Source organism: Thermobia domestica, chromosome 13, assembly GCF_964235325.1.
Source record: "Thermobia domestica chromosome 13, izTheDome1.hap1.1, whole genome shotgun sequence".
Taxonomy (NCBI): domain Eukaryota; kingdom Metazoa; phylum Arthropoda; class Insecta; order Zygentoma; family Lepismatidae; genus Thermobia; species Thermobia domestica.
The window spans coordinates 40,106,405-40,178,493 of record NC_137466.1 but is presented as its reverse complement, the minus strand read 5'-3'; the positions used below and the strand labels follow the sequence as shown (position 1 = coordinate 40,178,493).

At 36.6% G+C, this 72,089-nt stretch overlaps 1 protein-coding gene across 1 annotated transcript; it reads left to right on the top strand.

The window, feature by feature from the left end:
* The first annotated feature begins 48,562 nt into the window (after positions 1–48,562).
* LOC145667568 (uncharacterized) lies at positions 48,563–51,981 on the top strand. Its single transcript, XM_081735040.1, has 2 exons — positions 48,563–48,676; positions 51,535–51,981. The coding sequence occupies exons 1-2, from the start codon at positions 48,665–48,667 to the stop codon at positions 51,979–51,981; spliced, it is 459 nt and encodes a 152-aa protein (XP_081591166.1). The 5' UTR covers positions 48,563–48,664.
* Positions 51,982–72,089: the final 20,108 nt, after the last annotated feature.

Sequence of the window (72,089 nt, the reverse complement as noted above, 5' to 3'; positions counted from 1 at the left end):
ATGTAATAAAGAACTAATGGCCATGTTTTTTTAATATAAAAATATTCAATTAGAACTGGACAATTTACATAAAATTTGGAATCGACAAATGAAAACGGCACGTTTCTAGCACTTGTGGGTTCGAGATCTCATTGTTGAAAGGATTGGAGACAAACATATAAACTTTTCTGTGAGGAGAAACATTTACGCGTAAATCTAGTATTTTAATATATAGATAATAATTGGAATAGTTTTATTTTCGAGTGCTATTTTTTAATATTCGCAATATTGAAATTTTTGAACTTAAATTTTTCGCGTGTTTGAAAAAAAAAGAGATATCATTACTAGTAAAATTAACCTAATACAAACATATTTATTTTTTCAATTTTTCCGGAAAATCGAAAAAAACCTTTTTTTTTAAAAAAAAAGGTTCAAAATTTCCAGAAATTTGACAACACTAGTTCAGACACACTTGTACTTTGCCCAGCATTAAACTCTGATCTTAGTTCTGACGCAGTTCGCCGCCTGTTCTGTTTTACCAGTCTGCCCAGCCTACGACGTTTGACATCTGTAATGAGGTGGGGCACACAACCCCTCGACATTTGGACGTCTTTTCCCCTTGGTTTCGCCACTTGCTGAAGACAATCACCACAGCACTCCTTGAACACCTGACAAGTCCTGCAGTTTCCGAAATTCTCGTGCCGAGTGTTTCTGATCGAGCACTTTCTTCAAAATAATATTAAAAATTATAGAAAAATTTTCGAGACATTCGAGTCGAGTCGAGATTTTTACCAGCTGTCTCGACTCGACTCGAGTCTCGACTCGAAAATTCGAGTCGAGAAATGCGTTTGTCTCGACTCGTCTCGAATTTTACAAAGTGTGTCTCGACTCGAATTCGAGTCGAGTCGAGTCGAGATTCGAGACATGTCTCGACTCGAGCGCATCCCTAGTAGGTAGAACTAGCACAGATTGAGATAGGAAAGGAGAGATAGGGAACATCTTTCGATCATTCCATGATCTCTGATGTCAACAGACTTCAGTTCTGGAAAATGTACAGTTCTTGAAATATTTCAAATATTGCGCCTAAATCCCATTTCTCGCATCGGAAGTAACAGACGTACATGTGTTTTACGATTGTTAAAGTAAACACACCTTTCTTTAACTGAAAATAAGTCAGTTAAAGGGTGAGATTCAGAGGGCGTCATTTAGAGGGATGAGGGAGGAACAGTTACCCCTCCTGTATTAGAGACTTATGTAGAATTTATCAATATGATAGTAGTATATAAGTGAAAGGTTGCTATTAAAGGTGATGAAGATCCTGCTCAGTGCCGTGCCATGGGGGAGGGGCAAGCGGGGCGACTGCCCCGGGCGCCGAAGTAATTGGTGCAAAATTCGGGAGGGAAAAAGAAAAGAAAAGAAGGAAAGAAAACCAGAGGAATGAAACACATGTACACATATATAAAATGAAAGGAAAAAAGTAATAAAAAGTGCTCGACATCAAGGAAAAGCAGGGTTTACTTTTTAAAATTTTCTCACCTTTCGCGGCTGGTCTGTCGACCTCACTCATATATACGGGGGTGCCGTAGTATACTCTCGCGCCAAGCGCTGATTTTCCACGACACGGCACTAATCCTACTGAAGATTTCGTAAACTAAACTATTGATGTATATGCAGTGAAGAAACCAAGGCTAAATATGCTTGATTTAGAATCAGAAGTGTGAGAAAGAATGATAACTTTTTGTTAAGATATTCCTATGTATGTTTGTTTTAGGACAAAAAAATATTTGAGTTAATTTAAATCTTTTTAAAAAACTTCTACATTAGTAACAAACAGTAATTACTGAATATAGGAAATAATAACAAAAATAGCTACTGTAAATAGCAGTTAAAGTTTAGGCTAAAATATTTTTGCCAGTCTTTATTTAATGTTTTAGATGAAATCAAACGATTGTTTTTTTCTAAATTATAATCTCACATTGAATATTTATCAGCAATTAGTCTCAATATTAGGTAAGATGTGCATGTGAATGGAATTGTTAAATATGCTGCTTTCTTGCAAAAATACAGAAAAACAGCCCTTCCCCCCGAGGAGTTGACATTCCCCCCCGGGTGAAAATGTCTGAATTCAACATTGGTCTACGCAGGCCGAGCCCACCGTAAGTTTTTGTTGGCCTCTCTAAAAATTTTCACGGTAGGCTTGCAAATGAACTATAATATGGTTGGATCGGGCCCCGCTAATTTCAGCCGCCCCCTTCCCTACATTTTTGGGCTGGCTACCGACCTGTCTAGAACTAACCGAACTCACTGGGATTCGTAAGCAAGCTTGATATTTGGGCTTTTCATTAGCTCAAAGAAACTCATTGGACAGTGTGCATCAACGTCTGCAATGTGCTCATAAGAAAACGTGAAGAAAACGACCTTTTCTTCAGCTCTTGATAACTGTGAAGAAAAATGGATCGTTTCCATCAATATGTTGAGCTAACGTTCTTGGTCTAGACGTCATTATTCGTGTCTAGAACGTCACAAACAGCAGAGATGCAACAGACGAAGGCTATGCTCCCAGTGCAGTGGAATTTTAAAAGTCGCACTTTTCGAGCCCCCAAAGAACCAAACAACAATTCGAATGTGTAATGTTGGAAATTGGACAGTTTGAACGAATCTATCATTCATAAACATCCAAAGCTCCTTAATCGTGAAGAAGTTGTGCTGCATCATGACAATGCAAAATCACACCCAAGTTCGATTACCAATTAACAATTATTGGAGTTTAAATAGGATGATTCCACAACCACCGTATTCACCAGACTTTTCGCAGTTATACTTCCACTTGTTTTGACCTCTTCAAAACTTCTTACAATCTATAATGTTCAATGTCATTTCTCATTTTAAAGTATATTTCCAGAAATTTTATATAATGTGTTCACTATCTTCACTTTCCATTTTTAAATTGTCAGTCATTCACAAGAAAGAAATTATGAAAACTGAAACTAGAAGCGTGGTTTAGGAATGCCAAAAATGTAACACTAATAACAATCAGAGGTTTGTCAGAAAGGATTAATATGTCTTTCTACTGGACAACAAACTTTCTTCCTGTGTGTTTCTGGGGGTTACCAAATAGTTGAAATCGTGTTTTATTTTGTTATTATACCGTATATACACGAAGAAATTAAATGTCGACTAAAAGCAGGGAATTCGTGTTACTGTTCGGTTCAAAATCTCTTGTCGTCGCGAATTCTGTCGAGGAATTTGGAGCTTAAAATATATAAAACGATAATCATGCGTGTTGTTCTGTATGGTTGCGAAACATGGTCACTTAGTCTGAGGGAAGAACATAGACTGAAAGTATTTGAGAACAGGATCCTGAGAAGAATATTCGGACCCAAGAGGAACGAGAATGGGGAATGGCGGAAGCTTCATAAGAGGAACTACATAGTTTATACGGTTTACCCAACATTGATAGGATCGTCAAGTCTAGGAGGGTTAGGTGGGTAGGTCATGTAGCTAGAATGGAAGAAAGTAAAAACGCTTTCAAAGTATTGACTGGTAGACCCATAGGAAAACGACCATTAGGAAGACCTAGGCGCAGATGGGAGGATAATATTAAGATGGATCTCGTAGAGATAGGAATACAAAGTAGAAACTGGATCCAATTAGCTAAGGATAGAAGTCAGTGGAGAGCTTTCGTGAACGAGGCACTGAACCTCCGGGTTCCATAGGCCATAGAGTTAGTTAGTTAGTTATATACAGCTTGTGAATCAGATTTGATAGCAATGTCACTGTCAACGTTTATGATTTTATTCTAATAATTTTATTGTAATAACATATTATATATTATACTTTCTCACATACTTTGAAAAATGTTCTTTGTGGAAAGCGTCACCGGAAATTGCATTTGAAAAGATTTCTCTCTAAAGCAACTGAGAATTTCCGATTCATCATTTATCACACAAACGGAAGACTTATATCGTATATAAACTACTAATGCAATTTCAGACGCATCAGTTCTTCCAATATCATTCTGAATACTCCCTGACTTACTCGTTGTTACAACCGCCATGATGAAATTGGTAAGAAACGTTATTATTAACTCAAATCGAGAATTTTATTATATCATCTAGTTTATATAATTGTTATATCGTACACTGTTTGAAAGAGGGTTAAAATGTTTTTGTGGCAACCATAATACGTAAGATGAAATGATTTTTTAAATTTTAGGTCCCAGTAGGGATGCACGCCGACTACGTGGGTGTTCTGGGACACCGGCACCCACACAAATAATCTTGTGAATGCGCCGCACCCACAAGATTTTTTAGTTTGAGCCCGGGATTGAACCCGTTTCTCTTGTGTTACCGACTGAACTAGGCCAGTCCCAACTTATCCTTAAAGTACCGGTATATTTTACTTTATACAGCACAGCCCCTTATGACAGTGTTCATGAAAGAATTTAACTAAAATAAATCAATCTATTTTCGAAACTTCCCTGGAACCCTATAGGCTAACACGTCTCGCCATTAATATGCACCCATATAAATTTTGGAAATTCGGCGCCGTTGCCCAGTACTATGCCTTTTAGAGTAAGAGAAGATAAAAGCGAATAATTGTAAAATAACTGGTAGAATCAGAATGCAGAAGAAAACGGGAGAACATAGAGAAAACCCATGGACATGAAGTTGTCCACCACGAACTTACCTGACCTGGTATCGAATCAGGGTGTCTTCGCACCAGAACTGAGAGCTCCACCACATTTTTAGAAGTTAACTGATTTACCGAACGTTTATCAGCAACTTAATTTCCCTAATTATCACTATTTTTACTTGATTTTTACTTTTTCCATTAATTTGAAAGAACAGGGACACAAACACAGAAACATTGTGGACAGTCAAAATTCGAAAGGCTCTCCCAACGGCAATTGAACCAAGGACCAGTACCCCAAAGAACACTGAGCCACCGTTCCACCAATAATATATAAAATATTCCTTCATTAATTCAACATTGAACTCAAATGGTTCGCGGAAATTAAGCTCAGGAAGGGATAGCCATAATTCATGATATAGTACTTCTTTGGGAAACTGGGTTATGGATATGTATAAACTATAGTTACCATGTATCGCGATATCTCAATATTATATTTTCTAAAACTGTTTAAGTACTGTACTGCAAACGATAAAATTGAGTTCACATAGTTCTATTGTTATTCATTTTCTTGAACTAAACATATCACTGAGACTATTTAAAATTTTCGGACATGTTTTTAAAGTCTAACACTCGACCTTACACACAGAGCCCGAAGTATGTTCATATGGCATAAAAATATATGTCAAATCTGTCTGTAATAGGGCACACACACATGTCGTAATGATACTAAACACACTGCCAACAACGTGAATAATGCTGTCACTAAACTCACTGCAAGAAGACGCTAGAAATATTAATTTTAGTGGAAATAATGCTATTTTAATCACTAGGTAACATTTAAAAGGTGCTAAGTTTCTATTCTAATAAGGATAAATGAACCAATTGTTTTTGATAAAAATATTCTTAAAAATTTCTAGATCAAGCGATAAAGTACTACATTGGTAACACTGATAACAAGAGACAAACGACCGCCTCACGTTTCCGCGCATGTGTATAAATTTTTGACGTACAATTATATCATTTCAAACATTGCCCCAATGATGATAACATGGCGGACATATCCGTAATGTCAAAAAATCGACATATTTCCTTATGTCCACGATTAGAAGGTAATTCATTTGTACACATTAAAGTATGTGCAAAGTTGAAGACATGCATTTTTGTGTCGTTTTGAGTCGTTTCGGGCTCTGTGTGTGATCTCATATTCTCTTTTTGGAAATCGATACTGGCTATGGTGTTGTGCTAAGCGAAAGATCAATTTAATCATGAGAGAACTCAAGATGATAAGGGCATTACATTAAACTGTAAACAAAGGCAAATCTCAAAAACAGTTTCTTTTCTTTTCTTTTTTTTTTAAAGGGTTCACAGAATGACAACTACATCGGGTCTAAGAGGCCGCGGTGGCTCAGTGGTACAGAGTCCACTTCTAGTGTGTGGGTTCCCTGGTTCTGTCCCCGATCGCGTCAAGTGTGCTTTGTGGTGTGCATGGGTGCTCCCGTTTCCTCCGATTTCCTTCATTTTATTCGTTTTTCATCATCACTATTTCCTTTAACCAACGCAGCATAAGCGTGTAACATAAAATTCAAAGATTTTATTTCAAATCGGGACTGAGTATCTTAATGAGTACTAAGTGCCTTCTTCATTTCCTCTTTACTCGCCTATCTTAAATGTTTTCCAACATTATTACAAGAATATTGGGTAATTTGACATAACAAGATACATAGACTTGATTGGTTTCTTTTCTTTTAACGACAAATTCATTGCGTTTTTACCCGGTGCGGGAAGATTGACAACGAACCTTCACACATTAATATGTAATTCCTAAGACAATTTTCACGATCTTTTATCAATGTCTTTTTTCCATTTCTCATAATGAGTTTTTAGTTAATTAAATATATTCTTCCCGTCGTTTTATCACTTAGTCCTTTCTATATTAGTTCTTCTCTCTCTAAGGTCATCTTCGATCACGTTCCTTCAATTCTTCTTAGTTCACATCTTCTTCTTTGTTGTTCCTCAAACTTCATCAACTTCAGTTATCTTCCTACTTTGTTCTCGTTTCTCTTCATAACAGGGCCGAATTATTTCAGCCTCGTTCTTTGTAACTTTTTACTTTGTTTCCGCTTTTATAAGACTATCCCGCCATATTTTGTGCTCGTCTTCTTTGTTAATCTTAGTATTTTCGACTCCCTCGTCCTTATTCAGTTCAATTCTGTGGTATTCAGAAGTAATGTTTCTGTGCCACGTATCATTGTTGGTAGAATATTGTGTTTCTTCGCTTCTACACAACTCGGCAAGAAACTTTTCACGTCGATGCGAATGATTCTAAAAAAATGGAGTGTATTGCAATGTCTGTTGAACATCTTGGTTCGTTTACAGCGGTAGAATTCATCGTTTAAATTCTGATTAACATGAATGTTTCTTCTTATTAATATATTCACTTCTCCGATTCATCGTAAATATTAGTAGTGAAGATATAGCCATACACACTCACATATAAGGAGAAAAGCATTTAACGTATATACTATGTAGAATATTTAACACTCTTTTGTTAATAACTTTCATTCTTATGATGCATTGAATTACCTTGTGGTAACAAATCATGTGCTTTAAAATATAAGGATATAAAATTTAGTTTTGTCTTGTATTATTGTTTGTATCTAATTTTCATTTGTCTAATTTCTGAAAGGTGTTTTGTGCTTCCTTAATAAGCCTGGCCGGTGCAGTTATACAAGGACAGTACCCAGCTGGTCTATCTCCTCAACAGTGTCCGAACTACCCTTTCTGTGGTAATACTCCTACTGCAGCCCTAGGAGGACATGGAAACTTCGGAAATACTGTTGGATACGGCCAGGGAACTTATTACGGAAACGTTGGTTCTTACGATGGCCTAGGACAAGGCAACTACGTCAGCAATACTCTCAGCAGCTACAATCCAGCACCTGTAGGAGGAGCTAATTACGGCGGTGGAGTCAATTATGGATCCAGTGGTGCTTACAGTTCTGGAGCCGTGTTTGGAAGCAGCTTCGGTGGTGCTGGTGATCTCGGAGGGAACTACAATAGTTTACATGGGGCTATCGCAAGGCATCCTGCAGGCGTCAATCCTGCCTCTTGTCCTAATTATCCTAACTGTTAAAGGATAAAAATCACATCTTTATTTAAAATAATTTTTTGTTCTTTATTTTTCAATTGTATAGTAAACTTTTTACAAAAAGTACAATTTTCGACAATAAGATAAAATGTAAATAGTTATGAGATGTCTGACAATAAAAGTTAAAATAAACGCATTGTATTCCTCAAAAGAATAATGAGTGATTGATTAAAGTTCAGTAGGAACATCAACATCCAGGCTATTTGCCCCCAATATGATAAGGCTAGTAGCTGGCACAAGGTACATATTAAAATTTACAATAAAACTTCTAAAAAAATGCAAATCAAATTTAAGATCTAGAAATTACGAGAACAAACAAAAAATCATTTAAAATTAAAACAAAGAACGCGAATAGGGTCAACAAATTATTAACAGAATATAAAATATATAACAACAAAACAACTAAAAACGTAGAAACAAGAGTAACCCATAACAGAAAAAGCTTCCTCAGAGAAATTTCCTCATAGTGTGTCAACTATTCTAATTGCACGAATAAATCTGAGAGTACGGTCAATAAGACTACATTATCTCCAATACATGATTAAGATTTTTAGGCAGTCCTAATCATTCTCTGAGGTCTGCGCATTCTGGATCTTTTACAAGAATGTTTCAAATACTCAGTAGAACAATACAGTTTTCGGAAGAATACGGATATTTAGTGCGATACACTAAATAGGAATATGTCAAACGTGAACATCTAATATGTAATCGTATTAGAATCAGTTCATTTCGGCGACTGGTACGCAAGGACGTTTGCTGATTGTCCAAACGGGGATTAAATAAATGGAACTTTCTTTCATTGGTTTGGTTCCATTTTGCTTGGCAATGAAGAGAGCATCCGTTGGAAGAAATAGATACCAAGATCAAGGCAGGGAGGATAGTTCTCTCATTCAATTCCCTCCAATGAAGATTTCTTGGTTGATGTGTCGGCATGCTCGTCTTCAATGATATCGACCACCTAGTAGATAACGACGATACAGCCTTGTTGTTGTAACTAATGAAATCTCATAAGAGTGTCTTGAAGTGCCGCCTGTTTGTTAAAGACATTCTGCATGCTTATACATTGCTGTGTGAGTCTGTGCAGATAGGTATACATAGGTATACGATGTACCGAAAGCTGAAAAACATGGTCAAAGGCAAGCTATAAATACTGAACACAGGCGACACAGACTAAATTCTGAGTTGCTCTAAGCTCCAAACTCCTCCGGTTATTTCTGTTTACTTGTGTACCGCTTAGCATTTGAACCTAACCAAAAGTCCAAGAGTCATTGGGGAAGAGCACAAACCCATGTATCAAGAAAATGCGGTCACTCAAATTTGTCAACGGTGAGATTCTCGTAAGGATAAACGTACATTAAGCGTGTAAATCAAGGCCATGCTGCCTGTCGGTAGTTAATTTGGCTAACCCGCAGTGGCAAGTTGCAGTGGTGGTCAGAAATATAATACATATACTGTATAATTTCTAAGAAGTCTTTCATAATGATAGGCTAACGGTGGTTCATTTACTTTGCATTAAGACTAGGAAAAGAGCTAGTGCGTAAAACATCAGCAGGTAGTCAAATTACCAAGTGATGAACAGTGCCAAATTGTTCCAACAGAGAAGAACAAGCAGATGAATATCTAATGCAAAAGTAGTCAAACTTAGATCGAATTAGACTACGATATAATCGAACGGAACAATACGATTAGCACGAGAGGTGCAGTGGGAAAGAGCATGAAGCAAATTCGTAGTACGAATGTCTGGTGCCTATGTTAAGTGGCAATTCAAAATCAAACTCAAAGACCGGATTGTGTTAACAAACGTTGGATGAGCGCTATCAAGATGTAAATTTGGATCAGCAAAATATTTTAATTGGCGACAGAAGTGCACACATGCTTTTTTGGCCAGAAAACCGAAAGCATATTTTACTCGACCAGCGAACAAAACGATTTAATGTCAGTTGAAGCTGTCGAGTAATTCTGCGAATGTACCTCGAGTGACAATAAATAACAAGATCATTAACGTAAAGCAGACTACATGCTGGACTTGGATCTGGAATAGAACACAGTTGACGGCAACAGCGAACAGTATGACGTTAAGATCATTGCCTTGTGGAACACCATTTTCTGCAAAAATCACTCTGGGAGACTGGCAGATATACACACACCTTAAACGCCGTAAAGCTGTGTCATAAGTCTTTTCCAAATCAAAAAATATTAGCAAGAAGGTGTTAACGAGGGAAGAAATGTTCTTAAATCTGGCTTTCGAGATTAGAAAGATTGTAATGACCTGAAAGAGTGAAAACTAGACGAGACCTTGCTCAACAGAGAGTTTGATTGTACACACTAAACGAAACGCTTTTAATCATGTCCTCAAAGAGCTTACTTACGCATATTGTAAGAGCAACGGGTTTGTAGCTCCTTGCTGTTGTTGCAGATATATTTCGTTTCAAAATGGGAAGAACCAAATCCTCACTTCTCGTCACTACATACGATTAAACAGTTGCAATAGTGAGAGCTGTGATTCGTGTGAAATGGTGCCCAACGTATCATAAACAAAGGAAAATCTCTGGAGCAGTATTAAACAACTCATGTAAGACAGAGTCGAATTTGAAAGCCCTGAAGGTTGTGTTGCAATACCCGAAATTGACATTTCTGAAATTTAAATACTTCCCTTCAATACGAGTACGAAAGCGACTAAACTCCACCGAATAGCATGGAGACTAAGACATAGACGAAAAATATTAGTCCAATATGTTGGAAATCATTGTGAGACTAGTGTCCGTAAGTGCGTCTGCTGACAGATCAGGCACACTAGTACTCGATCAGGCGATTTTATGGTGTGAATTCGACGCCAGACAGTAGTCATAAGAATTCGACTACTGAGAGACGTTACTTAATTTTTCAAACTTTGGTACCTAGAAAGTTTAATCAAATTTTAGCACGAGCAGGAAGTCTGGGAACTGACGAAGATTCTCTGCAGTTGACTGAAGATTGAAAGCTGCAAGTGCACGCAAATGAGTCATGATAACTTCACGGATTTCTGAAGACCACCATAGAACTTGCCATTATGGAGAGTCGCCTCCACATTCTGGAATGGAACAGTCTGTTCAAACAGATCTACAGCATCATAATCAGGAAAACCATCAGAAGAATGCAACTCACTGAGGTCTCGGAATGTTGGTAAATCAGCGGGCTTTAAGTTGAATTGTGGAATATGACGTGAATTATTAATAAACAGACCTTCAATTATGACTGCCACAAAGATCTGGATGCACTTTTCAGATGAGGAAACCCACAAGACAAACGCTACATAGGGAAAGGTCACCGCACGAGCAGGTACGATATCCAGTAGAAAAATGAATAGAACAACCGTTACTAAGAATGAATATTGCACTCTCATCCAGGAATCCCGTCACCTATCGACCACGAACTTCAGTGCGAATGGAGCCCCATTGGTGATGACACGCATTCAGATATCCGACAATCTACATTGGTAGCTAAAGTTGATCGTAGACCTGAATCAAACCGACTGTAGATCGTGTAGAAAAGGCTTCCTCAAGAGGAATATATAACGAACAGATGGTGATCAGGTGAGGGAAGAAATTACCAATATTTATATTTTCTGAATGCATGAAAGGCACGAATAATGAAATTATGAAGTGAAGTAACTAATATATATATGTATAAGGATATGTATGTTCTGACATAACTCTGGAACGCCTGGAGCAATTTAAACTGAACTTTATACACGTATGACATAATGTGGCGAAGGGGGTGACGTAAAAATCGAAAACGACGGATATCAGTATTACATCCATAGTTTTCGGGATTGTTAAGCTGATTAGTGACAGTTCCGAGCTACAAATACGAAAGACAGAATTGAAAAGTTAATGTCAAAAACTGGTCATTTCCAAATCATTAATATTTCAGGAAAAGTTAAGACAATCTGGTTTTTATATTTTTTGCAGGCAGCATTTAAAAAATATACTTTCTATGTAACTGAATTAGTTTTGTAGTTCTTAATTAGTTTAATGGATGTCGCTGTATGCATAGAAGTAAAAAGGATCCTGAATTTTACATTCTTATTATTTTGTTATTAATATCCCAATTGCTTCTACTATAACCACGTAAATATAAACGGTATTTCTTACAATTTTACTTACAGGAACTCCGTGTAACCTATTTTTTTCATAAATATACGGAGCACTCCAAGAACTTTCTATACAAGTGACAAATTAGTATGTACCTTATGCAACCTCATGCAAACCACGAATTTTATATCATTTACATTTTGTCATTTAACTGATCCCCATTTGGATTATTTATATCGGTATGAGAGGTAGTGATGAGCAAAACGATTCATCTCTTAAAGCATCACTCAACGGTTCACTAGTCGATACATTTGAACGGCTCTGCAGGTCACATATTTTTACAACCGGAAGAGGGGTGTGGATTTTAAAAGTAAAATTGAATTAGGTATGAGTAACTGCGTTTTATAAGACAAATTTTAAAAAGCGGTTTTAATTTTAGAGTAAAACATAACATTACTAAGGAATTCAAGTTAAAATAGAGTTACAAGTTTAGACTAATGCAAATTATAGTTAATAGTTATAACTTTACTTCCGTCAATTAGGAATTTTATTTGTTTTTCTTTTACATAGAAATCAGGCATTATTTCTATATTATGTCGACACTCTCATTCCCATGTTAGAGGCTTTTGTGGTTTATACATGTAAATAAATTCAAATTCACATTTAATATTTAATTTATTAAGGCACTTTAAGAGGTCAGTTCACACTAGAATCATAAACATTAATAACAACCAGAACAACAGTAGAAGAGGCCTTTAGGTAACATCTTCACATATTCGTCTGAGAAATTTGAAGAAAAAGTCTTGAAAATTTTGTCAGGAAGATCGATAACTACATTTGAGCCCATGGCCTCGATTGAAAAGTGAAAATGCTACCTACCACCGACCACTAACAGAAAATTTGTTAGATTCGTAAGCAAGCTTGATAATTGGGTTTTTCATGACATCAAAGAAGCTCACTGGACAGGTGCATCAACATCTGCAATATGCCCATGAAACGTGAAAAAAAATGGTCTTTTCTTAAGCAGCTGATTATAACTGTGATGAAAAGCGCATTGTTTACATCAATATGGTGAGTGAATGTTCTTGGTCTCGACGTCATTGTTCGTGTCTAGAACGTCACCAAGAGCAGAAATACAACAGAGGAAGGTTACACTCTCAATGTAGTGGAATTTTAAAAGTCGCATTTTTCGAGCTCACAAAGAATCAATCAATTCGAATATGTGGTGTCAGCAATTGGACAGTTTGAGCGAATCTATCATCCTTAAACATCCAAAGTTCCTTAATCGTGAGGGAGTTGTGCTCCATCATGACAATGCAAAACCTCACCCAAGTTTGATTAGCAATTAACAATTATTGGAATTTGAAAAATGATGATTCAACAACCATAATATTCACCTGACCTTACGCTGTTAGACTTCTACTTGTTTTGACCTCTTCGAAACTCCTTGCATTCTATAATGTTCAATTCAGATGATGCTGTAAACCAGCATGTTTACACTTTTTCGACGACAAAGTCAGACTTCTACTAACGTGAAATTATGAAGCTTATTGAGAGATAGCAAAGGTTATCGAACAAAACGACAATATGTTGCTGATTGATCTTCATTCTTCATACAAAATAAATGATCTTAACTTTTCTGAAAACCAAGTAATAATAATAATAGAAAATGAGTTGAATTGTATAATCTTTGCTATCTAAATGAGGGGATTTTTCGTCTTTCGCGTAGCAGACCCAGAATCGGCTCTAGATATTTTTTTTCTTCTTGAAGTTGTTAGTTTATATTCAATAATAACTTAGGTTTTGGAAGTGGTTAGTTAACTTCCACGCAGTGAAACAAAGAAAATATCAAACACAAATTATTAAATTCCACAGTAATTATTGATTATTAACCCGTTGGATTTCTATTAGGCCATTTTTCATTTTAAAGTATATTTTCAGAATTTTATATAATGTGTTCACTGTCTTCACTTTCTATTTTAAGGGTGGCGCGGTGGCTCAGTGGTAGAGCGTACACCTTCGATGCTTGGGGCCCGTGGTTCGATCCCAGTTCGCGCGGTGTGGACAAACACCGTGCTCGTGGGTTTTCTCGGGGTTCTCTCGTTTCCTCCCACTTTCTTCATTCCATCATTTTCACTCATCTCTCATCATCACCGTCTCCTTTAGCCTAACCGGCATAAACGTGGGACGTAAAACTTAAAGATTTCATCTTTTTTCTTCTATTTTAAAATTCTCAGTCATTGACAAGAAACCAAATAATGACAATTGAAACCGGAAGCATGATAAGAGAGTGCACAAAATGCTACACTAATGACATATCAGATGCTCAGCAGATAGTATTAAGTGTGCGTCTCTCTCGGATCTCAAACTTGGTTCCTGTGTGCCTCTGGGATTCTCAAATAGTTGAAATAGTCTTTTGTTTTGCTCTTTTATATAGATAGAGCTCGTGAATCACTTTTGATAGCAATGTCATTGCCAACTTCTGTGATTTTGTTCTAATAACATATTTTATACTTTCTCAAATACTTTGAAAAATGTTCTTTATAGAAAGCGTCACCGGAAATTGCTCTTAAAATGATTTCTCTCGAAAACAACTGAGAACTTCCGATTCATCATTCCGTCTCCATAACGGAAAACTTGCTTCGTATATAAAACACTAATACAATGTCAGACGCATCAGTCCTTCCAACATCTTCCCGAATATTACTTGAGTTATTCATAATTCATACGTATTTGCCATGATGAAATTGGTAAGAAGCGTTATTGTTAACTTAAATCGAGAATTTTATTATATCATCAAGTTTATATAATCGTTATATCACACACTTTTTGAAAGAGGGTCAAAACGTTTTCTGTGACAACCATAATACCTAAGATGAACTGAAATGAAAATTTTAGTTTTATCTTCGACGACTATGTTGTTTAGGGTAAAAGAAGAGCAAAGGCGATGATTATGAAATAAATAGCAGAATGTGGAAGAAATGGGAGAATATAGAGAAAACCAATGGACTACTTCAAGTCCACCACAAACATACCTAGCCTGGTATCGAACCATGGTCTCCTCGCAGGAGTGGTGAGAGCTCTACCACCTTTTAACAACGTTAAGAGTCTTCATCCCGGCGAAGTTAAAATACCGCTAATTTTACAGTCATTATATGATATCTTCAAATAGATAAAAGATAATCGAAATGTGGAACAAGAGCGCCCTAGACAATATTATTTTACATGAGATACCGTTATCACGACTCACTTATCTGCTTTCGATTTTGAGCCATTTTGAAAATCAGCATTTATTATCGCGTTTCTAAACAGCTGAAAACGGAAAGACACTAGGTGACTTATGATAACGGTACCTCACGCAAAATAATATTGTCTAGAGTGCTCTTGTTCCATATTTTAATTATATTTTATCTATTTGAAGATATCATATAATTACTGTAAAATTAGCGGTATTTTAGTTTCGCCGGGATGAAGGCTCTTAACTGATTTACCGAGCGTTCCTCAGTAACTTAATTTCCCTAATTACCACTACTTTTACTTTTTCATTAACCTTTAGGAACAGGAACACAAACACAGAAACATCGAGAACAGTTAAAATTCCAAAGGCTCTCCCACCAGGAATCGAACCTGGGACCAGGTACACTAAAAAGCACTGAGTCACCGTTCCAGTAATAATAAATAAAATATTACTTCGTTGATTCAATACTGAACTCAAATGGTTCGCGGCAATTGAGCTTATAAAGAGTTAGCCATAATTAGAGGTCTGCGCGGATGCCGATAGCAGCGGTTATATCCGCATCAAAATGGGTGACTGCGGAGATATACATATTTGTTTTCTGTGCCGATAGCGGATAAAGTTGCGGAAATGGTTTCCTAGTTTTTTTCCCTACCTAAAAAAACGCTATGAAATATGTAATGATGGTGGAAAGAGTACTAAGAAACGTTTGTTTTGAATTAAAAGTTTTAAAACTGGTTGAAAAATAACTAAAATCAAAATAAGTCTGTTCGAAGTTTGTGACTCAGTGATAGCAAAAGAACAAGAAATGACACGAGAGAGTTGTCCTTTTATGCTCTTTCCAATAGATATTTAAAATATGTTTAAAAATATTTTCGAAATAATGACTATTATAGAATATGTAACTTGTATATATTTGCTACCTCTTTATCTGCGGATGCGGATAAAGATGGTGCGGATGCGATATTTTAGGCTATATCCGCGCGGACCTCTAGCCATAATTCATAACATAGTATTTCTTTGGGAATTTGGATTGTGGATACGTGCAAAGTATAACTGTCATATATATCGCGATACCTCAATGTTATATTTTCTGAAACTGTTATAGTACTGTACTACAAACGGTAAAACTGAGTTCAGCCCAGGAAAGATTCATGTAAGTCTATTATTTATTTATTTTCTTGAACTAAACAAACCATTGAGATTATATGAAAGTTTGGGAAATCTATTTAAAGTTTAATGTTCGACCATAAGCTCATAATCTCTTTCTGGAAATTGAAACTGGCTCTGGTGTATTCTAAGCGAAAGATCAATTTAATCATAAGAGATCTCAAGATGAACAGAACGCTACATTCCACTGTAAACAAAGGCGAATCTCACCAATGTTTCTTTTATTTTCCTTTTTCTTCCTTTTTTTAAAAAGTTCACAGAATGGCAATCCAATTTTGAATTCTAAGTGCCTACTGGAATTCTAAGTGCCTTCTTCTTTTCAGTCAACTATCTTAAATGTAGACCAATATTATTACAAGAATATTGGGTCATTTGGATAACAAGATACATAGACTTCGTTTGTTTACTTTCTTAAAGCATTAAATTCATTGCTTTTATCTTCTATTCATTGCGTTTATCTTCTATTCATTGCTTTTATCTTCTATTCATTGCTTTTATCTTCTATTCATTGCTTTTATCTTCTAAATATGTGTCTTTAGTTTATGCGGAGAGATTGACAGTTCAATTTCATGAATTAATACGTAATTCCTAGTGCATACTTGTCATGATCTATTATTTTTTTTAAAAAAAATCTCATCTTTTAACTATATTCTTCCTGTCGTTCTATGATTTAGTCCTTTCTATATCAGTTCTTCTCTCTCTAAGGTCATCTTCGATCACGTTCCTTCAATTCTTCTTAGTTCACATCTTCTTTGTTGTTCCTCATACTTCATCAACTTTAGTTATCTTCCTACCTTGTTCTCGTCTCCCTTCATAACTTGACCAAATTATATCCGTCTTGTTTCTTGTAAGTTTTAACTTTCAGCTTTTGCTACTACCATACTCCTCATCCCGTCATTCTTGGTGCTCGTCTTCTTTGTTAAGTAGACATAAATAAATACGTCTTAGTATTTTCCTCTCCATCGTTCTCATTCAATTCAAGTCTGCGGTATTCAGAGGTATTGTTTCTGTGTCACGTACCATTGTTTGTAGAATATTATATTATAATTCTTCGCTTCTTACACAACTCGACAAGAAACGTTTCACATCAATGCGAATGATTCTAGAAAAATGGAGTCTACTGCAATGTCTGTTCAACATCTTGGCTCCTTTATCGAGTTAGAATTTGTCGTTTGAATTATGATTAACATGAATGTTTCCTTTTATTGATACATTCACTTCTTCAATTCATCGTAAATGTTAGTAGTGAAGATCTGGAGTGGATTAAGGACGGAGCCAATGGAGCCCAGGCTCCGAGACCCCAGGCTCAGGGAACCCCTAAAAGTTCCTCTCTTTAATACTAAAATATAGCAATCAACTTATATTATAGGCTTCAGACCCATACTATATTTTTTCCCGCTTGCTACGCTCGCCGTATCGCTAGAGTTAAGTCTTCTTCCACTAGCGTCTTTACGATTCTTATTTTGTAAGGGAGTGAGCTATTTTGTACCTCTATTACAATCCAAATTATTTGTTTGTGGTGACAATTCCTTTAAAATATCTCTGTCATTACTTAGAGCAAATCTAGGAGGTTTTCCATATCTTCTTTACTCTTTTACGGTTTTTACAGGGACTGTTGACCATTTGGCTTATATTTGACATTGGTGTGTTACACTGCAGTATATGAGCAATTAACTGTTAATAATGAATGTAATTAAACTAATTATTGTAAACTTGGAGCACATTGGAATATTACAGCATAGTTCTCGGTGTTTCGATAAGCCTATGAGGCTGTGGAATGCAGCAAAGAAAATTTATGCGCTGGAATTATTCGTAACATAGGGCCCCCTTGAAATATTCAGCTCCAGGGACCCAAAAGCCTTAATCCGCCTCTGGTGAAGATATAGACATACATATTCACATAAAAAAACTTTTAGCTTATATACTAAGTACGACACTAGACACCCTCATGTTAATAACTTGTATTCTTATGGTGTCGTATGGTTACGGTGAAGGAACTTATTACGGAAACGTTGGTTCTCATGGTGGTCTAGGACAAGGCAACTACGTCAGCAACACTCTCAGCAGCTACAATCTAGCACCTGTAGGAGGAGCTAATTACGGCGGTGGAGTCAATTATGGATCCAGTGGTACTTACAGTTCTGGAGCCGTGTTTGGAAGCAGCTTCGGTGGCGCTGGTGGTCTAGGAGGGAATTACAATAGTTTACATGGGGCTATCGCAAGGCATCCTGCAGACCTTCAATCCTGCCTCTTGTCCCAATTATCCTAACTGTTAAACGATAAAATCGTGATTTTGATCAAAATATAATTATTTATTGGTTTGTTTGGTTATGTAAGAAATCTTATTTAAATTAAGGTAACTGCACCAATAGCTGACACTTTAAGGATGCATTTCTAAATCTAATGCTTTGATTTGTAAATAAAACAATATAGAAGGATTATGGATTTAATAACTGAAAGGTTTAAGTTTAAGGAAAGGTTTTCAATTGATATGAGACCTTCAGAGAAACATATATGAGTTACTGAAATTTACATGAAACATAACCCGCTTGTACAATCCGCGGCAAAAAACCTGCAACATGAGGATGTAAGTTTATTGTGAAACTACGCTTAACAGGACAGGGAATGAATATAACGTCTAAGTGAAACGAATCACGCCAGGATAAACCTCGGCCTCCTCCCGTGCACACTTATTTTGGAGCAAAAGACTTCGTCATTTCACAATAAACTTATATGCTCATGTTGCAGGTTTTTTTGCCGCGGATTGTACCAGTTGCTGACACACAGAAAATACCAGTGATCCAATGCCTGACAGTAATGTTCCTAAAGCTGACAGTTTTACTTTAAAGATTGTACAAAGAAATCATTTATTAGTAAGAATAACATCAAGTATTCTTTTAAAATATAGGTTAAACAGAAATAACAGTTCTTATAATAAGTAGAATATGCTCTTTGTTTGGTTACTTATAATTCCAAGACATTTCTTACCTTTTGTTAACACGATATTTCTCAATTCTATCTATCAGATATGCTCCCACCTTGGAATCATATTTAAGTGTATTGATTTTTTCCTAAATGTCTTCATATGCATACCCTAGCTTGTCCTCAACTTCCGGCCAACACCAGCCATATCCAGTCTTTTGCATAACTGCAAAGAAAGCTTCGTTATGCTTCGTCTTCAAAACTTTTCCTGGAAAATATTCAGTTTCATACCGAACAATTATATAATCACTGACGTGCAAATTGTCCTCGGAGTCAATTTCACTAATTTTAGTTGACAGCCTTCCCTGATACCAATCGCCACTCTCTCTGTCAGATTCAAGTTGAAACTCAATGGAAGAGTCGGATGATTACTCGAAGAAAGTGTCACATTTTGTCCTTTGTCGAACTTTTTGTTTCTTCTCTTCCTTAACCTTCTTCGCTAATTCTCTTTACTTTCTCCTTTCTTCCTTTTCTCCCTGGATACGTTTCCTTTCCTTTCGCTTATTTTCATGGTATTTCTTCCACTTTGCGGATGTTGCGACTGAAGGTATTTTCTCTCTCCTCCTCTTCAAGGTAGGCGTGCTTTGTATGATGCGGCCAAAAGAAAGCTCTTTTAAATGGTGAGGGAATTAGAGTATCAGTATTTTCCTGCATCCTGTTCTTGGGTAGGAACGTCAGTTTCTGTAGTTTTCGAAGTCCTTGGAATTAAAAACATAGTTTCACTTCTATTTTGATGAGTAAAAATTTTAATTACTTCTGTAACTTGTTTTTGCGTAGGAACGTCAATTCCTCTAGTTTCCGAAGTGCTTGGAATTGATATACTCGTATTAGTAGTTTCATCTGTATTTTGTTGAGTAGATATTTCTTCCGTAACTTATTCGTTGTCTATTCTGGGTGGAGGATCACAGCCGTTACACACTTCTCTGCATCCAGCTTTATAGATTTCCACTGAAGAAAAAGATTTTTATCTTTTATGTTGCCTAACCACGTGCCATCACCATCGGAGATTTTTTTTAACTTGTTCACTACCAATTCTTTGTTGAAGAAAACATAAGAATTCATTTATTTAGCCGTGATTAGTTTCTTGTAGAGATTTCTGGAAAATATTTCTAAAGTTGTTCCTCGTTTCATGAACTTTTAATAGTCTACATTATCAGCGTTAAATGGGTTAAAACCGCATGCTCTGAATCCATTTTGTATTGTAGTTGGTGTAATTGACATTTTCATTGTTTTTTCTAAAAGAGGTGCAAAGTCTTCGTTTCTCATGTTCGATGCTCCACTGATGCACACCACATTTCCAGGCGCTCTTGAGTGGATGGAGAACTGAAACATCCATTGGTTGAAGAACATGAGTGGAATTTGGATACAAAGCTACAAGCACAATACCATCATCATCATAGGTATTCTGCCTTTATTGGCAGGTCACTTGCCGCAGCTGAGAAGCTTCCATGTTCCACGGTCCTCCGCTAACCTTTTCGTCTTCGCGTATGATATTTCTGTTTAATATCATCCATTAATTGTAGTCTCCTTCTCCCCCTCCCTCTCTTTCCCGCTACCATACCCTCTAGGACGTCCCTCATGATAAATCTCTTCTTAGGCAATGTCCCAACCAGTTTCTCTTCCTCTTTCTAATAATATCTAAAAGTGTTCTTTTCTCACACATCATTTCTAACACTCTCTCATTCGTTTTCCGCTCGACCCAACTAATTCTTTCCATTCTTCTCCACACCCACATTTCAAAGGCTTCCAGTCGATTTTCGTCACCTTTACGTAATGTTTACGTTTCCGCCCCATACAGTGCAACACTGCACACGAAGCATTTTATGAATCTTTTTCTCAACTCTTTATTCAAGGTCCCACAAAACAGACTTTCCTTCCTCCTAAAGGCTTCTTTCGCCATTCCTATTCTTGCTTTTATTTCACGTTCGCATTTCATGTCATTACTAAGAATACTACCCAGGTATCGAAAACTATTCACTTGTTCTATTTTCTCCTCTCCTATTTTATATTTGACACAGACCCCTTCGTTCCAATCACCATGGCTTTTTTCTTTCTAACATTTATTCTCATCCCATATTCTTCAAAGCCCTTTCTAATTTTTTCTAACATTTTATTGATTTTCTTTTCAGATTCTGCAACAAGGGCCTGTATTACCCTAAGTAATGCCTTAAAGACACTCAGTTCAAAGAACTGGAAGTAATACCGGGAAATATGAGTTTGTATCGCAATCCCAGAGAAAACAAACAAATTGTTAAAATAACAATAACAATATCTTTTATTTCAATTAGCGTCTGTGGCTGCCTGATTTTTGTTAGTAACTAAGAGAAACATATACATGGCCAATTAAGGCAATATCTAAACAGTCGAGCCCAACCGAAAATGCTCGATATTATCACGGATAACGTTAGTATTTAAACAGGCAAGCCCACGGCTCAGATATATATATATATATATATATATATATATATATATATATATATATATATATATATATATATATATATATATATATATATATATATATATATGGTACTTAATTTCTTCCAAACAAAAGTACGCGAAACAGAATGCTCATCAAATCAGAAATTACCTTTTGGATTATGTCAAATAGTGACTTACCAAGCTAGAAGTTTAGATATATTCTTAGCACCAATATTCTTTCTAGTATTTTAGAAGAATTAAATATATATATAGTCATACGTATAATTAAAGAGGTTCCAATAACTTGCTAAATGTAATTGCATCCGATACCATACTTATCGAACCCAGAACGTTACCAGTCTTGACATAATAGTAATAAAATAGCCTCAAATTAATCTCTCAATTTAAATAAAAACTTTCTACTTGCGTGTTACCACTTATTCTGGGACGAGTATTCACTAATCCTTAACGGGATCGAACCTAGGACTCGTAAGATACAAACACAAGACGTACCCAGTCCCTCTTGCACTCGATATATAATCATGAATTTTAATTTCTCAGTAATAAATAGCACTAGTTTTTAAATAAACCCTTTTAATGGAATCAACAACCAATTTAGACAAGCTGAAAGGTTTTTTATTGCATAATAATCGCCTTGAATTATAGAGCAATAAACTCTTCCTTTTTTATTCTTTATTGTGTTATATTCCTTTTTATTTTTAACAGCCACAAAACCAGGAGTTTTGAGTCGTGAAATAAACGTTAATAGTATAATATTGAAACTGTATTGTTACTACAAGTTACTACTAGTTACATTTCGTTATTTTTTTCTTTCTTAAACCTTTTAAACAAAAATAGTATGTTACGATCGTTCATTTTGACTCAAAAGCCCTGATTCCGTTGTTCCCCTAGTAATTACCTGTTTTGCACTGCAACGAAGCATTCGTTGCAGCCAAGCAGGTAAGAGGCAGCTTACGTCATCGCGCGAAGCACGCACGAGTCCTTTAAGGGGCGTGTCTAGCTACGAACACCGAGACAACTGCCACGTAACAGCTGGTGGTTCAGAATACACAACACTCATAGCCTCAGCGTCCGGAGCGAACAGAGATTAAAGAATGCTTGATTTTCTCTCCCATTCTTTTTTTATATAAGGAATCAATAAATATCGCTACATATAAAGTTTACCGGCCCCTCCAAAATTTACCTACATAAAAAAAAGAAATTTATTGATTACGTGGAAGAATTTAAGTTTCATATATATATTTACAATTAGAAATAACAATTTAACTCAGATCAACAATAACAAAATAACAAATTAATAATATTTAAATATATTTACACCTATTATTCGTTTTGAATATCGTAATATCCTTATGGAAATTTAAATGATACGGAAGGTAAGGAATTCATGTAACTTACAGTGACGCAGACTCTATTCTATCCAACATAAGAATTACAAAGGTGTAAGAACTCCGGAGTTTCTTTCCTTTATGTCGGAGAACGTAGCTACTGCGAACAACCTTACAACGCTTAGGACCAGGAGAACATTTTACAGGCGCCTGCAAATATAAAAGTTTAAACACAGTATGATTGGTATAACAATATTTCCTTAGTCTAAGCTACACAAATTACATTAGCTTACATTAGTTACAACATTTCGTGGTGGAATATATTTCTTTACAAACATAACATGTCTTTTTATACGAATACTCGGATCTTCTACTAGTTCAAGCCAGACAGTGTTTCTGGTCGGTTAGCTTAATATTTTATAAGGACCTGCAAATTGGGTAGCGAATTTAGGGTTAAAGTTCTTTTCTAAAGAGGCTTTCATAATCTTTTTAATAAGTACGAGTTCCCCAATCTCCAACATATTTGGAACCCTCCTACTATTATATAGGGCTTCTCGCCTCTTCTAAGCCTTATCAATATTGGCAGCGACAATTTCAGCAGCTTTCTCCTTCGTAGCGTTATTATCTAAGATTCCGAGGTCACAAATCCACTTAACATCTAGAGGCGTAAACAATTTCCTCCCTAATAAATTTCACTCGGAGCTTTACCAGTCAGACTACTTTGACTCGCGTTAATGGTAAATTGTACTTGATCTAATAATTGGGCCCATTTCCTTTGACATATATTAACGTACGATTTCAAAATAGCCTTTACGGAACGAATTCCCCTTTCCGTGATATTACTGGAAGGATTATAAGGAGAGGTTTTAATATCCTTTACGCCTATACTATAAAGAAAATGCTTGAAGTATTCGCTACAGAAATAGCTCGCTCCATCGTGGACTACCTTGTTACAGAATCCGTAAGAATAGAATAATTTATTCAATTTTTCACAGATTTCCTTAGAAGTTATGTTTTTTAGAGGTTCTAAAAATATAAACCTACTGGCTGCATCCATAATAACTAATATATAATTATAACCATAACTAGTAGGCCATCTACCCGCTACATCCAAATACCAAATATTATTGGGTTGAGTTATAACAGGAGCATAATATTTTCCGACTACTTTTGTATTTCTATCTCTGCATCGCTGACATACATCACACCGTTTTACATAATCCCTAATCTGCTCTATCATCCCCGGCCAGGTAAATCTGATAGCTATTTTATTAAGAGTTTTATAAAATCCTTGGTGAGAGCCCCCGACAATTTGATCGTGAAAATATTCAATAATAGTACCTTGTAAATTTTTAGGAACAACAGCTCTAAGTCCCCCATTAACTTTTCCTTTTGTTTCCTTCAACAAAACTTTATCCTTTAATAGGTAACCATTAACATGTTCCCTCCTTTCTATTTTCTCTATTATTTCTCTTAACCTAGGATCCTCTCGCTGCTGTAGAGCCAATGGTTTATTTAATAAGGGTAATTGCCAAAAGTTGGCATAATTTACAAAAACCTGTTTTCCATCATGAAAATGAAGTTCTACCGTAGAATCATCAACAGGCTCATAATCTAAATAATTGTACATCCTACTGAAAAAATCAGCGACTTGGTTAGCCTTACTGCTCAAATGGATTATCTTAAATTGAAATTTACTTACGGTCTCAATTAGTGTCCCATACTTTTTTGTCTTTTGTGATTATGTAATAACCACTTCAAGGACCTATTGTTACAATATACTGTAAAAGGAGAATGTAAAAACATTTCAAATTTATTAAGGGCCATAGTTAATGCATTCATTTCCAGTTCGTATATATTCTTACTCCAGTGAGCTTCAGGAATCATTTTAGAATGGAAATACACAGGACGCAATAACCCATCTTCAGTATATTGACTGAGTATACAACTATAGGCTTTCATTGAAGAATCAATATGCAGAACAAAACTACTATTAAAATCAGGGACTTTTAATAAAATATGATTAGCGAAAGCTTCCTTTATTTTCTCCAAAATCCTGTCTTCCTGTTCCCCCCACCTAAAGGGTGTTTTTTCAGATCTTAATTTATTCAAAGGATCTACTAACTCACCATAATTAGGTATAAACCTTTTGTAATAATTACAAAGACCTAATATTTGTGACAAGGCTCGTCTATTTTTAGGCCGTGGGATATCATTAATAGCTTGCAATCGATCCTTATCGATGAACATATTGCCCCCTCCGAATTCAAATCCCAAATACTTAATATTAGTTTGGAAAAGGCTGGTCTTATTTGGAGATACTGTGATACCCCATTGTCTTAACCTCTCTAACACTTGCTCAAGGATTTGCTTATGTTTTTCTAAGTCATCTGTATGTATTAGATCATCATAATATATATCAAAATATTCTCCTACCATGCCCTTAAACACCTTTTGCATCAAACTACTTAATATAAATTCACTATTAATGAAACCCATTGGCAAACATCTATGTCTAAGTAATCTGCGTGGAGTAGCAAAAATGGTATAGACTTTACTATCATCCGTTAGTCGGCACTGATTAAATGCTGATTTTATATCCAGCTTAGATATAATTTTATGTTTTCCTAAATTTGCAATACAAGTATCGACCTGAGGACTCGGAAAAGCATTTATAATTACCCTAGAATTAATATCACCATAATTAATAACGAGCCGTTTAGATTTATCCTTGTTAACTACAAGGAAACATGGTGAAACAAAGGGAGAAGTATCAACCTCTTCAACCACACCCATTTCAATTAATTCATCCACATACTTTTCGAGTTCGGCAAGTTTATCTTTTGGCAACTGATACGGCTGTTTAACACAAGGAGATTTATCCCTTATCTGAATTTGATATCTAAAGTTTTTCACTTCTCCCAACCTATCAGTTATAACGTCTCCATAATTATTCATAAGATTTACAACATATTCATTTAAATTAGGAAACCGTTTATGTAATTCAGAGGAAATAATTATATTACCTTTTCCCGAATCATGCTGATTGGCATCTAAGCATGATTGACCCTTGGCTTCATGTCCCTTCAGTTGTAACTCAGGTTGGTTCAGCTGACAGTTTGGGAACACCCCTTGTGACTTGGTTTCAAAATTCCCATGCCGCTCCTGACACCCTGTAGACCAATGCTAGACCAATGCTGTGGCTGGTCCGATGAACAATGCATGGAAGTATAATCCTGTACGCAAATTGGGCTGTTTGAACCAGACACCCTGTAATTACTCGAAGACCCTTCCGGTGAATCAGCCACTGGTTGCCGCTGGACCGAAATACCCTTGGAAGAACAACCATAGGACTCGTCCTGGTTCTGCTTGGCTCCCATAGTTCTGCTCCGACCCAATTGCCTGGACTTCTTTGGAATGGCACCCTTCGACTGCATACATGACTGTGAACTATCAGACCCAGCGCGAAGTTGACTGTTTTCGTAACCATCCATAGGTTGACAATGCATAGGCCTGTATCCCCTCTTCCCCCAAGTCCAAGGTGGCGTGGTGGACCGGGATCCGATAAGGAGACCCTACAAGTAGAAACATTACACGGCAGAAAACGATTATTTGGTAATGGCGTAACTAACAATTTTGCAGTTACATTCTCACTCGGTATAGTAAGTTTCTTGGCATTATAGTCAATGATAACAGGATGTCTCAGGAAAAACTGATTTCCCAGCAACAATTCAAAATCATCCGTTGGGACAACATAAAAGCACTCCGAAAACCGTTTATTTTGGATCAAGAAGTATAGTTTCGCAGCTTTTGTAATGTTAACATTATTTTTCCCTAGGACGTTAAAATGTAATTGAACCTCCGAAACTTTTGGTGAACACTTTTTAATAAGGTTATCAAAACAACTCTCACGCTAGAGGCTGTGTCTATTATTGCACGTTTTATCAAACCACATAATTTTACATACACAAAAACCATATGTGAATATTCATCACTACTTACATTACAATGGAAGGTTTTATTTTTCCTTGATTGATCGCAGTAGCGTGCTACATGAATTTCAGAATTACATTTAAAACATCTACGCGCATTCTTTCCTTTATTTGCAGAACTACTTGGGAAAGCTCTACTTTGATTCTTTGGCAAGGCTTCTTTACTTAATGCAGAAGAAAACTGTTTCGGGTTGTTTACTTGAAAACTAGGGTAAAGCAAATTACTAGTAGGGCGTACTTGTTGATTTATTTTCACAAAATCCATAGTATACCTTTTATGTGAATCATAAAGATCAGCCATTTGACGTAACTGTGCCAATGTGTTAGGTATTCCATTACTTAGGTATAGAGTATGTATTTCGGGGACAACTAAATTACAAATGAGACTGACAAGAGAAGCTTCATCAAGAGTCATTCCCAAAACATTCGAAATCGATTGTTTTTCATGTACAAATTGCATGAACGACTCCGTAGAATTCATTACGCGATATAGTTTTTGCTGTATAAACGTACAACGTGCAATCGTAGAAATAAATTTGACAAATAATCGGGAACAAATATCTTTCCACACAGTGGTGGTTCCTAAAAGACATAATAATTCACGATATAATTCACCCTTGGTTCGGCTTAGACTAGCCACTAATACCACCTCTGACGGAATAGCTTGTCTTTCTATCATATCATCGATACCCACTAGGAATTCAAACAACATGTCACTATTCATGCCATCAACGAGTGGCAATTGATTTATTTGTAATTGGATGGTACTATATAATGCCCTCGATAAATCCTTATTAAATTCAAATCTTATAGGTGACCTATCCATAGTTACCATTGAAGATTCAGCTTGATTACGATCCGTTAAATTTATTAAATCTCCTATCCGAGAACTAGTATTATGCACTCTACTATAGGTCCCCACCTGACCCGGTGCACATGCTTGCATTACTAATGGTTTAAGGGGATCAAATTCATCCGAAAAATTTAAACTTGAATTAAAGGACATATTACGATCTTCATTACAATCCATTGTTGATAAATATATATATATAACACTAACACAATATTGGAAACCTTTAATTATATATAGCAGAGTCAAATCTAGTATTCTATTAACCACTATTTGACCTTGTTTGATTTCGCTAGACACATTTTCTGGGTTGCGTGTATTGCAAGCCTGCCCTTTTATGCCCAAGCTAAGCAAGCAACACTGAAATGTGCAGTGCAAAACAGGTAACTTTTATATGGATTACCCCTTAGTAATGTCAGAAAGACATTCAGTTCTAAAGAACTGGAAGTAATACCGGGAAATATGAGTTTGTATCGCAATCCCAGAGAAATCAAACAAATTGTTAAAATTAACAATAACAATATTTTTTTTTCAATAAGCGTCTGTGGCTGCCTGATTTTTGTTAGTAACTGAGAGGAATATATACATGGCCAACTAAGGCAAATCTGAACAGTCGAGCCCAACCGAAAATGCTCGATAATATCTCGGATAACGTTAGTATTTAAACAGGCGAGCCCACGGCTCGGAAATATATATATATGGTACTTAATTTCTTCCAAGCAAAAGTACGCGAAGTAGAATACTCATCCATTAAGAAATTACTTCTATTTTCTGTTAAAATAGCGATTTACCAAGTTAATAGTCTAAATATATTCTTAGTACCCAATAAATTTTCTAGTATTTTAGAAGATTTAAATATATGTATAGACATACGTATAATTCAAGAGGTTCCATTAACTGGCTAAAAGTAATAGCATCTAGTACCATACTCATCGAACCCAGAACGTTACCATTCTTGACTAAATAGTACGAAATTAGCCTCAAATTAATCTTTCAATAAAAAACTTTTCATTTGCTTATTATCACTTATTCTGGGACGAGTATTCACTAATCATTAACGGGATCGAACCTACAACTCTTAAGATGCAAACCCAAGACGTACCCAGTCCCTCTTGCTCTCGATATATAACAATGAATTTTAATTTCTCAATAATAAATGTACTAGTTTTTTACTAAAACCTTTTAGTAGAATAAACAACCAATATAGACTAGCTGAAAGGTATTTTCCCATTGCATAATAATCGCTTTGAATTATGGAGCAAACATTTACGAACTAACTTTGGTGTCGACTTCCAGTAAAACCTTTTATATATATATATATATATACTTTTTGTGTTATATTCCCTTTTATTTTAACAGCCACAAAACCAGGAGTTCTGAGTCGTGAAATAAACGTTAATAGTATTATAATGAACTATAATAGTAACTACAATATTTCATGTCGTTTATATTTTCTTTCTTAAACCTTTTAAACTAGAATAGTATGTTACGATCGTTCATTTTTGACTCAAAAGCCCTGATTCCGTTGTTTTCCTAGTAATTACCTGTTTTGCACTGCAACCAGGCATTCGTTGCAGCCAAGCAGGTAAGAGGCAGCTTACGTCATCGCGCGAAGCACGCACGAGTCCTTTAAGGGGCGTGTCTAGCTACGAACACCGAGATAACTGCCACGTAACAGCTGGTGGTTCAGAATACACAACACTCATAGCCTCAGCGCCCGGAGCGAACGGAGATTAAAGAATGCTTGATTTCCTCTCCCATTCTTTTTTTTAATAAAGAATCAATAAATTTTGCTACACACCATATCGTCTGCAAATCTTATGCATCTAGTCATTCTACCTTCTACCGAAATGCCATCATCATAATGTAGGCTCTTTTTCACTATCTCTTCTAGATAGACATTAAATAGTGTTGGCGAGAGGCAGCATCCTTGTCGAACTCCCCTTCCAATTGCACTCTCTTCCGTCAGTTCTTCCCCTATCCTAACACTTACTTGTTGGTTCATGTATAAGTTTCTTATGAGTCTTCTATCTTCCATTCCAACCCCATGTTTGTTAGAACTCCCAACAACAATTCCCAATTCACGCGGTCGAAAGCCTTTTCTAGATCAATAAATATAACATTAACCTCTTTCCCTTTTTCTATAAATCTTTCACCGATCGCCCTTAATAATCCAATAGTATCTCTTGTGCCCTTGCCTCTTCTGAACCCGAACTGCTCCTCCTCAACATCTTTATTTGTTCTTCCATATAACCTTCTGTTCAGTATTCGGAGCAGATTTTTAGCTGCATGAGATATGAGACTAATAGTTCTATAATCCTCACATCTCTTTGGGTTCGATTTCTTAACCATCGGTATCATGATCGTTTTCAGAGTCTTTTGGCCATTCTCCTGTTTTATATATTTCATTGCATAGTTACTACAAAAAATGCTTAGAACCTCAGTGAGATGCGATGCATGACCATCAAGGAAAACCAACACAGGAGTTTTGTTATTTGACTTTTCAAGCCATGGTTGAAAAACGTTAATCATATTTTCATAAAATGTCTCTCATGTCATCCAACCTGTCTCAGATCTACCAATACTCCAATTCTTATTCATTAAATTAGCTACAGAAGCTGGTATTTGTTTGTAACTGTATACAATCATCGGGGGAGCCAAAATACTAGAAGCACTAGCTATAACCAGCGTTATCATACATTCTTTTTCATCTTTTTCATCATCTTTTTCATCATTGTGTATACAGTTTTTTCTTCCTTACGAACTAATACTATTTCCTTTCGGACATAAAAAGAATGCAGCCTCATCTGCGTTAAGAATTCTAACTGGATCTGTAGGTGCCTGGATAAAATACTGCACTCTTAGCTGTTCAGTTCACACACCTTGGCTCATCCACTTACCAACAAGAGGAGGAAGTGCCACTATCTCTAAACAATGAAATCTATATCTGTTCCAAACAATGAAAAGTTACGAAAAGCAGTTCATGAAGTTTTATTTTGTGTAAACCTGTTTTAGAACAATCACAAAACACTTTATTCTGTAAAATAACAATGTTTGCATCATTGTGTTACTCAAATCCATTGAAAATTTTTCATGTCAGGTCCTGGTCAAAACAATATTTTGCTGCTCCAATAAGTGGCAGCCCCTGTCAGCTTTTGGACCGAGACATCTAAATTTAGTGAAATTGATAACAGAAGACAAGCGTTACTTTCTCGTGTAAATTATGTATGAAATTCTTAAATTAATGCCGATATGCTATTTACCAATGCCTGACATGCAGTGTCAGCTACTGGAAAACCGTACACAAAATGACACCAATACCTGACACCCCCTCCCCCTGAAGTATAAGAGTTTGAAATTTAACAAAAGTTTTCCTCCTGCGATTCACTACCCTGTTTCACCAACACTACATATTCAACATGCTACTGAACTAGAAAAATTCATAAACTAATATAAGAGTAAGGAGGTAAGTAGGTAGACATATTTGCTGGTAGCATATAATTTAACTTCGGCATGCTTCTATCAATTGGCGCATAAATTAACCACGATTAAGCAAAATGTTGCTAAATCACCAAGAAAAGGATGTGCATTCGTAAATCTGTTAATGATCACAAATAACCTTATTATGTTCAATTTATGATAGAAGTGTCAGCTTTTGGAGCAGTGTCAGCTACTGTTGCACTTACCTTATTGAAAAGTTCTTATAGAAAGAAATTATAGTATTAATGGACATTGTAGCAAAACTTAAAATGTTTGTATAGAGTTTTACAATAAATAATAGAAACGAACTTTATAATAAGTAACTCAATTATTCTCTTTAAACAAATCATAAAGGAAAGAAGAATTAATCAGAAAGTGAAACTTTTGGTAATTACGTTCATCTCACTATTGCTAAGAGACCCATCTTTAGAGGCTAAAATAAAAAAAAAACTTTTATTATTAATTATATTTCAGGTCATTTGGTATCTAATGACCACTTACTGTAAGTCCGTCGCGTATGAGAGTGACATCTCTCGAGAAGTAACGAAGAAAGGAATGGGGAAGGGAGGAAGGAAGATGTATAATAAAGAGTCAATGAATGTATCATTGTATTAGGTGTATCGAGAACCACAGTGTCTAATCTGATAGTGAATATGAAACTTATGTAAGACACCACAAAAGAAGAGGAATAGTGAAGTAAACGAAGCCAAGATCAGAAAGATTGCAAAACATTGAAGATGATTGTAGCTAGGAATCGTTGAGTTAATTCGGTGCCAACTGAGTATAAACTCATGCCATTATCTGGAACGACCTGTTCCTAGAATTACAATTCGACCAAAGGTGAATAACCATAATATCCGTGATTGGGTTGCGATTTTGAAATACCTAATTACTACTGCCCGAGTGATAGTGCGAGAAAGAAGATATCGAGAATATGAATCCTAGGTTTCCGATGACTAAGAGTATAGAATAGTGCAATGAATGATATATTGGTTGAGGGAGAGAAAAAAGGGCCCGCGAGATTTTAGCTGATTCTTGTAGTACTCGAGGAGAGAAATCGATTAGTGAAAGAATTTTCAAAATCGGCGCAGGCAAACATGGAGCAAATCGCATTTTCATGTACCGGTTCAAAATGGGGAAGGAAAAATTCGCGGGCCCTTTTTCCTTCCCCATTTTGAACCGTAACATGAAAATGCGATTTTCTCAATGTTTGCCTGCGCCGATTTTGAAAATTCTTTCACTAATCAATTTCTCTCGTCGAGTACTACAAGAGTCAGTTAAAATCTCGCGGGCCCTTTTTTCTTCCTCCCAACCGATATTTTTTATTTCTCCAGTTTATAGACGACCAAGGAGACGTTTCATCTATATTACCCACTTTCTACTGTTAAACGTGGCAACAATTCTGTGTTGTTATGTATTCTAAACTTCATGGTGCTCCGTTGTTACGACTATTATTCTGAAAGGACAAATTATTGGTAGTAATTACTATGTAAATATTACAGTGGTATACAAATTTTGATCAAGGTCGTGCTTATGTTGGTTTTTCGTCTGTTTCTTAATGATTTGCACCCGCTGAACACGAGTATGGCAGTCATTTCCCAGTAATGTCAAAATTTGTGATAATATAAGCATATCAAATTTTATTGAAACAGTAACATATTATACAATTGTATCTTATGAGAACATTGAACTACAAGCATAACACATAGTTGTGCTTCTGCTTATTTTTCATTGGTTTCTTAATGATTTCCACCCGCTGGACACGAATATGGCAGTTATTTTCCCGTAATATCAAAATTTGTAATGATATAAGCATATTAGATTTTACTGAAACAGTAACAATTATATTATACAATTGTATTGTATAGGAACATTGAACTACAAACATAACACACACATTTTGGACATCAACTTTCTGGGTAACAAAATTGTACATAACAATACATAAATACCAAAGTATATGAATATTACATTTCTTATAAAAATATAGAAAAGTACTTGAGATTGGAGGAAAGTGTTCATCAAGTACTGGAATTCCGTAATCAAAAGTAAAGTTTAGTGGTTCTTTTTCTTTTGTGGGAAACGTTCACTTCGTCACGGACTGGCCCCCAAATATAATCAACTATCATTGCACAGTCCCACCTTTCTTGGTGTCTGCTTTCCATTACCTGAATGTCCTTATGGAAACGTTCCCCGTGCTCTTCGCTAACATCTAAATTTTCCCTAAAGCAATCCAAGTGTGAATGAAGCATTTGTAATTTTCAAGACATTCTACATCCCAATGCTCGATATTGATTAATGAGTGTCTTAACTTAGTGATCAAATGCTTCACTTCGGTTATGCACAAGAAATCCCGTCACTAACTTATGAAAGGCCTCCCAAGCGTTCCTTTCCAACTCCGTCATTTTTTAAGTGTTGCACTATTAAGCATGACACAAATCTGAGACCCTGTGAAAATGCCAGCCAGAACTTTTGCCTCTGATAAATCTAGAAACATTTGTTTGATACATTGTAGGGCAGGTGAATTGTGATCCAGAGCTTTCACAAATTGTTTTGCCAATCCCAGCTTAATATGTAATGTTGGCACGAAAATCTTCTCCCTAGACACTAATGCTTCATTCATCACATTATGTGTTCCTGGTATAAGCTCCGTTCTTTCAGGCCACAAGGTCTGATCATAATGTTGGTTAGTTGCCCGACTGTCCCACAGACATAGAAAGCAGGAATATTTAGTATAACCACTTTGCAACCCAAGAAGAAAACCAATAATTTTGAAATCCACACACACGTCGCATTGATGTTTCTCATATTTAATTTTCTCCAACATCAGCTTCACACTTGAATAACTTTTCTTCATGTGGATGGAATATGCAACAGGGATTGAAGGATACTGGTTTCTGTTGTGCAAAATAACAGCCTTCAGACTAGTACTCGAATTGTCCATGAAGAGTCGCCATTCCTTTGGTTCGTATTGAAAGCCAATTGCCCTAAAAAGACCAGAGATATCTGTACAATAGCACAATGAATCCTTAACAGCAAAATAAACGGAAAAACGTTGGTGCCTGCTTCTGTACTTAGATATGTTGCAGGAAGGAAGTAGAAAGTTTCACTCTGTGAGTTGTGATGCTAACAATTCGGACTTATTTTTCGGTAATTGTAGATCTCTAATCAGATCATCTCGTAGTTTTTGGTTCAGTAAATGAGGTTTCTCACTATCTTCTAAAACGAACGAACTATCTGAACTGTCGGAATGAGCTGATTCTTCACTGAAAACCGTTTGGGGTGGAGGTGAGGGAATAGGGAGTTCTTCACTATGCGGAACAGGTGCTCGGGAGGATAGTATGTTTGGATATTGTAGCTGACGTCTGTTCTTGCCTTTCTTGTAGTGTGTCAAGTCGATCATACAAAAATAACAATCATCATGATGGTTGGTTCTCTCCACATTCGTGGAATGGCAAACGGCATGCTTTTCCTATTCCCACGCAACCAATGTTCCAATGTCGACCAGCAATTACCACAAGACACATGTGCAGCGCATGGCTTGTCAAGATCCCCAACCGCCATTCCGAAGTAGGCCTAAGCTTTATAGCCTGCACAAAATTTTGTTCCAGGCACAATCCTATGCTTCACCTACTTCGGACCAATATAGTATCCACACACATAACAAAAGGAATCCGCATGTAACTTGCACTTCCGACCCGACGACATGTTGCTCAAATACATTAACTACATACTGACATTTAACTTCACGCACGTACACTCAGACAGACTTATACGACAATTTAAAATAAATGTGTAAATGTGGAAGCAGCAGTTTCCGACCATTTCATCACTACCAGAATTAGTTAGAGCTTAATTATTTCTTAGACTCTATTTAATCAATTCTGCTATGAATCTTTAGAATCTATATTCTCTGTTTGCTACTCCGTACAATTATATTTAATAACAAATGCGCTACCACCTAGCGAGTATCGAAATAAATGCACGCAAATTGCTCTGCATAAACCAGTATAGGTAGAAAGATAAAACATGCTTATATCACTGAAAATATTGGCACTACATAAAAATAAGTGCCGGATTCGTGTTGAGGGGGTCAAAATACATAAAAATTCATCAAGAAATAATGATAAGCAAAATTTTGTATACCAGTGTTATATGTGACCAAGTATACTGTATCGTACAGAAGAGGTTCGCTTATAACGACGGAGTTTTGCAAGTTGACAAAAGCCTAACACACACAAGTGTGATTATAGGAACATGAGGATGAACTTCGAAACGTACTTGGGTCTCTGATTCCTCTGACTTGAAAATAATTAAAAGTCTTATAGCAGCGAATCTTGTGCATATTTCGTGTGCCATAATCCTTATTAACACAATTGTATGCTACGATTTACATTGTGTCTGAGAAATTTCGTAAGGAAGTTTCCTTTAGATACAGAAACAGGCATTTCCGAGAACATTTTTTGTATTATAAACATCTGCTTCACATTCTCTTTTAATAGTAGAAAGAATTACTGTCAGTTGTGTTCTTGTAAATATGATAGTCTGTAGAACACCAGGAAGGAGAAGAGAAGTACAGCCACAAAACTTTTAAAAATTGTTTTCTTCTTTACAGAAATGTAAACATATATGAGGTAATAATGGAAGTTTTGTATTTACAATCAATTTGTCCTCCTATTGTCGGGTGTTTCCTATCTATAAATTACTAGTTTTGTAACAATAACTTGTGAAATATATTAAAGCATCTGATATAGCTAAGTGTGTAAAAGAACACACAGTGATTGAAGTTTTATCGTCACAAAAAACGAACCACATTTAAATTCCCCATTGTTTAAAAACAGTTTATAGTGAGGAAAATATGTGTAAAACTATGATAAGAAATTATACTACAGACTCGATTGATGACTGGAGGTCTGCAATTTTAGAACTTTATATGGGGCACTCAATACACAAAGAATTCAACTCAACTTTTGGACATTTTGGACATATTTCATATTTAATATCTTTACTTGAAATATTCATTTCTCTAGTTCTTCTCGATAATGACTGAAATATTATTACTCCCGCCTACCACCGCACTACTACATACTTTGACATTTGCCTTTGGGGCACTACCTCAGGCACCAGGTCTCGTCACCCGTGACGATGGTTTCCAGGAAATTTACGTCTCGATCTATCATGTTAATGAGGTCTCCACAGGCATCAAGCTGAATGTACATTTGTTGCGGCGTCAAAGTGTGGGGCAGGAGTCGCGAAGAAAGCTTGGGTTTACCGAAATCCTGGGTCACTTTGAACTAAGCCATCTCAAGTTCAATTCGCATTCGCACAGTCACACGACAATCCTAGACCAAAAGTTCCTTCACTTTCTGTACGTTTTCGGGTGCGTGCATTTGCAGGCCAGCTAGTTTGGGGGCGTCTCCCACAGTTTCCCGCTCTTCTTGGAAATGTTTAAATCATTCACAAACACATTTCAAGGTGACAGCACATTCTTCGTAAACAGTGGTTAGCATTTCATAAGTCTCTTTTTCTGATTTTCCAATTTGAAACAGAATACCATATTTTTCGTTGCTACATTTTCGTATCCATTTTTTTTCGACTACGCTTTCAGTCTACAATGTGCAGTTTATACACAATAATACTCACTCACAGTGCTCTCCGGCGCTTGATACGGCGGTAGCGCACTCTTAATACTGTGAGCAGTATTACGTCATTCATTGAACTTTCTGCACAGAGGTTGTATTTAAACGGTGCATACAAACTTTGTGGGCCTTATGCAGAGTCGTTATGACGAGTGATTAGTGCCATACTAAAACGTTCGACTAACATGTTTCCTGCTGTAGTCAGGGATTTAATATGACGCTAATCACACGTCAAAATGACTATGCATAAGTGGTGTAAGTTTTCCTCACTAATTTGGTACTTAGATTTGAATCCCTTGAGCTCTAAATGTTCCATGTGGCGTCAAGCACCTACATGTTGCAATCAGATCTTAAACATGTCTTGCATTGACCACTTTTGTATTCAACTACAGTGACCCTTTTCAAAACTCAAAATTTTGTTCTCCTAGTTACCATACATTGATACACACTTTTGTCACTACAAACGGATCCTAAACGACGAAAAATTTCACAGGGATTCGTTTTTTTCCTGTATCAAAAGTTCAATCACTGTGAGTTCTTTGGGTCACATACATGCATCAGAAGAGCTTACTCCATTTCAGAAGTTATCATACCGAACGATAAATGAGTTCTTAATAATAATAATAATAATAATAATAATAATAATAATAATAATAATAATAATAATAATAATAATAATAATAATAATAATAATAATAATAATAATAATAAAGCATTCTCTTCTCTCCAATCATTAAGATTTATTTTAAAACGGAAAACAGGTATGAAGATTGGGAATACAGTGGTACTTCAGATTATGAACGCTGTAGTCACGAAAACAAATCGACCCACAAAAACAACTTCCGAACTTTTGATCCGACCCGCGAACAATGTCTCAGCACAGGAAGGTACACACGCGGCTTTGGCGCCATGTTTCGGTTCGCTAACAGCAACAGTTCTGCTCAGGTTTGCGTACTGCGCACTTCACGTTGCGTTGTTGTTGATACTTTTTCCATTTTGCATTAAATTAGCCTTTATAATGCCTCCTCCTCCTCTGCAATGTATCAGTTCCAGCAACTATCAACTACAAAGTTATACTGTATATTTTTATATTATATTTCTGCCATAGGTGAATCCATTTAAAAAATAAAAAAAAAGAACTTTTTAGGGTGGGCGAAGGGATTGGAAGTGACTTTGGATTAATTTCAACGATAAAAATAGTTTCGTTTCACGAGTAACGTTATGGAACGAATTAAGTTCGGAACCTGAAGTTCCACTGTATGTAATGCAAAATCGGTGAAAAATATAAAAGTACCGTACATTTTGGAAAGCTTCTGCTCATACCCTTAATATCTAAAACTCATGGTTCATGTGTCATTATCTTCAGAATGTACCAAGCTTTCGAATGACATCACGCACATGTTTCAGGAAAATCTGGAGAATGCAAATTTAAAAAAAAATCCACGAAATTTACCACCATTTTTTTTGAGTCATCCTATCTGAACCCCATGGGCAGATATCTGCAGAATAGATACCTCAGAAAAATATTACTACGTTCCCTAGTCAAAATTTATGCCAAATTTCATTGATGTACGCTACCATTAGTAGATACGAAGATAGAAAAGTTTTTGAACATTTCGAAATTATCTGGATTTTTTCTTTAAAACTTAGGAAGGTCCTGCTCATACGCTAATTATCCTGGTTCACACACCATACATGATTCGTGGTAAACAGCAGGGGCGGATCCAGGGGTGGCGACGGGGAGATTGCCCCCCCCTTTAGAAGAGGAAACTTTCTTCTTTTATATATACAAATAAATTCCATCCCAGAGTTTGGAGCCCTTAAAAGTAGCATTATGACAAGCCATCGCCCCTCCCCAGAAGTCGGTCCTGGATCCGCCCCTGGTAAACAGGCATTCGAATGGTATTTTACACATTTGTTACAACTAATAACATTAAATCCGGGTACTTTCCCCGAATTTTGTTTGTAAAGAGTGGTTTTAAAAAATAAGAATCTGGGCACCATGGACGGAAGGTACTCCTGAAAAGTCTTCGTGTTCTAGGCTATATATTCACTAACTTTCATTGACGCAGGATTACTAGGGATGAAAGTGTAAAAGTTTTCCGAACCAATTAATAGAAAATATAACTTACTACTTCTTGTGGGGTGATTGCATAAAAGAGTAAGAAAGTGTGTATTCAGTAGGGCCCGTCTCCTATAGCCTCGCTGCTGAAAGGGACGTTAAACTCAAAATCAACTCAACTCATACGACATATGATATGGCTCATAACACAGGAGTAAGAATAGTTGTATAACTCATATAAAGTACGTAATTTTTTTTTAAATACGTACATCTAAAACCTTCAACAGGGGGAGCATCGGGCTTACTTACTGTATATCAAAGGTTCCTGTCTTCCGTCATTCGTTATAAAATTTAATTGTTATAACCAGCAATTTAAACAACAAAAGGGGTGTTAAATTATTTACATAGCAACAATATAGGATATATCAAAACATGAAGATAGCAGTGGATTTCTTCTCTTACAGAACTGTCAATTTTAAAGTGTAATGTTATCGTTTTTAATCTATGTAGTTTCGGATGTCAACTAAATCGTTTTAATGGCTTTAATTTCAACGGCTAACGCCATCGTTTTACTTATTATGTGTTCACTAATTTAGATTATTTAACACTATCGTCAAATCTGACTATTTAGAAATAATTCCGGTATTCTTTTTTTGCTCGAAGCGTTCACTTTTCTTGCTAGTACAAGTTAAAATTGGTGTATAATATATCTGCGAGTTGAACCTAGGAAAATCAAATTATATATATATCCAAAGGGGCCGTTGTGGTTATTTGTACACTGGCCAAGTTAGCTTTAATGGCCTTAAACAAGGTAAGGTGCCTTCTTAAACAATTGTATAGATTTTTCAACAAGAACCTCTGGGTAAGTAATGAGTTGAGATCTGCCATCTATGGCACACATTTCCACTTGTGTAGTTCCTATAACAATTGTCAGAAAAGTAAAGATACAATCGAAAAATAAGATATACAATAAATTTACTGGACGTAAAGAAAATTACATTGGATAAGTGGTACAAAGGAAACTGCTACAAAACTGCTCCCGTTGTCCAAACCTTTGTTCAAACGCGATACAAATTTTTGTATCCCAGAATTATAAAAATTCGACGCCTACATCTAGAACCACGTTGTGCTTTCTTCATTGACTCCATCGTTGTCGTCAAATTGTTTTCCACCAAGATGTTTGTACATGAACAGCTGATTGTCGCTCGCTGGGTGCGAGGTTAGGGCTGTATGATGGATGTTTAAGGACACCCTATTGACAATATCCAAGCAACTTCTTGATGACTTCATTTCACACCTGGCGGAATTCGATATTGCATCTGCAATTTTCAACATCTGCTCGTTGCAGAAGAGTATGCGCAGCACTGACAAATCACTCCCAATCCTCATCCTATGGGTGAAAGTTATTGCCAGTTTTGCTAACTTTGGTACACATTTTTCCCTTAAAGTGCAAATGTATTTCTATCTTCACGTTCCTGACAAACCTAGTATTTTTCACCTCTGTAAACAAAAAAAAAAGTCCTGATTGACTGAGTAACTAATCAACACCCTGGCAAAAGTGCTTAAACTAGATACTTGAAATTTGGATAAAACATAAGTTTCATAACGTAAAGTACCACTAAGGAAGGAGTTTTAGAAATTCCTATCGAGGGACAGAGAAGGAAGCGAATGAACGTTGTAATTATGGCCTACTATAAGAACTTATCCATTGCTCGGAATCCCTTAAGGTTAGAGATATTAAATTCGTTATCTGGATTCTTCATTTTAAATAATTAAATAAGTATTTCAGAGTTTTCTTGTGAATTAGAAGGAAAGAATGGCCATAACAAAATGCCTATACGTCGGAATCAACAGCGTCATTTCAGATTTTATTTTAAGATGGGGAGGGGGGAGGACGGCAGGGTTCTCCGATATGAGTATTATTTCTCGTTTTATACTATTGATCAAAATACCGAGTTCAAGTTCAGGATGTGACAATTGTAATGAAGTTCAAAACGATACAGTTGCTCGAAATTTCTTAAATTTAGATACGTGAAATTCGATACTTGAGACTTTTCATTAAAAACAATCAAACATGTGTTCCAAGGCTTTCTGTTATTTAAACTTGAAGGAAGGAAAAGGGATGACGATGACTATAAAATTCACATACGAGCTGTTCGAATTTTGTGCGAGACTTGAGCTCAGAGAAATTTCATATTAAAGATGTAAAACGAGAAATCTAAAATATTGTCTATAGTAATATGACGTAGATTAGACTACAGAATTGTTTTGTATTTATATGTTTTCAAACTTGTAACATGGGTCGGTTCTGACTCTTTTCTAGCACCAAACAGCAGCATTAGTTCGGAACTTTGGACAAACGAGCTTCATTAAAATTCGACAAGTTTTACGAAAGTCATAGTGAAACAAACGAATAGATACACAAATGCCTATAGAGTCTCATTAAAGAAACTCGCATAGTGCTTTTCAAAACTGGATTACAAAGGGTAGTAGTTAATATGAGTATATAGTATCTAACAGCTTTGAGATGTAAATATTTAATGAGTGTCACTCACATACCAGGAAGGGTAGGAAGAATTATGACAATTGAGCGAAACGTTCTTCCTGATGTCATCCAAGAGAGCTCTTATTGCCTACTTATAAACTATGCTCTTAATTTCACATCATTCGAAATACGTAGCAAGGAACATACCATGTAGCCCTACAAAGCAGAATAAAAGAAGCCGGAAATAAAGCGAGGCTTTTTACCTTTCACATCAAGGATTTAGGATTTAGATTTATGGGCTTTCGGCATCTATGGTCATGTTAGCCTATTACATTTGAGGGATGACGTCCCACGGCAAGCACACTATCCAGGGAAAGGGGAGGAAGAATGCGACTAGGACCTATAAGTTAGGTACCACCCCGGCATTTATCTGGAGTGAATGAGGAAACCCCAGGAAAACCTTTTATTCAGGATGACTGGCCTGAAAAACGTTTTACACTTTTTGGATCGAGTGCCCCCACCCGGAATCCAACCTGGTACCGCTCGTACCGAAGGCGAGAGCGTAAGCGACTACGTTACGCAAGGTCACAGCTTTCACATCAAATCAGCAATAATACACAAGAACAACTTTATTCACGAACAGTACCCGTAATATCTAAGTTGCACAATTAATATTAAAGTTAAAATATTAGATCTTGAAATGGAAGTATTCAGTTTAACGTCCCTCGATTATACCTTTAAGGTTAAGGGGCACGAATGATTAATGCTAGTGAATGGTGATGAAAAGATGGAATGAATCAGTGGAATGAAAAGGTTGGAGGACACGGAAGTACCACGGACACGGTGTTGTCCCCCACAAGTGTACTTGGCCGGGGATCGAATCAGGGACCCAACGCATCAGTGGTAAGTGCCCTACAACTCAGTCACCATGCCCCCCCACAATGTTTACTTCGGATTTCTTACTGATAAACTTAATAGTCAGTTATGGAAATTTCATTAAAGGCTAAAATTATTACAAAAACGGAATCCCAGCTTATAAGAGAGGTTTTCTGAAACGAAATATTTAACATAATTTGACATATAGAATCAAGGTTGATTAAGTATAGACCAGGGATTCAAATAACCAGAACCACTTGCGCGGGGCGAGTGGTTCGTCGGTGCGGGCGAGTGTTTAATATCATATCGAAGGTAAGTAAATGATTTCTATTGTGGAATGTGGGCTAGTAGGGATTTTTTTTTTTTCTCGGGCGAGTAAAATTTTGTTGCTTATTTGCATCCCTGGTATAGACTATTGCTTCGTACAATAACTCTTGAAGGGAAAGGAAGTTTTGAATTCTGTATATATATATATATAGCAATAGTCTATAGATAGCAACAGCATGGCAATAGATAGCAATAGTGATTATCTCAACTGAATTCGTTAACATCGTAATGAGTAACAGTGACTAAGTTCCATCGTGCATACCTAAGTGTTAAACTATAGCAAATGTTTCAATTCGTTAATTTTGCAATTGATAGCTAGAGCGATTATATCGGCCGAGCTCATTAACGAGCCAATCCGTTAAAACATTAACGGATAACGGCGACTTCACCAGTGGCTGTTTATAGCTCATATCCATACTTGTACTTCGATATTTTGGAATTCTGTTTTTCTTGCGACAGATAGCTCAATCCATTATCTCACGCGAGTTAGTTAATGGACTCAATCCGTTAAATCTTCACGGATAACGGCGACTTTAACGGTGAATGTCCTATACCTAGCGAGAACGATAACCTCAGCTGAGTTCGTTAATGGAGTCAATCCGTTAACGTATTGACGGATAACGGCGACTTTCTACAGCCGATAGCCTGTACATGCAAACTTTTTTTTTTCAAATTATGTTTTTCCCCAACAGGTAGCTACAGGTAAATCTCGTCCGATTTCGTTAATGGAGTCAATCAGTTCATGTACTAACGGAAAACGATGAGTCAATCCGCTAACGGATTAACGGACATGAACGACTTTAATGGCGGATATCTATATAGCCCTTATGCCATATCTGTAAGCGAATTTTTGAATTCTGCTTTTCTTGGCAACATATTGTTAAAAAGATTATCACGAGCCAGTTTCTGCATATAGTCTATCCAATAATACCTTAACCGATAACGGTGGCTATCCATATACTCCTTTCAACTATTAAATCAAAGGTGGTAGAAGTTACTAATTTTGCCTGTAGATAGCAGCAAATATCATTCAGCGGTTGACTTCTACCGGACGAGATTGATTCTTTTAGTGTGTGATTCTTTTTACTGTTTCAAGGAGCTCATTTACGAAATATGAACAAAATCGTCGGAGTCAGTTTTGGGAAAATCGCCCGAAAAGAAACTCACTCCCCAAAGTAAAATGCCCCATGTGAATTTTTCTTTATACGAAATAAATTTTCAACAAAATCGCTTGAATTACATGAGAAAATCGTTCAGAATAGTCTGTCCTAAAACTAACGACTTCTTATGGACCTCTTCAGGACAAATGATTTATGCGTTATTGTCAGTATATTGATGAAATGTTATTTATAAAACAATAAAATCGTCTGAAAAAAGTAAGAAAAAGTTACCCCAAGAATAAAGTACGTATCCTTCGTAGACTTTTTCAGGTTATTGATGAAATATTTATTTATGAAAATATAAACAAAATCATCCGAGTTGTTTATAAGAAAATCGCCCGGGAAAAATCTTAGCCTCCAACAAGAAACTATCCCCTCATATATTCAGTGGTGGATCTAGCCCGGGGCCGAGATACCCCCAGTTTTCAGGGTGACGAAAATAATTTAAGCTATTATTTATAGATTCGGCACTGCATATATTTTTTTTCCAGGACAAATGAGTTAAGCCATTGTATCAGGGTATGAACGAAATATGAATTAAATCACCTAAGTTCTTATTGAGAAAATGGTTTTAAAAAAACTTTAAGTTTAAATTACCGCTTGTATATACAAGAATTAGGAGGGGATAGTTTATTCTTGGGGCGGAAATATGACTTATCTCAAGCATAAGAGTGTTAATAAAATATTGATAAATGAAATATGAAGCAAATTATTAAGAGTTACCCTAGAAGAGTATTTTTAATTTTTTAAATTTTTGTCCTATTATTATTTTTGGAGATCGAAGATTCGAACTTGCATGGATAACATTACAGAAACATTAAGTTTATAATCTGATTCAAGTATGTTGAACTGTATGGCTTTTAGAGGAGTGTATATACAAGGGACGAAGAAACTGACGATAATCTTCAAAAAGTCATTTTTTGACATGTAGGGGTCATGAAACGTCTGAATGTTTGAAATCTGGAATTCGATTATTTTTACGGTAACCATACTTTCTTCTATCCCAACGTCACTTGAAACTTAAAAAGATTTAATAGTGAATTGGAAGTTTTCCCTAATCATTATAGTTTAGACCACATTAGGTATCCTGCCCTGCTTAGCATAGACATTTACGCTCTCATCTTTAGTGCTAGCGGTCCCGGGTTCGATTACTAGTAAGAACACTCGATCGTAATCGATCGTACGTTCGATTACTATACGAATGTACGATATAGGTGTACAAGTAGTGATGGGTAAATTCCCGGGAAGATATTTTTCGGGAATATTCCCTGGGAATATTCCCGGGAAGATTCCCAAAATGGGAATTTATCCGGGAATTTATGTACAATCAGAAAGAAAATTGCATTCTATTACTATATTATGATTTCAAAGTTGAATTATTTTTTATATCACAGCATATTATTACTGTTGTCCACAGAGGATTCTTTAAAATGTATATTCTGAACGGTACTATGTTACTTTATTAACACTTTATTATATTTAGAAATTACGCAGAAATTTATATTTATTTACAATATGTTCTATCAATTAAATATGTGTGAAAAAATTATATAGTAACAGTTTAATTTTATATGTAAGTGAATTTGCTCAACTTGACTCTATTACTGATATAAACACATTAAATTTATAAATGTTATAAACTAATTAGATTGGGTAAATGCTAGAAGATACATGTCTCACCAATTTATCAACATTTGCGCATACATATTTATGTTCACAAAATTTGCAAGATACTTACTTATCTTTATATTTTAGCACGTAACATTGCCATACACGACCTTTCATTCTACCTATTTCTCGAAATTCCATACGTTAATTCACATGTAAAAGAAGTCCGAGTACTTCTTCAGAAATTCGAGTCAGAGAGAGGAGAGAGACCGACGTCTATTACTAATGGTGGTTCAGGGTTTATTAATAGTACTTCACCTCTATTTCTACATAATTCTAAATTACTTTACAAAATGGTTCCTTTTCATCATTTGTAAATTAGTACTTTGCTAATTTTGGCTGTCCTTTAGAATTGGAGGCCAGCTTTTGCACCTACTTTTTTTGCGATATTCTATTCCGATGCGTTTATTTTATGGTTTCATACGTTAAATTACGTTACCAAGATTAAATTCAGACAGCGTTGCAGAGCGAGCGTTAGCGAATGAAGGCGGGTTAGAGCCCCGCCCGGCACGTTGTTTTCTATCTACGTTGCCAACAATTCACTTTCTTTTCTCACATAAGTCACTTCCATTTACCTTTCCGTTTTGTATAAATCCCATACTGCCCTAAAAAAATGTGTTCGATACCTTTCTTGACTACTTGAACATCACTATCAACTCATTTCTTCCGTAAATCATCGTACTTTTTGCTAGTTTTGGCCCCTCAATTCTAAACAATTATCTTACTTTTTAGGGCAAATGAAAATGGAACAAAAAAATTATATTATTAGTTATATAAAGTACAGTCAAAGAATTTTAAATTTTTAACCTCCACATTCTTTAAAACCTAGAATTAGATCATAATATATTAAAATAAAGTAATTAGTCATATGGTTCTTATAATTTGGAAGATAAAGTAAAGAAATGGAAATAAATTCCTTCCCGGGTATTTATAGGCCAGGGAAAAAATCCGGGAATATTCCCATTTTTTAAATTCCTTCCCACCGGGAATATTCCCACTGCCCATCACTATGTACAAGCCATTTCAGACCAGCAACTCCGAGTGAGGTTTTTCTTGGGTTTTTCCTCATTCATACACTGAGAAAAAAAATTGTAGGTGGCGTACTTAAAAAGATAGGATACATGCGTAATTCCTGTAGTTTTTGGACTTAACGTACAACAGACGTATAACTGAAAACGCATGTTTTATAATACTTTCTGTATAAGTGTTCAATCTATACGTACTCTCCGTATAAAACAATGTAGGCGGTCAAGAACTCACATACAAATGGACGTATATAACAATTAGCTGACGAAGGTAACATAAATATATGCATGTGATATACGGAAAACTGTTAGATCTCAGACATCCTGCAACGGCATGATGTAACATCTAAGGGCAGTGCCTATGTAGCATACGGATAACGTATGCTCCGTACTGATTTCTATAGTAAGCAAGAGGATACCGTATATTTGTACAATATACCGCTGTCCGGAGAACGGATTTTTCTCTGTGTACCTGGCAAATGCCTCCCAGGCTGCTTCTTCCTTCTTCTCTTCCCTGATAGTGCGATCGCCGAGTAACGTCATACCTCATACGTGAAGAGCTTAAATAGCAACAGATGCCGAATGCCCAGAGATATATAATTTCTAATTACTAGGTTAGCTAACGTAGGCGTAATGTAGATTTGTTTCGGCTAGTTAATGTAGGTTAGCTTTCCACACACTTCATAACATCTTTTGGGCGTCCTTGGAATATCGAGATGTTCACGGAAAGTACGGTATGTTATTGTCAATTGCGGACATCATCTGGAAATCCATATGTCCCTCAAATTGATCATCAAGTTTGATGTTTGGGGCCGCGGTGGCTCAATGGGTAGAGCGTTCACCTCTGGTGCATGGGTTCTTGGTCCGATCCCTGCTCACGCCAAGTGAGCTTTGTAGTGGACATGCACCATGTGCGTAGGTTTTATCGGGGTTCTCTCGTTTCTTCCCACTTTCTTCATTCCACCATTTCATTCATTTCTCAATCACCGTCTCCTTTAACCTAGCCGGCATAATCGTGGGACGTAAAATTTAAAGATTTCATTTCATTTTTCTAGTTTGATGTCTATAGAACATTATTGAGTTCTTCGTAAGATAATCACATAAATTAAATATCCCTTGGACGACCGAAAATAAATAAATAAATAATAAACTGGAAATTTTTCGACATTACTTTTCAAGTTAATTCGGAAAGGGAAAGAGAGGAAAGGCCGGTAATAAGTATGAGACCTTAAACTGAAGATCTCGAGTATATACGAGATTTTAATTTTACAAATAATTTAAAACCTCGAGTATATTCTGGCATTATTACAATTGATCACTGTTGAACGGTACAAAGTTTAGAAGCTCGAGTATATTCGAGGTTTTATTGAAAGCACATTTTAGGCTTACGTAAATCATTGTTGCCTTCAGTAAAAATAATCACACTGTTGCCATTCGTTATGTTCCTAAAATGTTAGAAGGTGTTAAATGTTAGAATTTAGCAATAAAAGAATAGGTAAAAATTGAAACGCTCCTTTGGAAATAATTGGTAAATTAATCGGTTAAAATATTGTTTTGCTAGAAAAAAAAGAAAAAAGAAAGAAAATGATTTTTTATATGGATAATTCGAATTAATTACAACAAAATTCTAATATATTACTCGAATGTTAAACTCTCAGGAATCAAATCCGGAAAAATGCACAGTAAAAGCACGAATATTACTCATTAGCTACATATAATAATAATAATAATAATAATAATAATAATAATAATAATAATAATAATAATAATAATAATAATAATAATAATAATAATAATAATAACTTTCAGCAGCCTCTGGTATGGACAACGGAAACATTATTGTTGAATATAGACGTTTTTCTTAATTTCTATTTTCAATACACTTCCTACAAGATTCCAGAAATGCTTTTCGTTTTCCTTAAGCGAATTAACTTTCTGATACCAATATCTTTTAAGATTTCTCTCCAAGAAAATTGTAGTTCTGCTTGATAGAGACAGAGTGACGTCACATGAGGAATCATATATAAAGTACGGAATCAGTTTCAGAGTTATCGATAGAACATCGTGCCATCGTGACTGTGATATCAAAAGTTAGCTGTTAATCCACTATGATGCGTGTGGTAAGTACCAAAGAATATATTGATTATTCTTTGTGCTCAAGAAGGAATTTTGATAATGTCAGTTTCTCATATGCCGATTCATTTAAATCATGTTTTAGATCAAAATATTTGGAATGGATTACGAAATGTAATAATATTTTTTACCATGATCTAAATCAAGCGAGTAAAAGAATGAACATTAGAAATGTCTTATTTCAAGAAATGAGTGAGCCAAACTTCTATTTTAATAAAATGGAATGCTAATTTAGTTCATACCGACATCATAGGAAGTGTGAGGATTGTCAAAATGTGACGTGTGATCTGTTGATCGAAAGTGTGATGTGTAGAAACAAAATTATAAGAGGTTCCTTTTTTTCTTTTTGGTGGCAGGCTTATTAACTCACCAACTGACTCTTTGCTGCCTGAAAATGTAACAGACGGATATTCTTTTAGAAAAAAAGCTTAAATACGTGTTCGATTATTTTTAATGAAGACATTATACACTAAATTTCATATCTCCAAGTTAAGCCAATCATCACATTGATTATTTTATGGTATAAAAGCGAAAATATTAATATTTTAGAAATATCAACTTTGGGAGTGGAATTGTCGAAAATGCTGAGACATCAGACTCAAATATTTTAAATAAGAAGGGCATATTCTGAGTTTCATCTCCTTAATATCAGATACTCGTGAGAAACTATTTTTTAAATATTATCTTCTCTTCCAATAAAATGCATATTTTCCTTTTTAAAATATCTTTGTCTTTTTTAATTCTGTCTGATTTCTTGTTGCGTGCCATCCAAGTTACATCTTTCTGGCTATTGCAGTGATATATGGTCTGAGCGTTGATGAATCAGTTATTTTACTCTTTATATATATATATATATATATATATATATATATATATATATATATATATATATATATATGTGTGTGTGTGTGTGTGTGTGTGTGTAGACAATTCAACATTTACTTGTGCGTCACACTTGACAAGAGGTAAAAAAAATGTAATAATAAAATATAATAAGTAGAATTTTAAGAACAAGCATAGTGCAAGGGAATCCACTCTCAAAATAATGATTTAAATTATACAAAGTCTGTCGGAAAAGAATCTGACCAATTCCCGGAAAACCAGTACACTCATCGGCAGTTTCGCAGTTCTAATCCACTTCAAACTAGTTCACTTCTGCTTCCACGAACAGAGTTTGGTAGTATTTCCACTGCTCGAAAGAGGTCTGAAACCCTTCATCGGGGAAGTGCTACGACAGCAGCTGTCGCATTGCACTAGATCTCCTCTTGAGTATGAAAGTGAGTTTCTATCTGATACACACACACACACACACACACACACACACATATATATATATATATATATATATATATATATATATATATATATATATATATATATAGATAGATAGATAGATATAGATATATTAATTTTCGGCATCAGAAGAAAGTATCACGAGGCTATACCCGCAGAGTAGGGAGCTTGACAAAACATTGAAATTTTCTGCTGTGGTGAAAAGGACAGCCAATGAGCTGCATGAATGAAATCATTATCCGGGACCCTCCGACGCTCCTCAGTGCTTATGTAGGTCAAATTATATGAAACTATTATTCTCGATATACAAAAAAAAAAAAAAAAAGTTACCCCAAAGTCTTCACTCTTCCGCCTGCCCCCTCCCAAGAACTTAAAGCTGGCGTTATCGCTGGCTTCGATCCGGAGATATTTCTGCAGTTGATTGAATCTGGAAGAATAAATCTTCAAACTTAGCTAGGTTCACAATTAACAATTATATGAAATTACAATTTGAAAGGTGTGTTTTAAATGGGTTATTTAATTTCCAGTTTAAAGTACATTACTAACATTAGAACTCAAAGACAAAGTCAAACATTTTGAGTAGAAATAGAAAAAAATGTTGGTCTATAGCTTTTAGTACAAGCATACTGTCTACTGGTTAGCGCATGTGTCTTTAGTGCACCTATTCTGGGTTCGATTTGAGCGGAGAGTGTATAAAACAATTTAAATGCACTCCAGCGGTTCGGATTTTATCTTAAACTGTAAATCGAAACCTCATGTTGCCTCGGTGCTGAAGGGATTCTAAATTTTAAAATGTAAACAATAGAAGAACGTTAATAAAGGTATAAATGAGGGATATTAGATTTTCCATTTTTCCCCTCAAACTTTGAGTAGTTACGTATACGAAACTAAGTCGATAAACTAAAGTACTACTGATTTGATGACTTAAAAATAGGATATATTGACCAGACGTTATAATGAGAAAAAAGCTAAGATTAATTTATTCATTTATTCAAAAAAAAATTAATAAATAAATAAATAAAAAATAAAAATAAAAAATAAAACCGTAGGGAAATTTTACATTTTCTTGGGTCCTAAATTGTGTATTTTCACACATCTTCGTGGCATCTGAGAGTTCTACAAATCTTCTTTTAGGTACACTTACAAGCAAAAATGCATCTATATCTGACAGGTTCCTTAGGCATTAAGTTCAGAGTGAGTCAGAGTGAGCAGTCTTTGAGAATGAAAAACACGATTATAAATACAACAGAAATATCTGTATTCTAATTGCTTAATTTATTCGAAAGTTATGAACAAAACAACAAACAGGGTAATTATTTTCCTTGGTGCCTGTATTTTCGCCACTTGAATGTTATATAAGAAATTTAATTTTAACTTCTAAGGAATGTTTATCTTCATTCTACATATTGTTAAATAAAAAGGACAGAAACCTTTGTGAAAAAATAAGCTACAAACTGCTAAAAGAAATCTACTGAAAAATATTTATCTTGAATTTGTTTTGTATTTAAAAGATAATAAACTTATATCTCTCTCTTTTCTCTTTTTTCAACAGTTGATTCCCGTTGCCTTATTCGGTTTGACATCTGCAGTTCTACAAGCACAGTATCCGGCCGGACTTTCTCCTCAACAGTGTCCCAACTACCCTTTCTGTGGTAATACTCCCACTGGAACCCTAGGAGGACATGGAAACTTTGGAAATGCTGCTGGATATGGTCAGGGTCAAGGAACTTATTACGGAAATATTGGTTCTCATGGTGGCCTAGGACAAGGCAACTACATCAGTCAGACTCTGAGCAGCTATAATCCAGCACCAGTAGGAGGAGCTAATTATGGATCCAGTGGTACTTACAACTCTGGAGCTGTTTCAAATCTCTTATCTGGAAGCAACTTCGGAGGAGCTGGTAGCCTTGGAGGAAATTACAATAGTTTACATGGAGCACTCGTAAGGCATCCAGCAGGTGTGAATCCTGCCTCTTGTCCCAACTTTCCTCAGTGTTAAGGATAATATGGGTGTTGAATATCATTCTGTTGCAAAAAATTTCTAATATATTATTTTAAATGTAATGCTTATAAATGATTTGTATGCGTAAATATATTTTACTTTTAAAATAAAGAAGACATAACATATCTTTCTAAAAATATTTAATTTAAATTAGTATTTAGAATTACGTATATACGAGGAGATAAAGAACAATCCCCTAGCATTATTGTTACGAAGGTAAAAATAATAATTAGAATTGGGGCCGTAAAGAAAAAAGTTAAAGTAACCTATGACATAGAAAGAAAATATTTCGCAAAGATGCTTTATTTATTTTTTATTTTAGAAAATTAACAAAAGAACTTGTAAAATTGTTTAAATATACGAGCAGATTCCAATCATCTGTAATTTGAGAATTAGCTATGAATTAATCCTAGTGTGTGAGTCACGCTAAATCCTAATGATAAGGAGTCGGGCTAATATACTTATCACTTGCTTAATGCTAATAGAAGTCACTATACAAGGTAGTACATTTAAATTTTGCCACCCCGTGTAACTTCGAAACAACTGCGAATATGAGAAAATGCAGAAACACGGCCATCATTAACGGGTTTGAATTTTGAGCTGTAAAAGTTCCCCCCAGGCACCTCCATATAGGGGTACGTGGGGTCAACTTGGAAATGTTAAATAGTAAAGGAAATTGGGTGATACATCGTTGGAAAGGTCTCAACAAGAGAAATATTTTGCCGAAAGTTTCAAATCCCTATGTTAAAACCATCTAAAATGGCGGAGTTCACATTTCGTGTCCGTAAAGTCCGTTGGCACTTCCTGTATCCGCGAAACGACTGCGAATATGAGAAAATGAAAAAAAAGGCATTCATTATTTTAAGGGATTGAAATATGTGCTATAAAATCATGATACAATTCATTAAATCTTCTAGTATTGTGAGGTGCAAGGAGCTATAGATGTAATCTATGCATACTAATGAAAAACACCAGCACATAATGATAAATAATATATGGTGGAGTGGCAAGGGATATTCAAATTACTATATAGATTATTCAAAATGTAAATAAAATGCTTTTGCATATGTAAATGCCTTTTTGGAGTGATAAGAGTGATCTCCTTTTGGAGCAGCCACTGCCACAATTGATATTCGGTAGAGCATTAGAAAAAATTAAACAAAAACGAAATCTCAGGGTTTTAAATTTACAAAGTATGATCTCAGGGATTTCTGACTACAGTTATGTTCTTTGCAGCTACTTGTAAAGAGTTTCAAAATGTAATAAGGTTTAAAAAAATATAGTTTTCAAAACAAACAGGTAACAGCCTGTTACGTACTCTTTACACTCATAACTGTGTCTTATTTGTTCTCTGGGCGTAATCCTTCCTGGGCCCCATTCAGGAAGGTGGTCAGATGTACTAGAGTAAGGGGAAATGTTTCCTTGACTCTCACTCCTGAAATAAAAACATATGGATTAGCATTCGGGTACTCACCAATCAGGAAAATAGACACCCCCACTATACGGTTGGAAGATGGATATTTATTTCTCCACATGAATCAATAGGTGACGTAAGTCATCACTCACCACTCTCACATTATAAAACACTTATTAGAAATTTACTTTCAATGGTGCACCAATCACACTAATTTATATAGATACACATTACGCACAGCAAAGATACAGAAGATTGATATATATTTTACAATAGAGATCTGTCTGACCTCTTAAAGTGAACTGCCAAGCAGATAAATAAACAAAATCATACTCCTCATGTAAATGAGTTCATTGTCTCTGACTGTTCTTGTACAGAGAGGAGGATAAAAAAAAGAAATTTTATATGGTTAAATTCAACTTTAAAACATATGGCACAGTTTCATGGTGATTCGAAGTTGCGTAAAGTCCACTTCACTGATACTCTCTGCTAAAAGAGGGACTGGAAAAATGTCTTCGATGAAATCACACGCCAATGGTACTCGCCCACATTTCCATTCCACTGGAAGAATAACTATTCCTAAATGGTGAAACTCGTGACGTTCAAACTGTGTCACCTCTGACACAAAGATGTCAGATTAAAATTAGCAATGCTTCATGTCTTTCTGATCTCCTTGTTTAAGAGTTCAGGAGGGCACTGTCATATAGCGTGACAGGCCTTGCAATCTCACTTGAGATTGGTCCTAACGATATTTACTATTCCATAACAGGAATGGATAATAGTGCCACTGCACTATAAATAAGTTTGTCCACAGAATGACTGTTACTTAAATACTGAAACAGTCATGACAATTATAACCATTGTTCAGAAGTAGTGGTTGAAAATTGACAAGTTGAAAATTTAAACATGACGTGTTTTATAATTTTAAGAAATTTCACTGTTCTGCAACACTTCGTAGTATTTACCACTATAAATTTAATATCTATGCACACTGTCCACTAACACAACTGTGGCACGATACATGGGTGTCCATGTATGTAATTTCACGGGACTCCACGGGAAGAACGATCTTCACACTGTCCCGGGTTATAACTTTTCGACTCTCGAAAAGTTCGAAGCAACTTCACACTGTCGAGTTTAGAAATCAACTCCTTCGCGTTTCAGCAACAACTAACTCCACAATGACCACGAACGGGGTATTAAACTTCCCACTTCCTGGAAAAAGCAGGGACTCGCTCTTCCAAGAATCACTGACAAAAGGTTTTGATGCCTGAGGCAATAACTGTGTGTGGTCTCTTCACCAAGCAGCACATCGAAAACCAGCTTGCGCTTGCAAACAAGCATACACTGCGTGATAGGTGCTGCCACCACTGTTGAGAGCGGCAGTTTCGAAAGCTTCTGCCCAAACAGAAGTCCATAACAACAAAACGATAAACATTACAATTTCCACTGAAATAAACACTACAAAGAATAGTTACACTTGATTAAACACACATAAATTTAGTAATATATATACAGAATGCAATAGTATCACTATATACAGTTGTCATCTCTCCGAGTATGTGTAGGAAGTCTCTTTTCCACTGGCTTCCCTCAAAACTGTCTGCTCCCATCCAGCAGCCATTACTCCAAGAGAGAGAGAGATAGAAACATTTTTGTTATGATTAATTATGACAATATTACAAGATCTAAATGTCTTGAACGTTGGGAAACACGATGACAAATATAGTCATGAATTTTAAACGGTCTTTCCAAGAACTGGTGAGCGTAATACGTTAATATTAATAATTTACACATAAAATAAGTCAAAACAAAATACAAGTTTTCAAAAGTGCAGTGCATCATGGGAGAAAATCCTAGGCCAGATAGCTGACGGTAACGAACTTGGGTTGAAGCCAAGCCAAGAGCTTGGGACTTGTGAGATTCTTTTCAAAAGTGTGAAATCGACACCTTTAGAAATAAGAAATCTATCGTGTTGGCGCTAAAAGTTTTATGACTTTTGTAACAAAGCCAGGAGAGCGTCTGTAAGCAATGTTTCCACCTAGCCATTGCTATACAAGAGGAAGTTACCAGTATACTTCCTATACACAATGTTCCATGCTTCCATGTTTATTTAGGGATTTTTCCACCCACTAGGAGTCAAAGACCTCACACAAACTTTGCAGCTCAGACGGCTGTCGGCAAGAAAAAAAAACTCTGTCCAAGCTATCTCTGTAGCCACGAAGTTCAAACTTCTATACATGAAGTAAATGCATATGAAGGATTTCTTCTTTATTCATCATATGTATGTAATATTTACAATTTAATTCCCATTAATGAGATGCACGCAAACTTTAAATGATGTTCGTAGCCTATAAAGGAATAAAATACATACATGAAATACAATATACATTTCAATTGTATTAATACTCTCGTATTACGCTCGGTGTTTACCCAATAATATTCATAAAAGTTACATAATAATTAAAATGAATGCTAATTAATAAGCAAATAATTTAATCACAAATTATATATTTACATATTGATAGGGAAATGTGTACTCATCTGCATTTCGATATGCAGATGAAGGGGAAGGCACTCGGCCGTCTACAGTATCCCCCCTTTTATTCTAGGTGTTGTATTTACTAATATAGGACGTAGATCAACAGGGTGCACATTTCATATTCCTTTAAACAAAACCAGATATTACATGAATCACACAAATAAAAAACAACGAAAACATCATTACAAGCAACAATAATCAAATAACTAACACTAGAGAATTCAGGTAGCCCTACATAACTATACCTGAATACAAAATTCCCCAATAAAATACAATACACAAAATACACTATAACAAAACACTGTATCACTACACTATATACATTAAAATCTCACAATTAGGTGTTGGATGCTTCTGGTGTGATTTCTTGGTGCGTCTCCTTTGTACCAGTACCACTAGTATTGTCTTCTCTAGATACATACTTCTTCAGTAAGAAGGCGTTTCTGGTCATCTTGACCTCACTAGTTGCAGGTTCTGCTAGTTTGTACATGTTCTTGCCCGTGGCTGCAACTATTTTCCACGGACCCGAAAATAAGAGAAGGAGTTTCTTTGAGACACCTGCTAGAGCATCCGACTTCGGGAATACTCTAGATAATACAAGATCACCCACATTGTACACTATTGTATGGTGTGACTTTCCGAAGTTCCTTTTTCGTGCAGCAGCATTTTTCTTATGATCTTCTCGCTACATCAACATAGTACTGCACGTCATGGCGCTGATCCACTTCCGGGATTTCAGATATTCTTGCTATGTCTCTAGACATAGATTGGCCAAAATAGCATTCATAAGCTGACACGCCAGTGGTCAGGTGCTTCGCCGAATTCAAGCACTTCTCTATTTTCTCCAAGTATTTGGGCCACATTCTCTGGTTGTCATGACACAATTTACGTAGTAAACGTACGGTTGCCTTAACCGCGACTTCTGCCATTTCTCCCTGGGGATAATATGGTGTGGAAGTTATGTGCCTGATACCAAGTTCTGCAAGCTCTTTTCTCCAGCGCTCAGACTGGAAAGGTGACCCTTTGTCTGTCAAGACGAGTTCCACACTAGGATTAACTTTCAAGTATTCTTTCAACTTTCTTACTGCGGTGGTAGTGTTAGCCTTTCTACATGCATACAATCCCACTAGTTTTGAGAATGCATCGTAGAGCACGAGAACATAGTGGACTCCCCCAATTCCTTTTGTTATTGGCCCAAGCCAATCGACGCATACCAAGTAGCCTGGCTTCTGTACGACGACGGGATTCAGTATTCCCGGACGATAACAGTGGGGTGGGGTGCTCTTCTGACACAATTCGCAGGAAGCACAGTATTTCCTCACGCTTGCTCGCATTTTTGGCCATACGAAAAATTCAGTTAGAAGTGGAAGTAACTTACTAGCCGACATGTGCCCTCGATCTGAATGATAATAATCGAGCAAGGGGGTTACTAACACTTCTGGGATGCAGATGCGAACTCCTTCCCGGTCACGTTTACACAAACGCCGGTTCAGTACTTCAAAACGGTGACAAGCACCATTCACTCGTGGTGAGTTCGTCTTCTCTTCAACTTCTCTCCTAATCTTTCCATAGACTGGATCAGAAGACTGCATCTCTGGTAATATGACTATCATCTTCCTCAACTCACATGGTATCTCCGTAAGTATGGTCATCAGTGACTCTTGGAGGATAGGCTTCCGTGCAGCACTGAGGTCTTCTTCTGTGTGAGGAGGGTACCTTGAGTGATAGTCACTCAAATTTTCGTTCGACTTAACAAACTCAAATTCGAAATTAAAATTCGACAGCAACATCGCCCACCGGGTGATCCGCTGGTTTGTAAGTCTGCAATAAAGAATAAACTTCAGAGCAAGGTGGTCGCTGCGAATCTTAAATTTCGTTCCTACAAGATACTGTTTGAACTTCACAACCCCATCTATGAGTGAAAAAAATTCTTTCTCAGTCACCGAATAATTCTTCTGCGCTGCATTGAACACACGTGATGTGAAAGCGATAATCCTAATGTCATCATTATCATCACGCTGGTACAATAAAGCGGAACACGCAAAATCACACGCATCTGACTCTAAAATCAGTTGTTTATCAGGGAGGACGGTCTTGAGAACGACTTCTTCCTGGAAGATCTCCTTGATCTTCTCCATCGCTGCCTGATGTTCGGGTTCCCACTTGAACCTCGCATTTTTCTTCAGCAGACTGAACAACGGATAGAGAACTTCCGAGTACTTTCTGCTGAAGCACCGGTAATACTGGCAGTAACCTATAAATGAGCGAAGTTCTTTTACATTTCTAGGTGTTCTGAAATCTAACACCGACTTCACTTTCTCCAGATCTTTGCCAATTCCGTGTTGAGAAAGCTCGAAACCAAGTATGTTAAGTTTCTTTCTCGCAAAATTGCATTTCTTCAGCCTGAGGGTTAGGCCACCTGCAGTGATTAAACCCAACACTCGGTCTAGGTGTTCTAAATGTTCACTGAAGCTTCTGTCGGCTACTATCAGGTCGTCAACATACGCGCCGCAGTACTCTCGTGCTTCAGTTCCAATAATCATATCGAGTGCACGAACACATGAAGCAAGGCTTTGCTTAGTTCCAAAAGGTAATTTTTGAAACACGTAGGAAATACCTTCGTGTTAAAACCCAAGATATTTTTGATCGCTCTTTTACTTTAATTTGCAAGAACATCTCTGTTGCATCTACCCAACTGAACCATGAGTTTTCGCAGATGTCTTGGAGAACAGACAAGGGAGGCATGGGCCGGTCAGATAAATCCCCAGAAATCTTCGCTAAAGCTCGACCGTCGATACACACACGTATACGCCCATCGCTCTTTGCAGTTACAACCAAAGGATTAATATACGCAGTAGGTTGTTTACGTATCACTCCCCATGCTAGCCATCTCGAAATTTCATTGCATACTTGGTTGCGATAACGCTTAGGGTAAGGATACAACTTGGTCTTTATTGGACGTTCGTCCGTAACTCCGATCTCATGCTCGTAGTTAGCTATGCAACCAGGCTTGACATCAAACAAAGCTTGATGCTTGACCAGCACAGCTTTTAAACTCTCTCTCTGTGAGTCTGAGAGATCTGAATAGTTCGAAACAAACTCTTCAATGTCTGAATGGGAGGCGCGAGTCTTCACTTTCATCCACTCTTCTGGTGGGAATACGTGATTTGCCAATTCTTGGGTACTTGGGAAACGTCCATCATCCAAGTTTGGTGCACGAGTTGCCTTCTCTCTTGAGGTCTTACACTCTTCTGGTGCATTCACCCTTATGGCCTTCTGTCTTTCGTCTGACGGGGAAAGTTCAAAATTTACATGTTCAATTTCATCCATTATAGAAAATAGTTTGCAGCACTCACCATTCCACTCTAAACGTCGAACTACTAGATCTTCAGTCTCGCAATCTACAGATCTAAATGCTACTTCTACATCATGTGGATGTTTGAGACGTAGAAGGCCGGTGTCATAGTCTAACACGGCACGAGCTTCGGTGAAGAAGTTGGAACCTAATATTAAAGATCGATTTAAACCAGATATGATAATTCCTAACGTATGATATTCCTTCCCTTGTATCTCAATGACTAAAAGAGTCTGACCCACTAATGTCGCTGCTTTATTCCAAAAAGCTGAAGTGACTCTAATGTTTTTCGCACTTAAAAATGCTGGTGGGGGATGGCTATTTGAGACAGTGTCCTAAAATTCCTTCGAGATAGCAGAGCATGTCGCTCCTGTGTCCAAAAGACAATTTACATCTTTTCCAAATAAACTAACATTAATTTCAGGAAGTGAAATTACATTATTTGAAGGTAACGGTTCGTTACTCGTATCAAAAAGGTTCTTGAATATACCATTTGCTTCCTCGTATCTTTCCCTGTCTAAATCAATTGGTTCTCCATTCCTACTTAATAACACTAATTTATTTTCAACATTACCCTCATCAAAATACTTCGTGTTCTTAATTTTCATGCAAAGCTCAGAATTTTCTTTTTCTTTTTCTTCTAAAGTACAAAACTCTTTCACTGCAGTCTCACAAGAATTTTCATTGTTTTTATTTTCTAAACAGGTTACTGACTTTCGCACATACTTGGGATTTAATTTTGCCAACTCGGTTGAACTAGTTCTCCCCGCGTCCAGCCTACCGCCGCCACAAGCATGTGCGGACCATTCTCATTCCCTGTCAGAGGGAGATGAGGGGTGGTTACTCCTACCAACATGATTTGTTTGGTTCGGTGAAGGGGGCGCACGATCATACCTTTCTAACAGCTGTATTTCCTCTTCCTCCCCTCTAAAGGAGTTTCGCTGAGGTACCGTATTACGCATGTTTCCCCTCCTACCACGGGCTCCACGACTATTTTGGTGGGTGTACGTGTTCCCACCACGTGACCAACCAGATGACCCACTTCCGCTGCTCTGGTTACGGGGTGGCGATCTCTGGTTGTTGTTGTTTTGACGGTTGTTTCGTCTCTGGTAAGGGCGCTGCATTTCTCGATTTCGCTTCGCTTGCGGACGAGACAGCTGCTTACCACTCTGGCCTGGGGAGCTCTTTCCTTCATTCTCCATGCTAACCTGTAGCATGTTGACTCCTTTCCTTGGGTTTTGCTGGAAGAACTGCTCTCGATTAGTCATCGAGGACTGCAGTTCTTGCACCAAATTTAAAGTTCTGCAATTGTTTTCGGGCGAGACGAGACAATAGCCCGAAATAACCAATTAGGGAAGTGCCTAGGAAGAACTTTCAAAAGTGTAGAATCCGTCATTCTTGGCTCAAGAATACTGTTTTTGTGCAACAAGTCCAGCAGATATTCTGCTGGGGACTTGTGCACCCGACTGTCAAAGTGTGACGTGAGAATTGTAGCCCGTAAGTTTGCCAGGCGTTCTTCGCTTAGATAGCAATTTCTAAACTCAGTCACAAAATCTTCGTAAGAATTAATCTTTCCCCCATTTACCTGGTACCACTGGTAGGACGTGTTCCGCAGTGCCCTGGGTAAAAAGCTTAGTCTCATATCCTGTGGTACCCCCGTGACCTCAAAGTAACGCTCCAGATCTTGTATAAAATTGTATGTTTCTGTCTCGGATTCTGTACCAATGTACACAGGCAGGGTGACGTTACGATGTATGAGGCCGAGTACAGTGGCCAGATTTTGTCTCGTCTCATGGACACATGAGCGAGACGTTGAGGGAACAGGGTCGGTCTCGTGGGTGTTTTCCAGTTTCCCAGGTTGAGAACCGGGCAAGTCGCGCCTTGAGGAGTTGTTCTGGGATGGTGGTCGTTCCTGAGTGGACGAGACGGAGATATTGGCGAGACGCCCCTCAATAACCTCACTCGTCTCTTTCTGAAGGGAGTTCTTCCACTCCTCCATCTTCTTTTCGAGCTGGGTGCAGACATCCTGGACGGTGTCGTGTATCTGTCTGATGCTCCCGTTACACTCAGAACGGATCTCCTCGAGCTGCGTTTCTTGCTCGATCTCCCTCCTAAGCCTGGCAAGTTGGGAAGCGAAGCTCACCTCCTCTCTCCTGACCTGATTATTTAAGTTCTGCGTGGTCTGTTCGACACGAGACGATACGCGCTGTAAACCCTTATTCAATTCTTTGTAGTTCTCATCAATCTTGCTGGCTGCCTCAGCCACGCGAGAATTATGTTCTTCTCGAGCGCCTTCGATCTCCCCCTTAACTCGACAGTGGTGAGCTCCAACATTTCGGTTAATTCGCGCTCGCTGTGCTCAAGTCTCGAACTCACGTTCTCTAACTGGAGTTCGAGACGGGCATTGCTAGTCTCAATCGCCTGTTCGAGACGTTGGTGCATGTCTCGAGATTCCCTGTGCACCTGCTCCAGGCCAGTCTCTAGTCTTTGTTCTAACCTCTCGCTAATTTGCCTAGTCTCATTACGGACCTGTTCCAAACTTCTTTCTAACTGTCCGCAACTCTTTTAATTTTGATCCTAATTTGGCCTCAAGGTTATGTGCATTCTCTTCAAATTTCTTAGTACTTTCCTCTAATTTTAACTCTAGCTTACTCTCGAAACTCCTTGCATTTTCCTCTAACTTTTTCGTACTCTCTTCTATTTTCTTTTGGCCCTGTAAAATCTCCCCTAAGATGGCCGCGAGATTCATACTACTAATATTTCTCATAACATTATTAACTGGGCTATCTGCCGTACTCGGGTTGACAGTCGGTTCTGTTATTTCTTCCCGGCGAGGCACTTCCGGTTCCCTACTGGTGGATGGCGGAACCGTTTCCACCACATCCGTATGTTCTAACACATTTTCGGTGCAGTCGTCAGCGCTTTGCGCTAAAACTACGTTATCACACTGATTCTCCATGTTACCGATCTGACGAGCCTGTGCTCTCGTGATTACCATGGATGAGTACACCACAATACAAACTTTACTTCCACCCTAAACTCTAAGAGCCTGAATTCTCTAACACAGGATATATAAATTTTCACACAAATCAAAAATCATAGGCACAACAACATTCAAATACATTTCAAAACACACCGAAGTTCTTGGAAATGTTTAGGGATTTGACAACACATAAACCGGAAATTTAAAACCAAACGTACACTGACCAGAAGTATTCTGTAAAAGAAATACTTATTCGCCCTTTACGCTGTTGGCGCCACAAATATTGTGAGGTTCAAGGAGCTATAGATGTAATCTATGCATACTAATGAAAAACACCAGCACATATTGATAAATAATATATGGTGGAGTTTCAAGGGATATTCAAATTACTATGTAGATTATTCAAAATGTAAATAAAATGCTTTTGCATATGTAAATCCCTTTTTGGAGTGATAAGATTGATCTCCTTTTAGAGTCGCCACTGCCACAATTGATATTCGGTAGAGCATTAAATAAAATTAAACAAAAACGAAATCTCAGGGTTTTAAATTTACAAAGTATGATCTCAGGGATTTCTGACTACAGTTATGGTCTTTGCAGCTACTTGTAAAGAGTTTCAAAATGTAATAAGGTTTAAAAAATATATAGTTTTCAAAACACACAAGTAGCAGCCTGTTACGTACTCTTTACACTCATAACTGTGTCTTATTTGTTCTCTGGGCGTAATCCTTCCTGGGCCCCATTCAGGAAGGTGGTCAGATGTACTAGAGTAAGGGGAAATGTTTCCTTGACTCTCACTCCTGAAATAAAAACATATGGATTAGCATTCGGGTACTCACCAACCAGGAAAATAGACACCCTCACTATACGGTTGGAAGATGGATATTTATTTCTCCACATGAATCAATAGGTGACGTAAGTCATCACTCACCACTCTCACATTATAAAACACTTATTAGAAATTTACTTTCAATGGTGCACCAATCACACTAATTTATATAGATACACATTACGCACAGCAAAGATACAGAAGATTGATATATATTTTACAATAGAGATCTGTCTGACCTCTTAAAGTGAACTGCCAAGCAGATAAATAAACAAAATCATACTCCTCATGTAAATGAGTTCATTGTCTCTGACTGTTCTTGTACAGAGAGGAGGATAAAAAAAAGAAATTTTATATGGTTAAATTCAACTTTAAAACATATGGCACAGTTTCATGGTGATTCGAAGTTGCGTAAAGTCCACTTCACTGATACTCTCTGCTAAAAGAGGGACTGGAAAAATGTCTTCGATGAAATCACACGCCAATGGTACTCGCCCACATTTCCATTCCACTGGAAGAATAACTATTCCTAGATGGTGAAACTCGTGACGTTCAAACTGTGTCACCTCTGACACAAAGATGTCAGATTAAAATTAGCAATGCTTCATGTCTTTCTGATCTCATTGTTTAAGAGTTCAGGAGGGCACTGTCATAGCGTGACAGGCCTTGCAATCTCACTTGAGATTGGTACTAACGATATTTACTATTCCATAACAGGAATGGATAATAGTGCCACTGCACTATAAATAAGTTTGTCCACAGAATGACTGTTACTTAAATACTGAAACAGTCATGGCAATTATAACCACTGTTCAGAAGTAGTGGTTGAAAATTGATTAAGTTGAAAATTTAAACATGACGTGTTTTATAATTTTAAGAAATTTCACTGTTCTGCAACACTTCGTAGTATTTACCACTATAAATTTAATATCTATGCACACTGTCCACTAACACAACTGTGGCAAGATACATGGGTGTCCATGTATGTAATTTCACGGGACTCCACGGGAAGAACGATCTTCACACTGTCCCGGGTTATAACTTTTCGACTCTCGAAAAGTTCGAAGCAACTTCACACTGTCGAGTTTAGAAATCAACTCCTTCGCGTTTCAGCAACAACTAACCCCACAATGACCACGAACGGGGTATTAAACTTCCCACTTCCTGGAAAAAGCAGGGACTCGCTCTTCCAAGAATCACTGACAAAAGGTTTTGATGCCTGAGGCAATAACTGTGTGTGGTCTCTTCACCAAGCAGCACATCGAAAACCAGCTTGCGCTTGCAAACAAGCATACACTGCGTGATAGGTGCTGCCACCACTGTTGAGAGCGGCAGTTTCGAAAGCTTCTGCCCAAACAGAAGTCCATAACAACAAAACGATAAACATTACAATTTCCACTGAAATAAACACTACAAAGAATAGTTACACTTGATTAAACACACATAAATTTAGTAATATATATACAGAATGCAATAGTATCACTATATACAGTTGTCATCTCTCCGAGTATGTGTAGGAAGTCTCTTTTCCACTGGCTTCCCTCAAAACTGTCTGCTCCCATCCAGCAGCCATTACTCCAAGAGAGAGAGAGATAGAAACATTTTTGTTATGATTAATTATGACAATATTACAAGATCTAAATGTCTTGAACGTTGGGAAACACGATGACAAATATAGTCATGAATTTTAAACGGTCTTTCCAAGAACTGGTGAGCGTAATACGTTAATATTAATAATTTACACATAAAATAAGTCAAAACAAAATACAAGTTTTCAAAAGTGCAGTGCATCATGGGAGAAAATCCTAGGCCAGATAGCTGACGGTAACGAACTTGGGTTGAAGCCAAGCCAAGAGCTTGGGACTTGTGAGATTCTTTTCAAAAGTGTGAAATCGACACCTTTAGAAATAAGAAATCTATCGTGTTGGCGCTAAAAGTTTTATGACTTTTGTAACAAAGCCAGGAGAGCGTCTGTAAGCAATGTTTCCACCTAGCCATTGCTATACAAGAGGAAGTTACCAGTATACTTCCTATACACAATGTTCCATGCTTCCATGTTTATTTAGGGATTTTTCCACCCACTAGGAGTCAAAGACCTCACACAAACTTTGCAGCTCAGACGGCTGTCGGCAAGAAAAAAAACTCTGTCCAAGCTATCTCTGTAGCCACGAAGTTCAAACTTCTATACATGAAGTAAATGCATATGAAGGATTTCTTCTTTATTCATCACATGTAGAAATGTATGCTGGATATGTAAATCCATTAACGCATGTAATATTTACAATTTAATTCCCATTAATGAGATGCACGCAAACTTTAAATGATGTTCGTAGCCTATAAAAGAATAAAATACATACATGAAATACAATATACATTTCAATTGTATTAATACTCTCGTATTACGCTCGGTGTTTACCCAATAATATTCATAAAAGTTACATAATAATTAAAATGATAGTTTAACGGATGTGGTGGATTAATTGCTAATTAAAAAGCAACTAATTTAATCACAAATTATTATATATTTACATATTGATAGGGAAATGTGCACTCATCTGCATTTTGATATGCAGATGAAGGAGAAGGCACTCGGCCGTCTACAGTATTCGCACGATAGTTTCGCTCACATTCTCCAAAAAGAAACATAAGTTCAAATATATCTTCAACAGAACGTGCTCGTTTGATACGACTAATTATGAATGTCGTAAGAGAATTTTCAGCAAAACTCGACAATCACACACAAGCTCAATCAAACTATCCTCGATAAAATGTCTTACTTAGAACAACACAGTGTTCACTATTTCATTTCGGTACTAATTGGAAGACTGCATCCAATTACATTCGTTTGTATGAAAATTGGATTCGATGCGAAGACAGGCAGAATTACAACAATATTAAAATTTATGAGCACTGTAACCCATGACTTACCATTGTATGTGAGAAGTGTAGAAGTTGCTAAACAAAATAACACCCAGATGTCCAAATAGGATACGCAATTGTACTTTTAATTGCTTGCGTGAGCCTAATTTCTCTTGGTCTTAAGCCTGTTTCTGTCAAATGGGTATGTGCCATTTTGCGTGGGAGATCCCGGATCCTACGTTTATCAGTAGGTCTCTAATGTAGCCTCGCTACTGAAAGGGACGCTAACCTCAAAATCAACTCAATTAAACTCTGTCAAATAGGTAACTTGCCTGACTAAATACTCAACCGGTGTAGTCAACTCTGCTTTGACTGCTGCGCCTAGAGGTAAATCTCAGAACGAACAAGTGATACATTAAGATGTTTATGCAAAGGTTAATTCACGCCAATTTAATAAATTGGAAGGTAATTTGGGACTGTGTATGCAGGTCGTCTAATTTTCAATCACCGAAACAACGTAGTCCTACATGTCTAGAACCTGTAGTAATTACCACTTCTCTACACTCTGGTAATGCTGATCCGTCTTTCTGATGTCCATATTTTCTCAACTCTTTATTCCTACTTTTGAAATAACCATTTCTTAAAACCTTACTCTCATGGCAGTACAATATAACACCAACATGCATCTCCGTTTACAAAATCTGGGGCAAGATGCACAGAAACAGTTTCAACCCAACAAATTATCATTTTCTCGTTTTACAAATGTTTTTACGATACTTACACCCTGCCTAAAAATGCATTTTAGAAAACCGTAGAAGAACTACATTCACAAGCCATAAATATCTAAAAGTCATCAAAGGCTTTTAATCCGAAATATGATTTCACCAACTTTTTAAATTTGGGCAAACTAGCAAATTCAGAACTTACACCAAAAAGTTCATTTGTCGAGCCCGTTCAAACTACTCGATCCCTTTTTCCATTTGAAATCTTCAAGTTTACCCCCGTACTCCTATTTGGGAGTTCTGTGGTGGACCTTTTATAGCATATAATTTCAGTCCCTTAAAATAATGATGAATGTGTTTTTTTCATTTTCTCATATTCGTAGTCGTTTCGCAGATACACGGGGTGGCAAAGGACTTTATGGACACGAATGTGAACCCCCGCCATTTTAGATGGGGTCAACATAGGGATTTGAAACCTTCGGCAAGATATGTCGGTTATCGAGACCTTTCCAACGATATATTACCCAATCCCCTTTGCCATTTAAAATTTGATGTTGACCCCACGAACCCCTATATGGGGGTGTCTGGGGTGGACCTTTAATAGCTCAAAATTCAAGCTCCTTAAAGTAACAATCTTCGTGGTTTTGCGCTTTCTCATATTCCCAGTCATTTCGAAGACACAGGGGGTGGCAAATTTTAAATACACCATCCTGTATGTTATCAGGTGACAAGCATTATGCCTTGTAATGTTTTAAAACCACGTTTGTGGTTTTTATGTTGCACTGTCTCGGGAAAATAATATAATATCATGTCCATCAAGTAATTTAAATTAACACAATCTTGTTGCTTAACGAAGTCCTTTGAATAATTGAAATCTTTCAGTTTAACGTCCCACGTTTATATCTGTTAGGCTAAGGGAAACGGATGAATAATTCAAGTGAATGATGATGGAAGAATAAGTGCAATGTGAATGTGGGAGGAAACAGTAGTACTCCGAGAAGAACCACGACAACCCATGCAAACCAACTTGGTTGAGGATCGAATCTTGAATAATTGCATAAATAATGTATGTAGTTTGGGGTGGTTGTTGAGCACCTCAATAATAATTATAAATTTGTTAAATGTAAGTAAGGCTGCTATACACTATGAGATAAATCCTAGGAAATGTCTTAGAAATTATCTTCGGAAAAATATTACGATATATCTCGTAATCCTACCCTATATGAAGATATGTCCTGTCTGACCGAATGACGTTGCGAAATGTTGATCCGGAGTGCATAAAAAAATAAATAAATAAATAAAAAAATGGCGCCTACAGTGGAACAAGCAATTGGTAGTGTGCGGCTCATGATTCCCTCTTAAATATCGTGCACAGATCATCTTGTATCGTGGACAAATATGGTGGCTGCGGGGGAAAACAAATTTGTTTTCACTTTCTCTCACTTGATGTCGCTTAAATCGAAATGTTACGAATTTTCGTTCCGAAACAGATTCTGCTCTAAACAAGGGAAATCTCATAGGATCATTGAGAACATAGGAAATTACATGCGATCTGAAGCCGAACGCGTTGAGATTTGACTCTAGGAAAAATCCTAAGGGATTTCCTAGGATCTATTTTGCAGTGTATAGCTGGTCTAATTAGAACTTTTTAATTGAGAATGATTATACGGGAACTTAGTAAGGAAATGATAAGTGAGAGAACGTATTACAGAGTATTATCGTGTCTTGTGATCATAAATAAAGGTTAGCGAACAAGGATGCATGTTTAAAACCATATTGAGTATGAAAACAATACTTATTGAACTAGAGAAAAAGCTCAAAATCTTGAAGATTAGGAAAGAAAAGTTGTAAAAACAAAACTTTTTATAATGTATCGCAAATATGACTTTGTGATCATGACTCCATACAAATCTGTCCTATTCTACTTTCAGTATTATTTGTAAGTCATCTAATGACTGTCTTTATTGAGAAAGTAGTTAAGGATTTTGAATTCAAGTAATGTGTTTAAAGAAGACCAATAGGGTAGTTAGGTCCTTCGTTGATTGGAAAGTAATTTGTTGTCTTTCTGAAGCTAAACCAACCATGATAAAGGTCATTACCATATAACATCTAAAATCAAATTATGAATTTGTAGTCGACTGTAATGCCTCTTGTAGAAACCTTCTTACTTTGATTAATAGTTTGAGAAATACTTTGAGTTGCTTTGGAGTGTTACGACTACTCACTCCAGAACGGACAAACTTTCAATATTGTGCATTTTCTTTATTTTGAATGTGGATCCCCCATTTTCATTTATTTTCGTTATTGTGTTTATTTCTTTCAGTTTGCTCAATGCGTTTCAAGTTACTCATACTCACGCATGCGAATAATCAGAGCCCTCTCTCCGACACAAAGAACAACAATATTCCTATTCCAGGTAAACATGACTGAATTTAAAGAATGGATGCAAGGTTGCCATTTACCAATTCTTAAATTGATTTATTTTGGCAGGAATGATTCTTAAAAAGATCAGAGTGTGTGTGTGTTCTACAATTCTTTAATGCACAACTATATTTATTTACACATTCAAAATCTGCAAAAGAAACAAAGTATCCGTTCTAAAAGTATCGTATATTCACCTATTATCGAGCATTATCATATACAGTGTGTCCGTAAAGTTACGCAATCCAAAGTTTGATTGTGTACGTATATCTTTTGAACCAAGATAAAAAAAAAAATTAAAAAAACTTGGGACTTGAAACAAATGTAAGCATGTTCTATGTAGATATTTTCTAGATCATGAGCGATGTTGGAATTTGTAACGCTTTTGTGTAGTAACGAAAGAAAATACCGAAAGTGTAAAATAATAGTAAAAAAAAAAAAAAAAGTACAAAATGAAGAAAATGTGACACGAAATTCTGGACGAATAATATTTATTTATGTTCCAAATAAATATTATTATTATTATTTATATGTTATTCTGTCGTTAATAAAAAAATTAAATTAGAATGAAATATTTAATATTTTGCACTTCAAAATATTGGGGGGAAGCGTCCCCTCGTCCCCCCGCCGGGGATGCCCGTGAATATATTTACAGTAACAAATCAAAAGCAGAGAGATGAGTTGTGATAACGGTATCACATTCAAAACTGTATTGTCTAGTTCACAACGTTTATGCTTCTCGAATATTTTTATTTGTTTTGAAGATATTACAAAAAAGCACTAAAATAAGCGGTGATTTACTTTCGCTGTAGTGAAGACTCCAGATGAACAGATCCCAGGCTGCTTCCTTCCTTCCTCTGTTCCCTGGCTCGTGACTAGTGACGTCATACCTCATATTTGACGGATTTAAATAGCAACAGATGTCGAATGCCCAGAGATATATGATTTCTATCAGAGATGGAGTGGGTCGGTGGGTCAGTGGGTCAAGTGGGTCAAGTTTTCTGGGTAGGTCAGTGGGTCGTGGGTCAACAGTATGTGACCCACTGTGACCCAAGACCCACCGTGACCCACTGCGACCCATCACCCACCATGACCCACTGTGACCCACCACCCACCACCCACCGTGACCAACTGCGACCCACCACCCACCGTGACCAACTGCGACCCACCACCCACCATGACCCACTGCGACCCAGAGCTCCTCCGTGGCTAAGCGGTTAGCGTACGCGCCTTTGGCGTGGGAGACCCGGGTTCGATTCCCGGCGGGAGCTCATGTGGTTCGGATTCCACGTTAATCAGTAGGTCCACGTCTCATATAGCCTCGCTGCTGAAAGGGACGCTAAACTAAAATCAACTCAACCACTGCGACCCACCACCCACCGTGACCCACTGCGACCCACCGACTCAGTATGATCTACCGACCCTCTCTGCTCACTGCATTGTAGACAGTATCTTCTGAGGACTGGTAAATTTGTCTCCGTTTTACTCTCAAGACCTTCATTTCCCTTTCTTTTCCACTTGTTTCTGTCTACTTACCTGAGGTGAGTATATCTAACCAAGTGAAAAAAGAACTTCAGGCACTTTTGGATATTGATATTTTTAATAGTAATAATAGCAATAGGACTTACACTACTACTTGGCTTTCGAGACCTGTGAGTTTTTAGAGCTAACTACTGGACTTTTGGTATATAGTTAGGCCTTAACCCAAATTGGGATGTTATATTGCTTTTATTATAATGCATAATATCCTAAGGAGGTAGTGAGGATCCGACTTTGCGAAAAAAATGAGTATCTCGCAAGCCGTTAAACTTACGGAGATGAAATTCAGTGTATTAACTCTTTACTGAAAATAAACAGAGTGTGTCCTAGCATTTTTTAAAATTCTGCTTTATGTGGGGGGGGGGGGGAGCACTTTCTATATATGAAAAATTGGTAGTGAGTTTGTTTGTAAAAATGATCGAAAACGATCGATGTTATTTAAGAAAAAAAATAGAAACAAAAAATACAGTGCTTGGCTTCATATATCCATTACTTTCTGCTATAATAATTGCTGAAGCTTATGTTTATTATATGGAGCGCTTACAGCACAGGGCAATCAACCCATAAAGTTGTGAGAAAAATAGGCATAAAATTTGTACTGTAAGCTTAATTACACGGAAATTTGAAGTTTGGATTGTACGCATAATTGTATGGAAAATTTTACACTTTTTCTCCCTTTACGTTGGTCTACTTACTTTGATTTGAAACTTTGAAATTTCATCCTTTTTTCCACTGAAAAGTATTGATAATTCAACAACGAAATAATTATACTATGATAATTTAATTGAAATTCATCGTAATTTGACACATGGCAAACAGCAGTGTGGTAATTGAAGTTGAAGAAGGAGGGAAATTCCCATTCACCTCTGAACACTTTCCAGGAACCTCGTTCCCTTTCGCTTTCTAGACGGGGGAGGGAACTTGATAATGGTATCAAACCTTCATGTGTAATTACAAAAATTAAATTTATAAACAAATAAGAGATCATCAGTTTATCAGGCTTTAATTGATAATTTATTCACAAGATTCCCTATCAAAGGCGTGGTAGATGAAGTTTCTGTTCTACATGGGTCGACATTGCCAACTGACATGGTCGATATGGAAAAGATGTTGTATGGTGATAGAGAGATGATACTTCTTGCTGAGTATTTCAAACCTGACCAAGAAAAATCGTTATCAGACTTAAGTCTAACAAGTAGATTGTCGATGAGAAGTTGGAGAAATCGGGTAGAAATATTATTAATTTCCACGACAGAGTGCGAACAGGGATTTCCCCTTATGAATTTACAGATGACTAATATTAGAAATACACTAAGTGCTCAAACATTGTCTAACTTGTTGCTCATCAATGTTAATGGCCCACCGCTAGACAAGCTCAAAGTAGACGAGCTAGTTATCTCTTGGCTGAAGGATGAACATCATTCCACTACGGATGATTTAC